Source organism: Nicotiana tomentosiformis, chromosome 1 (genome assembly GCF_000390325.3).
Source record: "Nicotiana tomentosiformis chromosome 1, ASM39032v3, whole genome shotgun sequence".
Classification (NCBI taxonomy): domain Eukaryota; kingdom Viridiplantae; phylum Streptophyta; class Magnoliopsida; order Solanales; family Solanaceae; genus Nicotiana; species Nicotiana tomentosiformis.
The window spans coordinates 141,094,023-141,166,111 of record NC_090812.1 but is presented as its reverse complement, the minus strand read 5'-3'; the positions used below and the strand labels follow the sequence as shown (position 1 = coordinate 141,166,111).

The window sequence follows — 72,089 nt, the reverse complement described above, 5'->3', positions numbered from 1 at the left end:
GATTCTCTAAGTTGTTTCGCCATACACTTTTGATACTTCCTACCAATGCAGAGAGAGTGCGGAGGTTTTTTGCAGGTTTGCACTCTGGTATCCAGGCCACTATGGCCCGAGAGGTTGAGATGGGGACCTCTTACGAGTTAGTTGTAGAGATAGCTCGGAGGATCAAAGGTGTTCGTCAGCGGAGATGAGAGCAGATGCCAAGGGACAAGCGGTTTCAATATTCTGAAGGGTTCAGTGGTGCTATGATTGGGGGCACAGGTCAGTTTGTGAGGGGTCAGTCTAGCAGGACCACATATCTAGTGCGGCCCTATTTTACGCTATTCCAGAGAGCGCTTACCGCCTGCCAGCTATTCAGGGTTCCTCTAGTGGGTATTTAGGACATCAGGGTCAGACTTTAGGTCAGCAGTCCACCATTCCGAGGGGTTGTTTTGAGTGCGGGGATCCTGGCAACATGAAGAGATTTTGCCCCAGACTCCGGGGCAAGGCTGTACAGCAGGGTCATCAGCCTATGATTACAGCACCAGCTACCGCACCAGCCGTCCGGTCGCCCAGAGGCAGAGGGCAGGTTGGTAGGGGCCATCTTAGAGGTGGAGGCCAGTCAGGTGGCGCTCTAGCTAGGTTCTATGCCTTTCCAGCCAGACCAGATGCAGTAGCCTCAGATGTCGGGATCATAGGTATCATTTATGTCTGCGGTAGGGATGCTTCGGTACTATTTGATCCAAGATCTACATATTCATATGTTTCATGTCTATTTTCTCATTTTCTAGGTCTTCCTCGCGAATCCTTCGGTGCTCTTGTTTATGTGTCCATGCTAGTGGGCGATTTTGTTGTTGTGGATCGGATCTATCGGTCCTATATCGTGACTTTCTGTGGTTGTGAGACTAAAGCAGATCTTCTGTTGCTTGATATGACCGACTCTGAGGTCATCCTAGGCATTGACTGGTTGTCTCCATATTATGTTGTCCTTGATTGCCATGCCAAGACTGTTACCTTGGCGATGCCAGAGTTGCCTAGATTAAAGTGGAAGGGCTCGTCCGTTAGTGCACCTAGTCGGGTTATCTCTTTTCTAAAGGCTCGGCACATGGTCGAGAAGGGTTGTTTGGCTTATCTAGCTTATGTTCGGGATACTACTACAGAAACTTCAGTGATTGATTCAGTGCACGTGGCATGGGAGTTCTCTGATGTGTTTCCTGCTGATCTTCCAAGCATGCCACCAAATCGTGATATCAATTTCTGTATTGATTTGGCTCTAGGTACCCAGCCTATCGCTATTCCACCGTACCGCATGGATTCGAAAAAGTAGAAGGAGTTGAAAGAGCAGCTTGAGGAGTTGATAGCAAAGGAGTTCATCAAACCGTGTGTGTCGCCTTGCGGTGCACCTGTGTTGTTTGTGAAGAAGAAAGATGGGACTATGAGAATGTGCATCGATTACTGCCAGTTGAACAAAGTTACCATTAAGAAAAAGTACTTGTTGCCGCGTATTGATGCTTTGTTTGACCAGTTGCAGGGTGCAAAGGTGTTCTCTAAGATTGACTTGAGAATGGGGTATCATCAATTGAATATTCATGATTCGGATGTTCCGAAGACGGCTTTCCGAACTAGATATGGCCACTATGAGTTTCTAGTGATGTCCTTCAGTTTGACTAACGCCCTGGCGGCATTTATGGACTTGATGAATCGGGTGTTCCGGCCATATATTGACTTGTTTGTCATTGTCTTCATTGATGACATATTAATCTACTCATGTAACATGGAGGAGCACGAGCAGCATTTGAGAGTGGTGCTTCAGACCTTGCGAAAACAGAAGCTATATGTTAAGTTCTCCAAGTGTGAGTTCTAGTTGGATTCTGTGGCATTCTTGGGGCATGTTGTATCAGGCGGGGGTATTAAGGTAGATCCCAAGAAGATCAAGGCAGTTTAGAGTTGGCCTCGTCCTACCACAGCGAACGAGATCAGGAGCTTCTTAGGGTTAGCAGGTTATTATAGTCGGTTTGTGGAGGGCTTCTCATCCATTACAGCACCTTTGACTAGATTGACCAAGAAGGGTGCTCCTTTCCTATGGTTCGACGAATGTGAGGCGAGCTTTCAGAAGCTCAAGACCTCCTTGACTTCAGCACCGGTGTTAGTGTTGCCTTCCGGTTCAGGAATGTATATTGTGTATTGCGACGCTTCACAAGTTGGCATAGGTTGTGTATTGATGCAGGAGGGTGAGTTATTGCATATGCTTCACGTAAGTTGAAGCCCCACGAGAAGAATTACCCCATGCATGATTTGGAGTTGGTCGCGATAGTTCATGCTCTTAAGATCTGGAGGCATTATCTTTATGGGGTGTCCTGTGAGGTTTACACAGATCATCGCAGCTTGCAGCATTTGTTCAAGTAGAGGGATCTCAGTTTAAGGCAGCGCAGGTGGCTAGAGTTACTAAAATATTATGATATTACCATCTTTTATCATCCAGGCAAGGCGAATGTGGTAGCGGATGCCTTGAACAGAAAGGCGGCGAGTATGGGTAGTTTGGTATTCATTTCAGCAGATGAGAGACCATTAGCGCTGGACATTTAGTCCTTGGCTAACAGACTTGTGAGGTTGGATATTTCCGAGCCCAGGCAAGTTCTTGCATGCGTCGTCACTCAGTCTTCATTATTCGAGCAGATTAAGGCTCGTCAGTACGACGATCCACACTTGTTGGTTCTTAGAGAGACGGTACTACAAGGTGGTGCCAAGGAGGTTGTTATTGATGAGGATGGTGTTCTGCAACTCCTAGGTCGTCTATGTATTCCTAATGTTGACGGATTGATGGAGGAGATTCTAGAAGAGGCACACAGTTCTCGGTATTCTATTCATACATGTGCTACGAAGATGTATCGCGATCTGAGGCAGCATTTTAGTGGCAGCGGATGAAGAAGGACATAGTTGAATATGTAGTAAGGTGCCTAAATTTCTAGCAGGTTAAGTATGAGCATCAGAGGCCAGGTGGCCTACTCTAGCAAATGGTTATACCTGAGTGGAAATGGGACCGCATTACTATGGACTTCGTGGTTGGGTTGCTGTGGACTTTGAGGAAGTTTGATTCAGTTTGGGTCATTGTCGATAGGTTGACCAAGTCGGCATACTTCATTCCCGTTGTGACTATGTATTCTTCAAAGAGATTGGCCCAGATTTACATTCAGGAGATTGTTCGGTTGCATGGTGTGCATGTTTCCTTCATATCAGATAGAGGCCCCCAGTTTACTTCGCATTTCTGGAGGGCAGTACAGAATGAGTTGAGGACCCGGGTAGAGCTCAGCACAGCCTTTCATCAGCAGACCGACAGGCAGCCAGAGCAGACGGTTTAGATCTTGGAGGATATGCTCAGAGCATGTGTGATTGACTTCGGAGAGCAGTGGGATCGATTTTTGTCTTTGGCCAAGTTCTCTTACAACAATAGTTATCAGTCCAGCATCGAGATGGCTCTATTTGAGGCTTTATATGGACAGCGATGTCGTTCGCTGATCGGATAGTTTGAGCCCGGCGAGGCTAAGTTATATGGTACTGATTTTGTGAAGGATGCTTTGGAAAAGGAAATGTTGATTCAGAAGCGACTTTGCACAACACAGTCTAGACAGAAAGGTTACGTGGATTAGAAGGCGCGTGATTTATCATTTATGGTGGGCGAGAAGGTTCTCTTGAAAGTCTCGCTGATGAAGGGAATAATGAGGTTCAGGAAGAAGGGCAAGTTGAACCCAAGGTTTATATGCCCATTTGAGATATTAAGGCGAGTTGGGGAGGTTGCTTATGAGCTTGCTTTGCCTCCCAATCTATTGGGAGTTCATCTGGATTTTCATGTGTCTATGATTCGGAAGTATCATGCTGATAGGTCGCATGTGTTAGACTACAGCTTTAGCTAGATGAGAGCCTGGGTTATGAGGAGGAGCCAGTTGCCATTGTTGACATGCAGGTTCGCCAATTGAGGTCCAAGAAGATTTCTGCGGTAAAGGTTCAGTGGAGAGGTCAACTAGTCGAAGAGGCAACTTGGGAGACCGAGAAGGACATGCGGAGCATATATCCATACTTATTCGGCACTCCAGGTACGATACTAGACCCGTTCGAGGATGAACGTTTGTTTAAGAGGTGGAGAATGTAACGACCCGACCGGTTGTTAGGCTTTCTAGATTCCTGATCCCCTAATTAAGACTCCTCTTATGTGTTTTTACTATTTTATAACTTGCGGGGATGGTTAGTTCGGGTTTGGAAGGGTTCGGGTTGAAATCAGAATACTTAGTTCCTTAATATTGGCTTAAAATGGTTAAGTTTGCCTTGAGTAAACGTTTTAAGTAAACGGCCTTGGAACCGGTATTTGACGGTCGCAATAGGTTCCTATGATGATTTTGGACTTGGGCATATATTCGGATCGGGTTTTGAATAACCCGGGAGCATTTTGGCGCTTAATATTAGAAGTTTGCACATTGAAGGTTTTCAAGTTCTTTAAGTTTGGTTTAGAGTAGGTTTTTGTGTTATCGAGGTCCATTTGGGATTTCGAGCCTGGGAGTAGTTCTGTATGGTGATTTATGACTTGCATGCAAAATTTTACGTCATTCCGAGTTGATTTGATAGAAATCGGACGCGCGGAAGTGTTTTTAGAAGTTTTTGAGTTTCATGTAGAATTCATGCGTTTTGGTGTCCAATTCTTAATTCTAGATGTTATTTTGGTGTTTTGATCATGTGAGCGGGTCTGTATCATGTTGTTGGATGTATGAGTCTGATTGGATGGGGTCCCGGGGCCCCGTGTGTGAAACGGATTAGAATCAGACTCGGACTCGGAAATGGCTTGGGGGAACTGTTGGTGCTTCAGTTCTGGTGCCTTCGCACCTACGAGATTTTGGCTGCAGGTGCGACCTCGCCGAAGCGGACCAGTGGTCGCAGAAGAGGACCTAAGGCTGGAGCTGGGTGGCCATAGGTGTGAGGGTTATTCCGCATCTGTGCACCCGCAGAAGCGATCGAGGCTCCGCAGATACGGACTTGGGCTAGCCGGTTGTGGGTCGCAGAAGCGGTAGGAATACCCAGAAGCGAAGGGAGTCCACAGAAGCGGTACCACACAAGTGCCTCTCCATCCGCAGAAGCGAGGAAGCTGGAGGTAGTGGGGGATCACTGGTGCAACCTTTTTGACCGCACTTGCGGTTCCGCAGATGTGATCAAGTGGTCGTAGGTGCGGGAGTCGCTGGGCAGTGAGGGTTTTTAATCCGAGACTTAGGCCATTTTCCCTCACATTTCATTTGGTCTTGGGCAATTTTGAGAACACATTTAAGGGGAGATTCTCATCAATATCCTAAGGTAAGTAACTCCCACCCATTTTTAAGTTAATTATGGGGTTTTAGGTAGATTAAACATGGGAAGATTGTGAAAACTTGTGAGATTTGTGAAGAACCTAGGGTTTTGATAGAAATGGGATTTAACCACGAAATTTGGTTATGGAATTAAATAAAAATTATATATTTGAGTTCGTGAGGCTATGGGTAATATTTATCTTCGAAAATTTCCGGAATTCGGGCACGTGAGCCTGGGGGCGAATTTTAAGAATCTCCCAATTAGGGTTGGGTAACTACTCTAATAGCTAAATAATGGAGTTTTGAGTATATATTGATTAAATTATGTAATATTTGACTAGTTTCGAATTGTTCGGCATCGACTTGGGGCTTTTAGAGCGGACTAGTGGACCGCAAGTGAGCTTGAGAACGAGGTAAGTCTCTTGCCTAACCTTGTAAGAGGGAACTCATCCTCTTAGGTGTATTTTTGTTGTGTATTACTTGTGTGGGGAGCTACGTACGCACTAGGTGAAGAGAGTCCGCACGCGGCTATATTCCATGAGATGTCCGGGTAGTCTTAGATTCACATCATGATTTAATTGTACTGTCATGCTTGTCATGCATATTAATTATCTTAAATAGAGCTGAGACTAGAGATTTTAAAGTTGAAAACTTCCAATTTAGATTTCTTATTTTTGGGAAGAATTGAGGAATACATAATAACTCTGAGAAATTCATGTACTCTCGCGTCGCAAGTACTTTCGCAAGCGAGGTAAACTTTTGTACTCTCATGGGAGCGGGTCATTCATTTCGGCAGTATAATAGATACATCTATGGTTTGTGCCGTTCGACCATCGACAGTGCACACAGTATTTTGGATCGGGTTGTACGACCTCGGCATAAATCGTGCGTGATAATACTTAGAGCCCGATTTCACTTGACATTATATTATGGCTTGAGAGGTTATAATTTACTTAATGACCGAAGTTGATTTGGAACTAGTATGTGTTAGAACGGGGTTTTGGAATTTACTATCAGTTAAAGAATCATTTATTCACTGCATGCTATTGAGTTATTTTTATTATTCACATATTCCATGCCTATTTAGCATTTCTGTATTTTATTATTGGCCCATAGTAAGTGTCAATGTCGACCCTTCGTCACTATTTCTTCGAGGTTAGAATGGATACTTACTGGATACATGTTGTTTATGTACTCACGCTACACTTCTGCACTAATCGTGTAGGATTTGAGGCATGTGCATCTAGTGTCCATTCAGGCATGCACCCCCGTTACCTCGAGGCTTAGTAGTGAGCTGCTTTCTAAGTCTGTTCTGCAGCACCCAGAGTCTATATTTTATATTTACTTTCTGTCTACTCTATTTCAGACAGCAACTTAGTGATTTGTATATTCTACTAGTTGCCCATACACTTGTGACACCGGGTCTTGTAAACTTGCTAGTAGACTTTATGGCTTTTGAGCATTTATTTCATTGCATTTGCTCTTTCATTAATTTTCGCTTTACTTTATTAAATTTTCCACTTCTCACTTATTTAATAAATAAAAATTAACTACTTTGAAATTTATAAAAAGAATAAATACACGGCTAATTCACCGTTGGCTTGCCTAGCGACTACGTTGGGCGCCATTACGGCCTATAAGGGAAATTGGGTCGTGTCACTATGAGCGTAGGCACCCGATTTTCATTTTGGTGCTTGGTTTGGACATTTGGCATGTGTCAGGAACATGAATTTATGTTGTGAGGTATTGAGAAAGGATCTTGATGTCACGACCCCAACTTCCCTCCATAGGATGTCGTGATGGCACCTAGTCTCTATGACTAGGTAAGCCTAATATTTGATAACAATTGAACAATTGTATATAACAAAATACTTAAACCCAGTTTGATAAACTCATAAAACTTCTGAAAAGCAAAATCTCAACCATACAATCCCTAAGAACTGTGGAACAGAGTCATAAGCACTATTGAATAAACTAAAATATCTGATACATCATTGTTTGAGAGAAAATACAGCAGTAACTGAGAATAAGGGAAGGTGACTCTGAGGCCTGCGGATGGCGAGCAGGCATACCTTGAAGTCTCCAAAAAAGGAAGCTAGTAGGTAATCTCTAACGACCGGCACGAGCAGATGCACCTGGATCAGCACAAAAAAATATGCAGAAGCGTAGTATGAGTACAACACAACGGTATCCAGTAAGTATCAAACCTAACCTCAGTAGAGTAGTGACGAGGTCAGGTCAAGACACATACTAGGATATAAATAAATAGTATAAAAATGTAATACATATATGTAATGGAAAGTGAAGAAACAAGTGATACGAAACAAGATAATAGCATGAACTACTACTGGAAATCAACAATGGAAACAGCATAAAAGAAGCAACTAAAGGGGCTACAATGATCATGTACAGACAACAACTCCTAGAATAATAAAAGAATGAAACAACAAAAAATATTCCCACCAAAACACTTTGCAACATGAAATAAACAGCAAGAATCACAACGAGGTACCGCCTGGGGTATAATAAAATTAAAACCAAGGTACCGCCTCGTATAATCAAGAATCACAACTGAGGTACTGCCTCGTATTCACATTACTCAATTTCAATTACAATCATTCCTTATACCGTCGCGTGAGCCTTACATTTGAAATAGGTTTTTGAAAACAGTTTTCCCCAAATAGTTGCACGCACTTTAGCCCACCTTATGATGCCACATGGCTTCACGTAGCTCCCCTACAAGCAACACACACACATAAGTCCCACCTTATACCGTCGGATGCACATTAACCCCAAACCTTATACCGTCACATGCGCGTCAATATCATATCACAATAATAATTTGCACCACAAGTGCCCATATATCACAACTTGCTAGAAACCACAACAATACCAATGATTCCACAACAATAGCCCATGGATCCACCACAATGTATACAAGAATATCAACAACAATGAATGAATGAAAAAATGCTCAATAAGATAGATGTTTCAACAATAACCAACATCGCCTCAACGTATTAACGACTTTCACAACTTCAAAACCAAATAACTTAACAATGAGTGAAATAATGTATAACCACGGTATTAGATAAGACTAACTCACAATAAAAGAGATAATATTTCACAATGAGTCTCAAATAATGGAAATCAACAAGTAAAGGGATAACATGAACAATTACTTCAAGTAACGAAAAATCAATAAGGAAAGAGATAACACGAACAATAATTCCAAATAATGATGATTAACAATGAAGAGATAGAATGTACCAATAAAAGAGGCAACAAGTTCAACTAAAGCATGGGAGCAATTTAGCAAGTAGGATGTAGAACAAGTTCTAAACAAGTCAATTAAGGCATGTAAGGATAGTCTAACACAATTAAGGATAAATTGACTATGAGAATTTAGAACATGATATGCCATTTCGATTAAAGCATGAAAATAGTCTAAGTAGCCTAAACCGGTCAAATACCACGTACAACCTGTGTACCCACTCATCACTTTGCGTACACGGATTTCACTTAGCACAATAAAAGCAAACAATACCAATTATAAGGTGTAGTTTCTCCCACACAAATTTAGGCAAGACACTTACCTCAACTAGGCTAATTCAACACTCGAAAATAGCTTTTCCCTTAAAGTTCGCCTCCGCACGGCTCAAATCTAAATAAAATCGACTCAATATCATCAAATAATGCTACAGAATTCAATTGCAATAGATAAAGTTAAGATCTTTACACTTTTCCCAAAAAGTCAACAAAGGTCAACCCAGGGCCCGCCCGGTCAAAACTCGAGTCCAATGGCAGATTTCGTCTACCCATGACCTCACGAGTTCATATATGTGATTAGTTTCAAAATCCGAGTCCAAATCGACTCTCAAAACTTAATTTCTTATTTTTCAAAAACCTAACAAAGTTTCACAAATTTTCACTTTGATTCACAGGATTTTGATGTTAAAATCTAAGATATATTGATGGAATATGATTAGAAATAGATTAAAATCACTTACTCAGGGTTTGTAGGTGAAAACTCTCTCTCCAAATCGCCTCCTACCGAGTCTAGGGTTCAAAAATGTGAGAATGAGTTCAAAAATACTGTGTCCCAGCCCTTTAACCAGCGGGAGATGTCGAATTTGCGACATAGGGTTCGCATTTGTGAACCCTCGCAATTGCATATCAGGGCTCGTATTTGCGAACCCTCACAGACTCAGCATACATCGCAATTGCGATTAAGTCTTCGCAATTGCGAACTGGGAAATATCGCAAAGGCGAACAATTGTTCGCAATTGCAAACACTATCCAATTTCTGATAGCTTCGCAAATGCGAAGGGGAGGTAACATTTACGACAACTGCCACTCACATGTCGCCTTTGCAAATGAGAACTTGGTGTTTGCATTTGCGACACCAGAGCACCAGACACCAAATGCTTGCCATTTTCAGTCCAAAGGACTCTAAAACATGTCTGAAACTCATCTGAGCCCTCAGGGCTCCAAACCAAACATCCACACAAGTATAAAAATATCATACGAACTCACTCGCACAATAAAAAATCAAAAATAACATCTAAAACTACGAATCAAACACTAAAACGCATGATGTTCAAAGAAATTTTCAAGAACTTCTAGAATTACAACTAAGCGTCTGAATTATATCAAAACAACTCCAAACTCAACCAAATTTTGCAGACAAGTTCTAAATACCATACCGGACCTATTCCAAGTCCCAAAATTAAATTCTGGGCTCGATAGCTAAAAGTCAACCTATGGTCAAGCTTTTCAACTTTTAATTGCCAAATTTCGACAAATCAACCTACGGACTTCCAAAATCTACGCCCAAGTCCGAAATCACAATACGAAGTTATCGGAGTCATAAAAACATAATTCCGGGATCGTTTTCAGAAAAGTCAAAGTTTGGTCAACAATTTCAAATTTAAACTTCTAAGTCAAGAATCAAGGATCCAAATCAACCTGAAAACTTCGCGGAACGAAACTAACCAACCCCGCAAGTCATAAAAGCATAAACACACATGTGTAAAGCATGAAAACGTCCTCGAACGTGCATAAGGACATACCTAAAGCGGTGAATGGATAAGGATAACGACTCTACATGTTGTGCTCGGTCTCCCAGGTCACTTCCTCGACTGCATGACCTCTCTATTGAACCTTCACTAAAGCAATATCCTTTGATCTCAACTTCCAGACATGTCTGTCCAAGATCACCACTAGCTCCTCAATATAAGTCAAATCCTCATCCAATTGGACTGTGCTAAAGTCTAAAACATGAGACGGATCACCATAATACTTCTGGAGCATAGATACATGGAACATCGGATGAACCGCAGATAAACTAGGTGGCAAGTCAAGCTTGTAGGCCACCTCTCCGGTCCTCTCAAGAATCTCAAAATGTCCGATATACCTAGGGCTCAACGTGCCCTTATTTCCGAACCTCACCACACCCTTCATGGGTGAAACCCGGAGCAAGACTCACTTTCCAACCATGAATTCAACATCGCGAACCTTCCGATCTGCATAACTATTCTATCTAGATTGGGTTGTACAAAACCAATCCTGGATCATCTTGACCTTCTCCAAAGCATCTCAAACCAGATCCATGCCTATTAATTTAGCCTTTTCTGGCTCAAACCACCCAACTGGAGAACGGCATCATCTCCCATATAGAGCCTCATACGGAGCCATCTGAATACTCGACTGGTAGCTGTTGTTGTAGGCAAACTCCGCAAGTGGCAAGAACTAATCCCAAGCACCCCCAAAATCCATAACACAGGCGCTGACCATATCATCCAATATCTAAACAGTGCGCTCGGAATGTCTGTCTGCCTGAGGATGAAATGTTGTACTCAACTCAACCCATGTGCCTAGCTCACACTGTACAGCTTTCCAGAAATGCGATGTGAACTGTGTACCCCGGTTAGAAATGATGGATACTGGTATGCCATGAAGTCGAACAATCTCGTGAATGTAGATCTGAGCCAGCTACTCTAAAGAATAGGTAGTCACTACCGGAATGAAATGAGCCGACTTGGTCAACTTGCCCACAATCATCCATACCGCGTCAAACTTCTTCTAAGTCCATGGAAGTCTAACAACGAAGTCCATGGTGACACGCTCCCATTCCACTCAGGAATCTCAAGCCGCTGAAGCAAATCACCCGGTCGTTATTGCTCATACTTCACCTGCTAATAATTTAGGCACCGAGCTATATACTTCACTATGTCCTTCTTCATCCTCCTCCACCAATAGTGTTGCCTCAAGTCCTGATATATCTTAACGGCACCCGGATGAATGAAGTACCGTGAACTGTAGGCCTCCTGAAGAATCAACTCACGCAAACCATCCACATTGGGCACACATAACTAGCCCTGTATCCGTAATACACTGTCATCCTCAATAGTAACCTCATTGGCATCGCCATGCTGAACCGTGTCCTTGAGGACAAGCAAGTGGGGGTCGTCATACTGATACTCTCTAATACGGACATATAGAGAAGAACGAGAAACCACCCAGGCAAGGACTCGACTAGGATCCGAAACATCCAATCTAATAAACTGGTTGGCTAAAGCCTGAACCTCCAATGCTAATGGCCTCTCTGCTACCGGTAGATATGCTAAACTACCCAAACTCTCCGTCTTTCGACTCAAGGCATCGGACACCATATTAGCCTTCCCGGGATGATATAGAATGGTGATTTAATAGTCCTTAAGTAACTCTAACCACCTTCGATACCGCAAGTTAAGATCTTTCTATTTGAATAGATGGTGCAAACTCCGGCGGTAGGTAAAGACCTCGCAATGGACACCGTACAAATAATGCATATAGATCTTCAATGCATGAACAATGGCTTCCAACTCCAAGTCGCGGACTGGGCAATTCTTCTCATGGGTCTTCACATGTCGACATGTGTAGGCAATCACCCTACCGTCTCGCATTAACACCGCGCCAAGGCCAGCATGTGACGCATTACAATACACAGTATAGGATCCGGAGCCCGTAGGCAACACTAACATTGGGTTGTAGTCAAAGCAGTCTTGAGCTTTTGAAAACTCGCCTCACACTCCTCGGCCCATCTGAAAGGAGAACCCTTCTGGGTCAATCTCGTCATAGGTGCAGCAATAAATGAGCAACCCTCTACGAAACAAAGATAATACCCGGCCAAACCAAGAAAACTCCGGATCTATATAGCTGAAGATGGTCTAGTCCAAATCTGCATTGCTTCAATATTCTTCGAATCTACCTTGATCCCTTCACTCGACACCACATGACCTAGGTCTGGAGCACGATCCTCAAGTGTTGCTCATGATCTTCCCGGCTGCGGGAGTACACCAAGATGTCGTTAATAAACACAATGACAAATGAATCAAGATAAGGCTGGAATACACTATTCATCAGGTGCATAAATGTTGGTGGGGTATTGGTCAGCCCAAACGACATCACGAGGAACTCGTAGTGACCATACTGAGTCCTAAAGGCAGTCTCTGGAATATCTGGATCCTGAATCTTCAGCTGATGATAACCTGACCGCAAATCAATCTTGGAGAACACCCTTGCACCCTGTAGCTTATCAAATAGGTCATTAATACGTGGCAATGGATACTTATTCTTCACTGTAACCTTGTCCAACTGACGATAATCAATGCACATGAGTATAGAACCATCCTTCTTCTTCACAAACAAGACCGGAGCACCCAACGGCAACACACTAGGCTGAATGAATCCCTTATCAAGTAACTCTTGCAACTGCTCCTTTAGCTCCTTCAGCTCCGCTGGGGCCATACGATATGATGGAATAGAAATGAGCTGAGTATCCAGCAACAAGTCAATACCAAAATCGATATCGCTATCGGGCGACATGCTTGGAAAATCTACTGAAAATACATCAGGAAAGTCTCTCACTACCGGAACTGACTCAACGGTAGGAGGATCAGCACTGACATCCCTCACAAAGGCTAGATAAACATCACACCTGGCATAGCCAGCGTCACGGTCTTAGCATGACAATCACCGATTTCGAAATGGGATTATTTATTTTATTTCAGAGTCGCCACTTGGAATACTTTATGGTGTCCCAAGTCACCGGTTTATTTTAAATCCCAAATCGAGGAAATTTAACTATGTTTAAAGTCTGCGAAAAATAAAAGACCGAGTAAGGAATTCTGTTAACCCGGGAGAAGGTGTTAGGCATTCCCGAGTTCCGTAGTTTTAGCACGGTCGCTTTTAATCATACCTGGCTTAATTAAATTGTTTAATTAAGTATTTTTAGAACCTATGCACGTTTTACCTTTTACCGCTTTTAATTATGGCGCTTTATGAATTTATCTTGGAAACGGATCACATGTGTGTAAATCTGTTTTATTTGGTGCGCGAAAATCATGTCACGCGTACGTATACACAATTAATAACATTTTATTATTATTAAGATTATTTGGCCAAAGTCGCGCGAACGCGTACTTTGATTTATTTTGGGAATCGTAATCATGTCACGCGAACATGTACACAATCACGATAATAAATTAAAAGTGCACCTAAAGCACTCTAACGGTGTTTATTATTCATTCTCTCCTTTGATATTATTGCGAGGCACGAAGTTATCGAAGTAAAATCGTGGGGAAGATGTTATGAATTTCATTGATAGTTGGCCCATGTAGTAGTTAAAGAAAAGAACATCTTATATATTTACAATAATTGGGCCAACCAATTTGTGAATGGGCCAGCAAACTAAGTGCAAACGGAGCAGCTATATCTAGACTCCATTAAATTATACTTAAAAGGTCCACTCTCCAATATGACCAATTATCCTTGAAAGAGAAGCAAATTCCCCTGCCCACTTAATGAAATAATTTTATTACAATAGCTAGTCCCAAGCAGAGCTTTCCCGTTTTTATAAAAGCTAAAAGCTCATGACCCATCAACACTTTTTAATTTGTTCACCAAGCTACACCCATATAATTATAATCCAAACAATCATAAAAATAGGATAAACCAATGCATTGAACTTTCCACAAAAGCACAGCGAAAAAAATCAGCGAAACACTAACTCAAGCAACTAATAGGACAAAGCAGCAAATATCAGAAGAAAACTGACAATAAAAAATGTATTAGGAGCGAAAACTGTAAAGAAGAATGAACCTCAGACGAATCTGAACAAACAGAACAAAGAGCCTCCAAACCTAGTCTTTTACAAACTCTCCGATATACTGAATTTCAGATGGACTCGACCGGAGCTAACGAACCACGACCTCGTCCGCAACCTCAAACTCGACTTAAAACTTGTGTTCCAAGGATTGTTCGGCTGGAATTCTGGTAGTATTTTGGTACTGTTTCATGGTAGAATTAGCAGCGATTTGAGCTACTGTTTCAGGTCCCTTTTTGCTCGTTTTTGAGTGGTTTTGAGCAGCTTTAATGGCTGCGTTTTGGGGTGGATTTGAGGTGTTTCGGAGGCTGATTTTGGTGCATTTCAATGGCAGATTTCAGCTGAGTTTTCCAAGCTGATTTTCACGTTGGTATCAGGTGGAATTTTGAGGAGTTTCATGGTTGTGTTATGGAGTCATTTTCGCAGCTGCTTTGCTGGTTTCGAAGGGCTGTTTTTCAGCTGGGTTTGGAGCTGAATTTCAGCAGGAGTTTGGGGTGGTTAATGGCTGCTTTACATGGTGTTTTGGGGACTGTTTGGTGCTGGTTTTGTAGCTGGTTCGGCGGCCGATTTGAGGTCCTTTTGGTGCTTTAATGGTGCTGATTTTGCTGCGTTCTCATGGAGCTTTAAGGGCTATTTTTGGGGCAGCAGTTATGGTTGTTTGATGATGATTTCCATAGCGTTTTGTGGGAGTAAAGGTGCTGTATTTTTAGGGGCTATTTGCAGCAGGTTTTTGCTGCCTTTTGGACTTATTTTCACTGGAGTTTGGTGAGGGATTTGAAGTTTTATTTGATGAAATTGTGAGGAAGAAGAAGAAAGCTTCCTTTTTTGCCCGTCCCCTCTCAATGTGTCCCCTTTTTTTGTGTGTGTTTATATAGGGGAGTGAGAGTGCTTAAGAGTGTGAATTGGAGAGCAAATTCTCAGAAGGTGCCTTGTGGATAAGGACGTGAGTCATGCATTGTTGAGGGAATCTTTCTCCATATGTTGATCAGTATTTGTGAGCCTATTTCTAACGTGCACTGTGTATTTTTAAGTGTACTGGTGAGTGTGAATTAATTCTTGTCCAAGAAAAAGAGTGCTATGTGATTTTTTAAGGAGAGCAAGTGACTTTGTTATAAAAGATTAGGAAAAGATTTGGAAGAATCTTGTCACATGCAAATGACTTATTGGTTCTTGCTTTATTTAATATTTTTATTTTTATTTTAAGAGTGTAAAATAAAAATACTAGCTAAATACTTTAAAATCAAGAACATATAAAAAAAAATTTGATTTTTAATTTTCTTAAATAAAACTTACTAAAAATGAAATAAAGGCTAAAATATGTATATTAAACTTAAAATTATTTACATACTAAAAAGTGTTGAAAAATCTCAAGTATGGTCAAAAATTAGGTGCTCACACTAAGTAATAATAGATCAACTCTGGTCTCAAAACCACCAATAACAAATAAAAACGACCGATACACGCGGTCCACAACGATAGAATCTCCCACAGGCGTGAAAACATAAATAGGAGAACTCAAAGAATCACGAGATGCATCCAAATATAAAACAAAGTAAGATGACACATATGAATAAGTGGATCCCGGATTAAATAAGACTGATGCATCTCTATGGCAAACCGAAACCATACTTGTATTAAGTAAGTCTGAAGAAACTGTCTCTATCCTACCCAAAAAAAGCATAGAATCTGGCATGGCTTTCCCCTCTAGGGTCACCTCTACCCGCCTATCCCCCACCCCTAGCTGGCTATGCGGGTGGAGCGGCAACAAGGACATCAATCATGGCCTGAGAAGTCTACGGACCTGACTGAATTTATGGAGCATGAGTAGTCTAAGAAGGTGCACCCCTCCTGAGTCTGGGGCAGTCTCTGACCATGTGGCGGGTATCGCCACACTCAAAGGAAGCTCTCAGTGGGCATGGAGGCTGGGAATGGCTTGGGCCTGGTCGGTTGGGCTGACCGCTGAAGGCACCCCGTGCATGAGGTGCACTAGAAAGTGGCTGAGCAAAGTATGCAACCTGAGACCTCAAAACAATCGGAGCACCACTAGAAGCTGAAAGTGCTGAATGAACTGGACAACTCACGTAGCCCATACCATGATGGGTTGTAGCTGCAGCGTGACCACCACTAAATCCTCTTGTACCACAAGGCCTTTTGTCCTCCCTATTATCTCTCTCATGGCCCCACATACCCTTTAACCACCAAGCAATCATTACCTCCTACCGATATAGAGTATCTGCCTCCAACTCTCGAGCCATACTGAACCTAATACATGTAACGACCCGACCGGTCGTTTCGAGAGTTATAACCATATTTTCCCCATTCCTACTTCTTTTTGTGTTATTCAACTATATTATGTTATATCGGGTTAGTTGGTTCGAGTCCGGAAGGAACTCGGGGTGAAATGAGACACTTAGTCTCATAATTAAAAAATTTAAGTTAAAAAAGTGGACCGGATATGGACCTATATATAAACGACCTTGGATTTAAATTTTGATGATTCCAATAGCTCCGTATGGTAATTTTGGGCTTAGGAGCGTGTCCGAAATATTATTTGGAAGTCCGTAGAGGAATTAGGCTTGAAATGCCGAAAGTTTTATTTTTGAGAAGTTTGACTGGGGGTTGGCTTTTTGATATCCAAGTAGGAATCTGATTCTAAAAATTGGAATACCTCTGTTATGTCATTTAGGACTTGTGTGCAAAATTTGAGGTCAATCGGACGTGATTTGATAGGTTCCGGAGTTGTTTGTAGAAATTAGAAAGTTCAAAGTTCATTAGGCTTGAATTGGGGTGTAATTCATGGTTTTAGCATTGTTTGAGGTGATTTGAGGATTCGACTAAGTTCGTATGATATTTTAGGACTTGTTGGTATATTTGGTTGAGGTCCCGAGGGCCTCGGGTGAGTTTCGGATGGTTAACGGATCAAAAATTGAACTAGAACAGCTGCTGCATTTCCTTCTATTGAAAATTGCTTCTGTCCAGAAATTGAGCCCAGATCGAGCTCAGGGTCGAGGGCCACGATCGAAGCCCAGATCGAGCTCAAGGTCGAGGGCCACGATCGAAGCCATGATCGAGTACAGAGTCAAGGGCCACGATCGAAGACACGATCGAGCTCAGGGTCGAGGGCCACGATCGAAGCCCAGATCGAGCACAGAGTCTAGGGCCACGATCGAAGGCACGATCGAGCTCCGGATCGAGGGGCAGGATCGAGGACCTCGATCGAAGGCCAAGATCGAGGGCCAAGATCGAGGCAGAATCGAGGATGTCTGGGCAGAATTACAAAAACAGGGAAATCGTCCCATTTGCCATTTTTGACAAATTGAAGCTTGGGGAGAGGCGATTTTTGATATATTTTCAAGGAAAACTTGAGGTAAGTCCCTTGTGATCATTTCTACTCCATAATATTGAATTACCATCGAGTAATCCGACTAGATTACATGATTTTGAGGCGTAAATCAGAGATTGAAACTTAGAAATTTGGAAATTAGATTTGTAGATTTGAGGGTTGAGTTGAGGTCGGATTTTGGTAAAATTGGTATGGGTAGACTCGTGGTTGAATGGGCTTTCGGATTTTGTAACTTTTGTCGGGTTCCGAGACGTGGGCCCCACAGGCGAATTTTGAGCCAATTTTGGGTTTTGGTCTAATTTTGAAGCTTTTCTTGTGAAATTCATTCCATTAGCATATATTGATGGTATTATACTGATTGTGAATAGATTTGGAGCATTTGCGGGCCGAGTCCAGAGGCAAGAGCATTGCGGGGTAGAGTTTTAACCGGTTTGAGGTAAGTAACGATTGTAAATCTAGTCATGAGGGTATGAAACCCCGGATTTTGTATCATTCTACTTTTTTTAGTGACACACATGCTAGGTGACGGGCGTGTGGGCGTGCACTGTTGGGGATTTGTGACTTGGTCCGCCCCGTAGCAACTGTAAAGTTGCATACTTTGTTGAAACCATTTGATACTTATATGTTTTAGAAAGAATTTCAGTAAATTGGGCTGAATGCCATGTTTGGGCCTTGCGCCAATGCTGTTTGGACCCTTAGGGGCTGTTTCTTATCATCCTCTCACCGTTTTCGACTGAAAATCTATAATCAGTCATGTTTATATTTGTTTACCGCATAACTCAGCTTTATGACTCTATTTTGATGCATATAAATATTTTGGGTCGAATGCCCTGTTTTACTGGAATGCCCGAGGGCTTGATTGGTGAGGATGAGTGTGGATCGGGGCTGCCCGCCTGCAGCATACTTTATTATTATCGCACGTGAGTTGTCCGTGCAGATTATAGCGCTTGGGCTGAAGGAGCCCCTCCGGAGTCTGTACACACCCCCAGTGAGCGCAGGTACCTACTGAGTGCGAGTGCCGAGTGCTGAGTGACTGGGAGGCATGAGTGATTGTGAGGTATGCCCGAGTGGCAAGAGTGATTGTGAGGTATGCCCGAGTGGCAAGAGTGATTGTGAGGTACGCCCGAGTGGCAAGAGTGATTGTGAGGTATGCCCGAGTGGCACGAGTGACTGTGAGGTCTGCCCGAGTGACTGTTTATGATTTCATCATTTTTGCTCACCTTTGCATTGAGCCTTTGTTTGAAAAACTATTGGAAAATAAAAATGATTTTTATTGGAACTGTGTTTAAACGAGATATTTGATTCAAATCCTGATTTTTAAGAGCATGTGGTATTTTACTGAGATTTCCTGATATGAACGTTATATGCTTTATTGCTCGTCACTACTGCTCAGTCTTTATTTATTGTTGTTACTTACTGAGTTGGCGTACTCACGTTACTCCCTACACCTTGTGTGCAGATCCAGGTGTGGCTGGACACGGTAGCGGTTATTAAGTATATTGGTTGCAGATTTTCTTGGAGATAGCAAGGTAGTTGTTTGGCGATCGCAGCCCCTGCTCTTCTCCCTCTTATCTTCCTCTAGTAGTATTTAGCTATTTTTTTCCAGGCTGAGTTAGCCTTGATATTGTTACACAGATTATAGTAGATGCTCATGACTAGTGACACCCCGATGTCGGGCTTTTCTTTTCCGCACTTCTATTTTTCTTTGATTTGAACTCATTAAATGGAGGTTTTTATGTTAAATAACCTTGAAATTATCTTTGAAATGAAAATATCATTTTGTTTTGGAAATGAGTCGGCTTGCCTAGTTCCACGATAGGCGCCATTACGACAGGGGGTTAGTTTTGGGTCGTGACAATACCATAGTTGAGCCCCTCGATAAGACTCGCTCCCTAACTGTAGAAACCAAAGCAGGTGCAGGCCTGGACAAATCACTGAATTGGACAGCATACTCCGACACTGTCATAGCACCCTGGCACAACTGCTCAAACTCCGCGCGCTATGCATGTAAGTGAAGGGTCCGATGAACAAACTCTCTCAAGAAAAACTCTGAAAATCGATCCCATGTAAGTGAAGCTGCATCGGTTGGGCTATCCACCTAGTATGCCCACCACCACTGATATGTCGCTCCATTTAGCTGGAACATAGTAAAAGCAACCCTACTCGTCTCCACAATACCCATAGTGCGGAGAATACCGTGGCACTCCTCAAGAAAGACATGTGCGGTCCTCTGAAGCCAATCCACTAAAAGTAGGAGGATGATACTTCTTAAACCTCTAGAGCCTAAGTTGCTCCTTCTCAGAAGCTGGTGCCCTAACCAGGGGCTACATCGGAGCAACGGTTTGTATCGGTATAACATCTGGGACCTAATCAACCTGGACCTGCTGCTCTGGGGTACAGGCCACAGGAGTCTATGCTCCTCCCCCAGTCTGAGATGTGGCTGGTGCAAGTGAGATCAACCCCGCCTGAGCTGAGGTACCGAACATACTCAGGAACTATGCGAGGGTCTCCTGAAGTGCTGGGGTGGAAATAGGCGCCTCGAGTGCATGTCCCCTGACTGGAGCTACTAGTGGCTACTCTGTCGCAGCTCGGGCAGGTGCTCTGGCTGTACCACATGCCCCTCCTCGGCCTCTGCCCCGGCCCCGTTATCTCGCGGCTCTAGCAGAGGGCGCGAGTGTCTGATCGTCAGATCCAGCAGTGCGTGTCCTCACCATCTATCAGGTAATAGAAAGTCAAAGATTTAGTTTTCTAAATCAACCAATTCTCACGATAAGGAATCAAAGAAGTGATGTTTTCCTAATACCTCTGTAGCCTCTCGAAGATAAGTACAGACGTCTCTGTACCAATCTGTAAGACACTGCTAAATCTGCTTATGACTCATAACACCTATGAACGTAGAGTACCAACTTATCACGGTCCCAATTTCTCTCCATAGGATATCGTGATGGAACCTAGTATCTACGACTAGGTAAGCCTAATATCTGATAACAATTGAACAGATATAAATAACAAAATACTTAAACCCAGTTTCATAAACTCATATAACTTCTGAAAAGCAAAATCTCAACCATACAATCCCCAAGAACTATGGAACAGAGTCATAAGGACAATTGAATAAACTAAAATATCTAATACATCATTATTTGAGAGAAAATACAATAGTAAATGAGAATAAGGGAAGGTGACTCCGAGGCCTGCGGACGCTGAGTAGACATAACTTGAAGTCTCCAATAAAGTCAGCTAGCAGGTAATATCTAACGACCGGCATGAGCAGACACACCTGGATCTGCACAAAAAAATTGTGCAGAAGTGTAGTATGAGTACACCACAACGGTACCCAGTAAGTATCAAGCCTAACCTCAGTAGAGTAGTGATGAGTCTAGGTTAAGACACCTACTATGATATATTTAAACAGTACAAAAATGCAATACGGATATATAATGGAAAGTGAAGAAACAACTTATATGAAACAAGGTAATAGCATGAACTAGTACTAGAAATCAACAATGGAAATACCATAAAAGAAGCAACTAAATGGGATACAATGATCATGTACGGACAACAACTGCTAGAACAATAAAGAATGAAAAAAACAAGAAAATATTCCCACCATAACATTTTGCAACATGAAATAAACAGCAAGAATCACAACGAGGTACTGCCTCATGTATATTGAAATCAAAACCGAGGTACTGCCTCGTATAATCAAGAATCATAACCGAGGTACCGCCTCGTATTCACATTACTCAATTTCAATTACAATTTTTCCTTATACCGTCGCGTGAGCCTTACATTTGAAAGAGGTTTTTGAAAACATTTCTCCCGAAATAGCTACACGCACTTTAGCCCACCTTATGATGCCGTGTGGCTTCACGTAGTTCCCCTACAAGCAACACGCACATAAATCCCACCATATACCACCGCATGCACATTAACCCCAAGCCTTATATCGCCGCATGTGTGTCAATATCATATCACAAGAACAATTTGCACCACAAGTGCCCATATATTACAACTTGCCAACAACAACAACAATACCAATGTTTCCACAATAATAGCCCATGGCTGCACCACAACGTATACAAGAATATCAACAACAACAATATACGAAAAATGCTCAATAAGATAAATGTTTCAATAATAACCAACATCGCCTCAACGTATTAACAACTTTCACAACTTCAATACCAAATAACTCAACAATGAGAGAAATAATGTATAACCACGATATTAGATAAGATTAACTCACAATAAAAGAGATAACATTTAACAATGAGTCTCAAATAATGGAAATCAACAAGTAAAGGGATAATATGAACAATTGCTTCAAGTAACGAAAAAACAATAAGGAAAGAGATAACACGAACAATAACTTCAAATAATGATGATTAACAATGAAGAGATAGCATGTAACAATAAAAGAGGCAACAAGTTCAACTAAAGCATGAATATAATTTAGCAAGTAGGATATAGAACAAGTACTAAACAAGTCAATTAAGGCATATAAGGATAGTCTAACATAATTAAGGATAAATTGACTATGAGAATTTAGAATATGATATGGCATTTCGATTAAAGCATAAAAATAGTCTAAGTAGCCTAAACCGGTCAACTACCACGTACAATCTGTGTACCCACTCGTCACCTTGTGTGCACGGATTTCACTTAGCACAATTGAAGCAAACAATATCAATCCTAAGGGGTAGTTTCCCCCACACAAAGTTAGATAAGACACTTACCTCAACTAGGTTAATTCAACACTCGAAAATAGCTTTTCCCTTAAAATCTGCCTCCACACGGCTCAAATCTAACGAAAATCGACTCAATATCATCAAACAATGCTAGGGAATTCCATTGCAATAGATAAAGTTAAGATCTTTATACTTTTCCAAAAAAGTAAACAAAGGTCAACCCGGGGCTCACCCAATCAAAACCCAGGTCCATTCTGTCGACCCATGATCCCACGAGTTCATATATGTGATTAGTTTCAAGATCTGAGTCCAAAGCGACTCCCAAAATCCAATTTCTTATTTTTTAAAAACTTAACAAATTTTCACTTTGATTCACAGGATTTTGATGTTAAAATCTAAGATATGTTGATGGAATATGATTAGAAATAGATTAGAATCACTTACCCAAGGTTTGCAGGTGAAAATCCCATCTCCAAATCGCCTTCTACTGAGTCTAGGGTTCAAAAATGTGAGAATGAGTTCAAAAATCCCGTCTCCCAGCACTTTAACCAGCTGCAGATGTCGCATTTACGACACAGGGTTCGCATTTGCGAACCCTCGCAATTGCGGACCAAGGGAGGTTTCATTTGCGACAACTGCCCCTCACCTGTCGCCTTAACAAATGTGAGCTTGGTGTTCGCATTTGTGACACCAGAGCACAAGACATTAGATTTTTTCCCATTTCAGTCCAAACCACTCCGGAACATGTGTGAACCTCATCCGAACCCACGGGAGTCACGACCCAAAACTAAACATGTCGTGATGGCGCCTATTATAAATAAAAAAAAACTAAAACATGTTTACATAAGTAAAACATCTCATAAAAACTGATAAAACCCATCACAACTCGATACAAACGTTTTCCCAAAATCAGGGTGTCACTAAGTATATGAGCATCTATACAAATACAAAGTCTGAAACTCTGTCAAGAAAGCAAAAACTGATTAAATAAATTGAGGGATAGGGGAGGAGAATCAAGGCATGTGGACGCCAAGAAGCTACCTCGATAGTCTCTGAATGACTGAAAACTCTGATAATCAGCAACCACCGTGACCGGAAACACCTGGAGCTGCACACGAAGTGCAGGGTGTAGCGTGAGTACAACTAACTCAGTAAGTAAAAAGCTTAACTATTAAGCTGAATGCATTGACGGGCATCACAGGTACAATTCAATTACAGAAATACAGTACAGAAAGGTAGACACGCTTCTAATTTTAACAATTAAAGCTCAAACAGGTAAGATATGTAATGTTCAATTGAAACAAGATATGGTACATCTCGATATCTACATGTCAGTTATGTATGCCAGCTGAAGTAAAAATCAGTGATGAAATCATATGCATAATCTCAGAGTATCAATCACCCAATCCTCTCATTCACTCCATCCTCACAATCACTCAATCCTCCCAAACGCTCGGCACTCGCACTCAGTAGATACCTATGCTTACTATGGGTGTGCAGACTCCGGAGGGGCAAATCCAACCCAAGAGCTATAATAAGCCAATCATGGCATGAATCAATAAAACATGTTGCGGCGTGCAGTCCAATCCCATATATATCCTCACAATCAAGCCCTCGGCCTCACTCAGTCATCAATCTCTCCAGTCTCTCCAGTCTCTCGGGCTCACGAGAGTCATGAAAATCAGCCCAAACAATGATGATATGATATATCAATAAATGGCACAGAGACTGAGATATGATATGCAAATAATATATGTGAGTTCGTAATTGCAATTTTAAGCAAATAATTAGACATGCAATACGACCTTTGTGGGCCCCAACGGTACCATTGTATAGCCTAAGCATGATTTCTAACATGACTTGTAGCTCAATTTCTCTAACACATGGAGAATATACGGATAACGACAAGATTATTCAACTATACAGTTCCACGGAATCGACCAAGTCACAATCCCTACGGTGCACGTCCATACGCCCATCACCTAGCATGTGCGTCACCTCAACACCAATCACATAACACGCAAATTCGGGGTTTCATACCCTTAGAACCAAGTTTAGAAGTGCTACTTACCTCAAACCGTGCAAATCTCTACTCCAATAAGCCCTGGCCTTACGAATCGGCCTCCGAATGCCTTGAATCTAGCCATAAACAATTAGATACAATCAACACGAGCTAAAGGAATTAATTCCATAAGAAAATACTAAGTTCTTAATCAAAAGTCAAAAAGTCAACACTAAAGTCGACCCCCGAGCTCACGTCTCGGAATCCAATAAAAGTTAAAAAATTCGGAAGCCCATTCAACCACGTGTCCAACCATACCAAATTTACTAAAATCCAACACCAAATCATTACTCAAATCCCCAACTTAAACTCTCCAAATTTCTAGCCTTAAACTCCCAAAACTCCACCTAAATAACACACAAACTAGCTGAGAAATTCAATGGGGAAACAATATTATTGAATAAAAATGATCACAAGTGACTTACCTCGAGAAACCTCTCGAAGTCCCTCTCAAAAATCGCCTTGGCCTGAGCTTGAAATTTCCAAAATAATAAAATTCAAGAAACCCTCGAGTTTTAAACTCTGCCTAGTGCTTTCGCACCTGCGGGCCAAAATTCCGCTTCTGAGGGACCGCATCTGCGGTGAAATCTACGCACCTTCCGATCGGCGTAACTCTTCTGTCTAGACTGCGTTGTGCAAAGCTGATCCTGAATTAATTTAACCTTGTCCAAAGCATCCTGAACCAAGTCAATACCCAATAGCCTAGCCTAGCCCAGCTCAAACCACGATACCGGAGACCGACACCATCTCTCATACAAAGCCTCATACGGAGCCATCTGAATGCTCGATTGGTAGCTATTGTTGTAGGAAAACTTTGCGAGCAGCAGGAACTGATACCAAGAACCCTTGAAATCTATTACACAAGCGCGCAACATATCCTCCAATATCTGAATAGCGCGATCGGACTGCCCGTCCGTTTGAGGGTGAAATGATATACTCAGCTGAACCTGTATGCCCAACTCTCGTTGCATGGCTCTCCAAAACTGTAATGTAAATTGCGTGCCCTGATCTGAAATGATGGACACCGGCAACATAAAGGCGAACAATCTCGCAAATGTAAATCTCCGCCAACCACTCCGAAGCATAGGTAGTCCCAACTGGAATAAAATGTGCGGACTTGGTTAACCATCCACAATCACCCAAATAGCATCAAACTTCCTGGAAGTCCGCGGGAGCCTACAAAATCCATGGTGATACGCTCCCATTTCCACTTCGAAATCTCAAGCCTCTGAAGTAATCCGCCCGGTCTCTAATACTCATACTTCACCTGCTGACAATTTAGGCACCGAGCTACAAACTCTACTATATCCTTCTTCATCCTCATCCACATATAATTGCCTCAAGTCCTAATAAATCATCGCGGTACCCGGATGGATGGAATACCATAAATTGTGGGCCTCCTCAAGGATCAACTCACGTAGACCATCTACATTAGGCACACAAATCCGACCTTGCATCCTCAACACCCATCATCCCCAATAGTAACATCCTTGGCATCACCGTGATGAACCGCGTTCTTAAGGACAAGCAAATGGGGATCATCATATTGGCGCTCTCTGATGCGATCGTATAAAGAAGACCGAGAAATCACACAAGCCAAAACCCGACTGGGCTCCGAAACATCTAATCTCACGAACTGGTTGGCCAAGTCCTGAACATCAACTGCAAGCGGTCTCTCACCAACAGGAACAAATGCAAGCCTACCCATACTCACAGCCTTTCTACTCAAGGCATCGGCCACCACATTGGCCTTCCTGGGATGATACAAAATGGTAATATCATAGTCCTTTAGCAGCTCCAACCATCTCCGCTGCCTCAAATTTAGATCCTTTTATTTGAACAAGTGTTGGAGACTCCGATGATCTATAAATACCACACAAGACACACCATAGAGATAATACCTCCAAATCTTTAACGCATGAACAATGATTGCTAACTCCAAATCATGAATAGGGTAGTTCTTCTCATGAGGCTTCAACTGGCACGAAGCATAAGCAATTACTCTATCCCCCTAATCAAAACACACCCAATACCAATCCGAGAAGCATCACAATACACTGTATAAGAGCCAGAAGTTGAAGGCAAAACTAGAACTGGAGTTGTGGTCAAGGCAGTCTTAAGCTTCTGAAAGCTCTCCTTACATTCATCTGATCACCTGAATGGAGCACCCTTCTAGGTCAATTTGGTCAAAGGCGCTGCAATAGACGAGAAACTCTCTATGAAGCGACGATAATAACCGGCCAAGCCGAGAAAGCTCTAAATTTCAGTAGCTGGGGATGGTCTGGTCCAACTCTGAACCGCCTCTATCTTCTTTGGATCCACCTTAATCTCCCCACTGTACACCACGTGCCCCAAGAACGCCACCTAACTAAGCCAAAACTCACACTTGGAGAACTTGGCATAAAGCTTCTCCTTCCTCAGACGCTGTAATACAATCCTCAAATGATGGGCATGCTCCTCCTGGCTACGTGAGTACACCAGGATATCATCAATGAATACTATGACAAATGAGTCGAGATATGGCTGAAATACACTGTTCATCAGATACATGAATGTTGTTGGAGCATTGGTCAGCCCAAAAGATATCACAATGAACTCATAGTGACCATAACGGGTCCTGAATGTCGTCTTTAGAATATCTGAGTCTCGAATCTTCAACTGGTGATATCCAGACCTCATATCAATCTTAGAGAACACTCTCACTCCCTGAAGCTAGTCAAATAGCTCATCAATGCACGGAAAAGGATACTTATTTTTTATTGTAACTTTGTACAACTACCTATAGTTGATGCACATCCGCATAGTACCATCCTTCTTCTTCACAAACAGAACCGGTGCACCCCACGATGATACACTAGGCCTGATAAACCCCTTATCAAGAAGTTTCTGAAGCTGCTCTTTCAATTCCTTCAACTTAGTTGATGCCATACGATACGGAGGAATGGAAATGGGTTGAGTACTCGGCACCAAGTCAATACCAAAGTCAATATCCCTATCAGGTGGCATGCCCGACAAGTCTGCATGAAACACATCCGAAAATCTTGCACCACCGGAACAGAATCAATAGTAGGGGTATTAGCACTAACATCCCTCACAAAGGCCAAATATGTCAGACACCCCTTCCCAACCATCCGTTGGGCCTTTAAATAATAAATCACCCTACTAGGAACATAATCTAGAGAACCTCTCCACTCGATCCTTGGCAACCCCGACATTGCCAATGTCACGGTCTTAGCGTGACAATACAGAATAGCATGACATGGAGACAACCAATACATACCTAAAATCACGTTGAAATCAACCATATTGAGCAATAAGAGATCAACTCTAGTCTCCACTCCCCCAATAGTCACTACACATGACTGATATACACGGTCCATAATAATAGTATCGCCCACCGACGTAGATACATGAACAGATGAAACTAAGGACTCACGGGGCATATCCAAATAATGAGTAAAATAGGATGATACATAGGAATAAGTAGAACCAGGGTCAAATAATGTGGAAGCATCTATGTGGCACACTAAGACAATAAATGTGATCATTATATCTAAAGCAATAGTATCTGACCTGGCAGGAATATCATAGAATCGGGCCTGACCACCACCTGATCGGCCTCCCCCTCTAGGGAAACCTCTAGCTACATGGGCCCCACCCATAACTGGCTGGGCGGGTGGTAAAGTAACTGGTACAGAAGTGATAGCATGATCCGTCTGCTGAACTGGACCTCCCAAGTGACGAGGAAACTATCTCCACATATGCCTAAACTCCCTGCACTCTAAGAAACTCCATGTTAGGGGTAGTGGGGACTGAATCGGGCCTCAAGTACCAGAGTAACTGCTAGAAGGACTTGGAATAGATGAACCCTAAACCAATGGAGCACGGGATGAACTCTGATCTGGGAGAGCACTGAGAGATGATTGACCCGGACGAGCACTGTACGAACCATGGCTAGATGATGCACCACGATGAACAGGACGAACCATCTGAGCGGGCCTAATTGGACGAGCCCTGCTATTATAGGAATGCCTCCTAGAAGGGACACCACTGAAATAACCCGAACCACGAGGCCCCTTGGCCTCCTTCTCCTCATGCTCCTGACTACAGACCATCTCTAGCCACCGAGCAATATCAACCACCTTATCAAACCGAGCACCAGATACACTCTCCCGAGTCATAACAAAACTCAACTGATAGTGGAGGCCATCAATGAACCTCCAAATCCTCTCCCTCTCAGTGGGAACCAACCAAACTACTTGGCGATCCAACTCTGAATATCTCATCTCGTACTGGGTCACAGACATGCCATCCTGACATAGCTGCTCGAACTGCCTGTGTAGCTCCTCCCTACGGGTCTGTGGCACAAACTTCTCCAAGAATAGAACGGAGAACTCATGTCATGAAAGTGGTGCAGCACCAACTGGCCTGCTCCTTTCATAGGCCTCCCACCATCTGAAAGTTTCCCCAGTCAACTGAAAAGTAGTAAATGAGACCTCACTGATCTCCAGAATATCCGCCGTTCGAAGAATCCGATGGCACCTATCCAAGAAGTCCTGGGCATCCTCTAACTCAGCCCCACTGAATGATGGAAGTTGGAGCCTCTCAAATCTCTCTAGTCTCTTCTGCTCCTCATCACTCACAATGGGACCCACCTAGGCCTGAGTAACTACAGCCGGTTGGGCTGGTAGTACCCTGGATGTCTGAAGTCCCTGCATCACCTGCTCTAGAGTACGGGCGGCGGGAGTCTGAGTACCTCTCCTATCCTGAGAAGTGGTTGGCGTGGTCTGAACAGAAATCGCTTGAGCAAGGCTTGTGCAAACAGTCAATATCTGGGCCAAAGCCTCCTAAAGGCATAAAATCACAATGGGCACAGCTGGTGCCTAAGCTGGCCCCACTGGCTCAACCACATCTGGAACCTGCTCCTGAGCTGGAGCAACTGGTGGATCTGCAGGTGCTGCTCTAGCTGTTGTATGAGTTGCACCTCGGACCCTACTATGTCCCCTACCACAGCCTCGGCCTCTCGTGGCCCTAACCGGTGGTATTGGTGGATGTCCGTTTAGTCCGGTAGCACGTGTCCTCACCATCTGTGAGAGAATAGAATAATAGAAGTTTAGTTCCCGGAATCAACAAATTCGCACGACAAGAATACAAGAATGTGAAGTTTTCCTAAGGGTTCGGCAGCCTCTCGAAGATAAGTACAGACGTCTTTGTACCGATCCGCAAGACTCTACTAAACATGCTCATGACTCGTGAGACCTACGTAACCTAGGCTCTGATACCAACTTGTCACAACCCAAAACCCAACCTGTCATGATGGCGCCTATCAAGATACTAAGCAAGCCGACTACTCAGACATTTCTAACATTTTCAGATTTAAAATATACTAAAATATGTTTAAATAAGTAAAAATCTCATAAAAACTAATAAAACCCATCACAAATCGATACAGAAGTTTTCCCAAAACCAGAGTGTCACTGAGTACATGAGCATATATACAAATACAAAGTCTGAAACTCTGTCAAGAAAGCAAAAACTGATTAAATAAATTGAGGGATAGGGGAGGAGAATCAAGGTATGTGGACGCCAAGCAGCTACTTCGATAGTCTCTGAATGACTGAAAACTCTGATAATCAGTAACCACCATAACCGAAAACACCTGGAGCTGCACACGAAGTGCAGGGTGGAGCGTGAGTACAACTAACTCAGTAAGTAAAAAGCTTAACTATTGGGCTGAATGCATTGACGGGCATCACAGGTACAGTTCAATTACAAAAATATAGTACATAAAGGTAGACATGCTTCCAAATTTAACAATTAAAGCTCAAACAGGTAAGATATGTAATGTTCAATTGAAACAAGATATGGTATATCTCGATATCTATATGTCAGTTATGTATGCCAGCTGAAGTACAAAACAGTGATGAAATCATATGCATAATCTCAGAGTATCAATCACTCAATCCTCTCATTCACTCCATCCTCACAGTCACTCATTCCTCACAATCACTCCATCCTCACAGTCCCTCAATCCTCCCAAATGCTCGGCACTCGCACTCAGTAGATACCTATACTCACTGTGTGTGTGCAGACTCCGGAGGGGCAAATCCAACCCAAGCGCTATAATAAGCCAATCATGGCATGAATCAATAAAACATGTTGCGGCGTGCAGTCCAATCCCATATATATCCTCACAATTAGGACCTCGGCCTCACTCAGTCATCAATCTCTTCAGTCTCTCCAGTCTCTCGGGCTCACGAGAATCATGAAAATCAGCCCAAACAATGATGATATGATATATCAATAAATGGCACAGTCACAGAGATATGATATGCAAATAATATATGTGAGTACATAATTGCAATTTTAAGCAAATAATTAGACATGCAATACGACCTTTGTGGGTCCCAACGGTACCACTGTATAGCCTAAGCATGATTTCTAACATGACTTGTAGCTCAATTTCTCTAACACATGGAGAATATACGGATAACGACAAGATTATTCAACTATACAGTTCCACGGAATCAACCAAGTCACAATCCCTACGGTGCACGTCCACACGCCCGTCACCTAGCATGTGCGTCACCTCAACACCAATCACATAACACACAAATTCGGGGTTTCATACCCTTAGAACCAAGTTTAGAAGTATTATTTACCTCAAACCGTGCAAATCTCTACTCCAATAAGCCATGGCCTTACGAATCGGCCTCCGAATGCCTTGAATCTAGCCATAAACAATTCGATACAATCAACACGAGCTAAATGAATCAATTCCATAAGAAAATACTAAGTTCTTAATCAAAAGTCAAAAAGTTAACTCTAAAGTTGACCCCCGAGCCCACATATCGGAATCCAATAAAAGTTAAAAAAAATCCGAAATCCCATTCAACCACGAGTCCAACCATACCAAATTTACCAAAATCCAACACCAAATCGTCACTCAAATCCCCAACTTAAACTCTCCAAATCTCTAGCCTTAAACTCCCAATATTCCACCTAAAAAACACACAAACTAGCTGGGAAATTCAATGGGAAAACAATATTATTGAATAAAAATGATCACAAGTGACTTACCTCGAGAAACCCCTCAAAGTCCCTCTCAAAAATCGCCTTAGCCTGAACTTGAAATTTCCAAAATGATAAAAATCACGAAACCCTCGAGTTTTAAACTCTGCCTAGTGCTTTCGCACCCGCGGGCCAAAATTCCGCTTCTGCGGGACCGCTTCTGCGGTAAAATCTCTGCACCTGCGGAGTTCACTTAAGTCCCCAAACTCCGCAGCTGCGCCCCAAAATCCGCATCTGCGGAGTGCTTCTGCGCCTGAACTTCAGCTTCTGCGGAAACACCTGACCACCTGAGCCTCTCCCATTCTCCGCGTTTGCGACCTCTTTTCCATAGGAGCGACTCCGCTTCTGCGGCCACCTCTTTGCACATGTGAAGATCTCTTAGCCAGACCAACTTTGCTTCTGCGCCACTCCAGCCGCACCTGCGGCGTCGCACCTGCGACCAATCCCCTCGCAGGTGCGATCACACCAGAAGGCCCCCAGCTTCAGCAATGCTTCTAGTCTCATTTTTGATCCGTTAACCATCTGAACTCCACCCGAGGCCCCCGAGACCTCAACCAGAAATACCAACAACTATGAAAACACAATACGAACTTAGTCGAGCCCTCAAATCACATCAAAAACTCGAATCGCACCCCAATTCAAGCCTAATGAAAACTAAGGAATTTTAACTTCTACAATCGATGCCAAAACCTATCAAATCAAGTATGATTGTCCTCAAATTTTGCACACAGGTCATAAATGATACAACGGACCTACTACAACTCCGGGAACCAAAATCCGAGCTCGGTAACCACAAAATCAATTCTCGGTTAAACTTCTCAATTTTCAAAACTTCTAATTTTCCAACTTTCGCCATTTCAAGCCTAAATCAACTACGGACCTCCAAATCACTATCCGTACACACTCCTAAGTCCAAAATCACCTAATGGAGCTATCAGAACCATCAAAACTCCATTTCGGAGCTATTTACACATAAGTCAATATCCGGTCAACCTTTTCAACTTAAGCTTCCAACCTTGAGACTTAATATCTAAACTCATTCTGAGACATCCCCGGAACCAAGCCGATTACCCCAGTAAGTCACATAACAATAATTTAGCATAGTATAAGCAGTAAATGGGGGAACGGAGCTACAACACTCAAAATGACCGGCCGGGTCATTACATCGGGGCTCCAAACCAAACATCCACACAAGTCTAAAAATATCATACGAACTCGCTTGCATGATCAAAACACAAAAATAACATCTAAAACTACGAATCGAACACTAAAACACATGATTTTCAAAGAAATTTTCAAGAACTTCTAGAATTACAACTAAGCGTCTGAATCCTACCAAATGAACTCCAATCGACACCAAATTTTTCGGACAAGTTCTAAATACCATAAAGGACCTATCCCGAGTCCCAAAATCAAATTTTAAGCTCGATAGCTAAAGGTCAACCTACAGTAAATCTTTTTAACTTCTAATTGTCAAATTTCGGCAAATCAACACAAATCAACCTACGGACTTACAAAACTAATTTCGGCCGTACGCTCAAGTCCGAAATCACAATACGAAGCTATCTGAGTCATAAAAATATAGTTTCGATGTCTTTTTCACAAAAGTCAAAGTTTGGTAAACATTTTCAAATTTAAACTTTTAAGTCAAGAATCAAGGGTCTAAATCAACCCAAAGGCTTTCCGAAATGAAACTAACCAACCTTACAAGTCATAAAAGCATAAACACGCATATGTGAAGTATGAAAAGGGAAAACGGGGCGCAACTACACAAAATGACCGATCGGGTAGTTACATATATATATATATATATATATATATATATATATATATATATATATATATGTGTGTGTGTGTGTGTGTGTGTGTGTGTGTGTGTGTGTGTGTGTGTGTGTGTGTGACTCATGCATAGGTTTTATATAAATGATTTTGACATGTATCATGTTTTTATATGAGAATTGAGATATTGATATCTTATTTGATATTCTTTATTTTTAAAGCATGCCTAAATTTCGTATGAACTGTGTTTTGAGCTTTCGTACTCGTTGATGATACCATACTTATTTCATATTTTATTTATGATTTCACCTGACTATTTGATTGTTAGTGAGTGCCGATATTGACCGCTTGCTACTACTTCTTTGAGGCTAGACTTGATACTTACTAAGTGTTGTGGTTTTGTACTCATATTATACTTCTGCACATTTTTGTGCAGGTTCTGAGGTTGGTGTTAGTAGTGTTCATCCAGTTGAGTAGGAGCTCCAGTGGAGTCTTCGTGATAAGCTACTTTACTCGATTCGATCTGCAGCACATGGAGCCCCCTCCCTACTTATCTATTTTGTCTATCTACCTTCCTTCTCGAACATACGCTGTAGTTCAATAAACTCTCTTTATTCATGTTAGATGCTTGTGATAGTTGTGATACAGGATTTTGGGTATTATAAACAATTGTGGTCGTGTTTAGACCGTGACTTAGATACTTACATTTGTGATATTAATTTTGAGACAATTTTCGCTTTCTTATTATATCATGATTTTGTTAAATATTTAAATAATCCGCTTTAATAATGGTTGATTGAGTGTTGGTTTGCCTAGCAAGCGGGTTAGGCACCATTACGACCTTTGATTGTGTGGGAGTCCAAAAATAAATTCCATCGTTATTCTTTCCTATTTTCACTTAGGTATTGACAAGGGTTGCAGTTGACTGATTCAAATGACATGTATCTGGTATATGAAATATTATATGTATATCATTTATATATCATATACATGTCACTTGTATTTTTTTAAAAAGTAAGTTGTTTTATCAATATTGTTTTGTTCTGATCTTATCTACATCCCACTTATATAATATGAGCAAATTAACACTTAGCCATTGAGAACAAGTGATGCTTACTTTTAGAACTACTTATAGTTATTGTCACATACAATAACAACAACAACAACAACAACAACAACAACAACAACCCAGTAAAATCTCACTAATGGGGTTTGGGAAGGGTAATGTGCACGTAAACCTTACCCTTACCCCGAAGGAGTAGAGATGTTATTTTCGAAAGACCCTCGGCTCAAGAAAATAAAAAGACAAAAGGACAAAAGGAGACAATATTAGTATCACCACATCAATCATAGGAAAAATAGGAACACCATGAAATCCATAAGAAATATGCAAAGCAAAGGGAGACAATATTAGTATCACCACAACAATCATAAGAAAAATAGAAACACCATGAAATCTAGAAGAAAGATGCAAAGCAAAAGCGATAGCTAGTAAATAGGACCTGAGCTGAAAAGCGAAATAGTAAGACACAATATTGCCACTAGCTATCTTAGACAAAAACCCTACATGGCTAGTCCCACAATGGTACGAAGTAAGACACGACTCAACTACCTCCTAACCTATAACCCTAATACTCGACCTCCGCATCTTCCTATCAAGTGTCATGTCCTCGGAAATCTGGAGCCACACCATATCCTACCTGGTCACCTCTCCCCAATACTTCTTAGGCCGCCCTCTACCTCTTCTCGTGCCCTCCACAACCAGTCGCTCATACCTCCATATCGGAGTATCTGGGCTTCTCCTCTGAACATGTCCGAACCATCTAAGCCTCACTTCCCACATCTTGTCATCAATGAGATCCACGTGCACCTTCTACGAATATCATCATTCCTAATCTTATCTATCCTAGTGTGCCCGCATATCCACCGTAACATCTTCATTTATGCTACTTTTATCTTCTGGATATGTGAGTTCTTAACGGGCCAACACTCAGCCCCATACATCATGGCCGGTCTAACCACCGCTTTATAGAACTTACCTTTGAGTATCGGTGGCACTCTCTTGTCGCACAGGACTCCAGATGCTAACCTCCACTTCATCCATCCTATCCCAATACGGTGTGTGATATCCTCGTCGATCTCCCCTCCCCCCTGGATAACCGAACCAAGGTACTTGAAGCTGCCTCTACTCGGGATGACCTTCGAATCAAGCCTTACATCCACGCCCACTTCCCCTAGCTCAGCGCTGAACTTACACTCCAGGTATTCCGTCTTCGTCCTGCTCAGCTTGAAACCCTTAGACTCAAGAGCCTGTCTCCAAACCTCCAGCCTCTTGTTAATACCGGCTCGCGACTCATCAATCAGAACTATGTCATCGGCGAATAGCATGCACCATGGCACCTCTCCTTGAATATGGTGTGTTAACGCGTCCATCACCAGGGCGAATAAGAACGGACTGAGCACAGAATCTTGGTGTAATCCCATTACAATCGAAAAATGCTCAGATTCGTCTCCTACTGTCCTAACCCGAGTCTTAGCCCCATCATACATGTCCTTAATCATCATAATGTAGGGAACCGACACACCTTTTGCCTCCAGGCATCTCCAAAGAACTTCTCTAGGAACCTTGTCATACAATTTAGGTCAATAAACACCATGTGCAGATCCTTCTTCCTCTCTCTGTACAGTTCCACCAACCTTCTAACAAGGTGTATAGCTTGTGTAGTCAAACGACCCAGCATGAACCCCGAACTAGTTATCGGATACAAACACTGTCATCCTCACCCTCGTTTCAACTACCCTCTCCCACACTTTAATGTATTCATTGTCACCTAATGAATACAATTTTTTTTATTTTTAGCGTTGGGGTAGCTTCAAACTCAAGTATTATTGAAGTTTCTTTGGGGGAGGGAGAAGGAGAAGGAGGGAGGGGGCGTCTCAACTTACCCCAAACTAATAAAGATCCCAAGTATTAGATTTCAAATGTGAGCGCTTCATATTTTTTGGATCTTTATTGAATGCATTGTATGTCATACGAAAGTGGTAATGGAAAGATTGATGAGGATACCGTGAGAGACGGGTGAATTGGAGGGAGAGAAAAAATTGGAAAGATTAGGATGTGTATGTTTTATCAAAATTGGAGCCTAAAAATAATGAATACACTAGTTAGCTTAAATTGCTACAAAATAAAAAGAATTCTTACGTTGGAAAATTGTCTGAGAGTGTTAAAAAAAAAGTAATTAATATTTCTAAAAAGGTTTTCTTAAATTATTGTATTTGTGGATAAGTAAGGCACAATAATTATTCACCTGTGATGTGTATATACTCTTTCTGCAAATAGACACCATTCTCCTATAGGTATCACAATTTCTTAGATATTTTGTTCTTATGTCCCTATAACTGCTGATTAATACCGTTGTTTCATTATGATTTAGTATTGGATATTGTGTCTTAGTCTCTATTATAACTATCGATTTAATACATTACAATTCTCTCTTTAGTACCGCACTGTTATTGTTACGAATAAGATGGTTTAATGTGGATGTCCGTTCAATTTTCTTATACATTTTATTCAATGAATCTATGTATTTACAACATATTTCAATTGAAGAATTATAACTTTTAGATGATGTTTACACCTTTTATTACCTTTTGTATTAATATAGAATTGAATGGGAATATTCTTTTCTCTCAAATCTTGTTTCATTTTGCTCTTATTTACAATACATATAAATAAAATTTCTATTATTATCTTAAGAACAGGGCATACGAGTTCTATCCTGTGTGGCCAAGCTTCTCCAACGCTAAAAGTATTTTTTTTCAAACAAAGTGCTTTCTTTTTTTAAGTTGAAGTATTTGGCCAAGATTTTAGAAGAAAAAAAGTTGCTTTTGAAAAGAAGCAGAAGCCGTTTTGGATAAGCAGAAAAAAATAACTTTTCTCCAAAAATACTTTTTTGAAAAATACTTTTGAGAAATTTAGATCATTTTGTAATATTCCAGTGATTGCTGCAAGGAATGACGTCATAGCTCCTTCAAAAGTAATAAAAATCAAAGCCGTAGGTTCCCAATAACATCAATTAGTTGATTAAATATTAAATTAAAATATAAAATAAAGGTTACGGTATATAGAGAAGACCTCACCGTTTAAGAAGTAACCATAGAAACGAAGGAACCCACTATTTATTTTTTGATTTCTTTTATTTACTAGATTTTTGATACCTAGGACTCGTTCTTGACAAATCCGATCAGGTGTTCATAATCTGGAGTAAAATGATTCGAACCTTTGCATGCCGGTACCAAAAATCGATGCCTTACCACTTGGCTATACTCCACAGGTATTCACTTTTTAAAAGCTTTGCCAAATATTAATTACTATTCAAAAGTTCTTTTCAAATTAATTAGCCAAACACGAACTGCTTCTAACCAAAAGTACTTTGGAGAAAATCACTTTTGAAAAAAACCATTTCTCAAAATAAGCTTATTCGTTGTAAAGCTTGGCCAAACAGACTATTCGTCACGTTACAAAAAGAGAATCTTACGTGAATGTAACAAAAAAGACACTATTTACCAATAACTAGCCATTTTAGTCATGTTATAAAAAATAACCAATTATATACAACATGAAAAAAATATAGGAAATCAAAAATTTTTTTAATGAGTATTGTTGCGACTTGTTGAAAACACATTGATGAGGCAATATACAAAATTTGACGAAGCTTGAAGGTGAGTTAAACTAGTTTGGAGTCAAAATTCATTACCAATGATATACAATATTAAAAATCTTAGGCTAAAAAGGATTTTTTTTCCAATGTGAATGGTTGGAATTCGTTGAAAACATATAGATGAAGCAATATACAAAATTCGAGCAAGATTGGAGGTGATTTGGACTTATTTGGTATCAAATTTGTAGTTACAATCGAGTTTAAAAAATTCTCTAGTGACACATATATCAAACTTATTTCACGTATGTATCTCACATACATGCATACATGGATATACACGTGATACACATATGATACTTACGTGATACACAAATGATACACAGTATGATACACATATCATATTTTTTTATGTTAATCTTCTACTTCGAATTTTCAATTCAAACCACCTAAAAACTCTACCAAATCATCCAAAAATTGAGATTTACACTCTTTAAGATGTACGCAATATATTCCAACAATACCCACTAAAACAAAGCAAAAAATTGACATTTTTTGATGCCAAATAGCTAATTGGCTAATATTGATAGCATTTGACTAATACAATACTAATAATATTTTTTAAATTGACTAATTTTTATAATAAGTCGCTCATGTACGGACATAACTTGTAATTTCCCTTGCAAAAATGTAGCCAATGGGTTCCAAGAGGAGACGAACTTGCTTACCAACCGCGGAAAGTTCCTCCAATTGAGTCCACCTTTTAACTGAAGAATATGTATGGTGACCAATAATATCTCTGAGCTTCATTCTTGCATGTCCATTTCTCTTCCTCGCTGCAATCTTTGATTTCGATAAGACAATTTCACGAGGAAGAGAGGACAGGAACATGGGTTTGGAAATCTTGGAACCTAACACTTGCATTCGTGGTTGCTGTACCAGCCCGAAAATCCCCATTCATCTCCCTCTTCCTTCTTATTCTCTCTCTCACCCTATTGCTCGAGGTCTTTATTCCTTTATAAAAAAATTGAAATCTATATAGACATTCAATTTTTACTAATCTTGATTGGTTTAAGGCATTTGATTGCAGGGGCTGAAAGTGTGGTGTATGAAGCCATTCTTGATGGTAAAAGAGTTGCTGTGAAAAAACCCATCTTGTCCACCTCTGAGGATATTGATAAATTCCATAAAGAACTGCAATTATTATGGTGAAATTCCTCCCTTTATTTTGTTTGAGTATAGGGCTGTGTTGTTTATATATGTTTGAGATTGATTAGTTTTTGTCTTTATGTGTTTTTCTGTGAATGGTGTATGGGCAAAGCTAGTAGTTCTAACTATGAGCAAATTGTTTGGTATGGGGTTCTGTGGTTGAGCTCGGTTAATTTGTTCGAGTGTCTTGTTGTTTAATGTGGTTTGAATATCCACTTTCTATGACACTATTACTGTATAGGGAGTCAAACAGCTTCTTTGAGCAAGAGTTTTTTATATAGTTTTTTAAATATTCTTACTTATAAAAAGTTTTAATTTATATAGTATTTTTATCCAGTTTCTGATCATATATATTGTAGTTAAGAAGATTCAGAATTTGATGTACAAACTGAGAATGAAAATTAGAAGATTTGACACTCGTACTTTGAACCCCTTCACTGTTTTTGAACTAGAGGGAGTAACAAGTTGTGTCACTTATACAAAGAAAAAGAATGATATAGCAAATTGGCCATTTCTAAATGGCAAAGCTAGTATATTTACCTTATCTTTACGTATGAGAAAATTGTGATTTATGGTTAAGCTTTTGAGCTTGGCTAATTTATTTGTTTGTGAATTTTTGTTAAAATGCTGTTTGGCTATAGCAAATTGGATCATCCGGGGATAGCAAAACTACTGGCGGCGCATGCCAAGCCGCCAAATTACATGTTTTTCTTTGAATTTTACGAGTCCGGAAATCTTGCCGGGAAATTACACGTGGATGAATGGAGCCCAAGTATAAGACAGGCACTTGAAGTTGCAACTCGTCTAGGTGTGTTATGCATTTGCATTTTCCAGCTGCTTGTCATTTTATGTGTCATCATGGATAGTGCGTGCTCCCTCTGTTTCAAAAAGAGTTGTACTATTTCCTTATTAGTCCGTTTAAAAAAGATTGACACCTTTCAATATTTCCTTAATAGGGAGCATTTGTAGCCACACAAATGCTATGACAAGTTTCAGGCCACAAGTTTCAAAAGTTTTACAGCCACACAAATATTATGGCTTATTTAAGACCACATATCTGCAAAGTCTTCCCTTATTTATTAAAGTTTGTGTCAATTCAAACTAGGACAATCTTTTTAAAATGGAGGGAGTAATTGTTTTCTTTTTTCCGTTGTAGGGATGTTAGCTTATCTAATAAAGTTAATGATTTGAAGTAATGCCAAAGAATTTATAATGTTTTCCACCAAGGTGAACAATTAATATTGTGAAACTTGCATTGAGAATGGGATCTATTAGAATGTGATAAAACAGATATTTATCAAGAAAAAGAAAAGAATGTGATAAGGGAAAAATAATAAATGAGCTTCTATTGGAAGTCTACAATACCAGATTGTGATTCATTGATGATAGCACATATGGACTGAAATGGGGAAAAAAAGGGCATGGATAATGCTAGAATCATTAGTAGACAACTGAACTGCTGAGATTTAGTAGTTTAGTAATTATTTCAACTATTGAGAATTTATTTAACCATGATGAAGTATATAGAAGAAAATCATTGGGTAATGGAACTGAAACAGAAAATAGGAGGAGGGAAGCGAGTACCACGACGTTTCAGTAAACAACGACGTTTCAGGAAACGCCATTGCATTTTGTTGATTACTGGTCTAGTAATTTGTGGATCTTACTGAAGAAAGAGTAATGTGCTAGCTAAGATGTTTTTTCCTTCTAAAGTCAAGTATCTCCCACTCTCTTCCTCCTCGGTTTCTCCCCTAAATCTGGCCATTCTTTCAAATGGTTCTAAACATAAAAGATGGTTGCTTAGATGACATTTCTTTCTCCAAACTCTTTTTGAAATCAAAGCACACCAGCTAGTCCTAAGTAAACATGGCCTATGGCCTAATACATAGTGATATCTAAAACCATATCCCCCTGCTGCTCTGTCGTGTTGCTGGCTAGTATTGAGTCGTCTAGGCTTCCTTCTTTTCTCTCCTTTATTCCTCTCTCAATGAAAATGAATCAATTCAATTTTAGCAAAATTTACAATACTTTTCTCCTTTTACAGCAAAGGCCCTACAATACCTACATAACCTCGGGATTGTGCACAGGGATGTGAAACCAGCGAACATTCTTGTAATGTCTTTGATCTTCCTGATTCTTCTGCAGTTTTTATGTATATCCTTGTCAACTTTAAATAAGTTTAACCCCTTCAGAAGCCCTCTCTCAATTACCTCATGCTATAATTCATTGGCACATTTGTTTTTGCTATACTGCAGCTTGATAGACAGCTACAACCACGTCTTGCTGACTTTGGTCTGGCAGAATACAAAAAGAATCTTAAACTAGTTTCCACTGAAAACTGGAAATCTACTGGCAAGCCTACTGGAGGTTTCCATAAGAGGAATATGGTTGGTACGCTTATTTACATGGCACCAGAGGTGCTGAGGAAAGAGATACAGACTGAAAAATCTGATGTATATAGCTTTGGAATATCAGTGAAGTAAGTTTTGCGGTCACAAGCTGCTTTTGCATCACACTTAGAAATGCAATTGATTCTGCAAGTTCACTTACCTGATACTAACTTGTAATGCCTAACCTCAATATAAAATGTATGCTGATTGGATGTTGTTTTGCGTCTGAACAAGTAGCTTCCTAAATGGTTTAGCATCAATCTTTGGTTGTCACAATGCTGGTTGGATGGACTTCTCCACGAAGATGGAGTGGCAAGACGAGTGGAAGCACCAAGGGTTGAATATTTCTGTACAAAAAATTCAAATGAATTCAATCCAAATAAATCTTTTAGCTGCATAAACTCTAGAGAGAAAAGATTAGCATAAACATGAAATGTGCTCCATTTAGGTTGGGGTAATAGAATCCATCTATAGCAAGCAAAAACTCATTCATTCACATGCCAAATACATGTTCTGATCTACCCTAAACTGCCTCACATGCTCATCTTACAGATACTGGAAATATGTACATTTAGGGTCCACAGATATCTCGTAAACACATTAACCCTCAACCTTCATACAGATTACTCCACCTGGACTGAATGTTCTCTATGTTATGATATATAGAGCATAAACATGGATGAATATGACAACCTGACGTGAAAAGGATCTTCTGAGAATTTAAATGGAATGCTTCAGCTTTGACTTCATCTAAGTCATCATTTGATGAAGTTGATTCATATTTACTGCCAGCTTTTGTTATCTGTCAGCTACTTTACCTTGTTATCTTGATGTCCTATCTCTGCAGCAACATGGATATGCCAAGATTCTTGTGTGTAGAAGCAAGTTGATTAGCTACTGTATATTAACTCTAGTTTGAAACCCTAATTGTTATCAGATAGAAGAATTGCTCAACGAAAGGCCTTCCGAGTTGCAAATGTGTTTCGGGCATTGTTTTCCCCACCTTGGATATAACTGACTTCCTCAGACTTTGCATGCAAGAATTTTCATGAGTAACTGCCCAAGTTCTGTGTTCAGTCTTAGTTATTTAAAAAAAAGATTAGCTTTTAAAAGTGAAGTACCCCTTGCTACCTCCATAATATTGTGGATAAGGATTTAAGAACTACGTATGGGCAACTCCTGCATGCAGAAGAACATGCGACCTCTTAAGGCCTCTGAAAATTTCTTCCAGAAAGTGTGGTTTCAGAAACTTTTGTGTGTCTCCATGATAATAATTAGAGACATCATTGATGCTTGCACCAGCCTCGCGTTTATTTTCTATTATTATCTTCTTTTTAATGGATCACGACAATGACTTGGTTGTTTCCATTATGAGCTAGTTTTGTGTTATTGTATTCAATTTACTCGCAAATCCTTTTCCCTTTCGTTAGTAATACTATGATGGGCTGCATGAGGCAGCAAGTGTTTATTTGTCCTCACTTTATAGCTGATACCAAGTAATACTCAGATGTGTCTTTTATTTGGAACATTTTATGAAACATTTTTCGTATTCTGCATTTTAAGAGCAAGTTCTTGTGGATTCATAATGTTGCAGTGAGCTGCTTACTGGCGTAGTTCCATACACTGATCTCCGTTCAGAGGCACAGGTTGGTCTTTCTTTCACTTCCTCAAAATGTCAGCCTTTAATTACAACAACAAATACACCTCAACCTCAAGCTTGTTAGGGCCCGCGAATTGTCAACTTTTATTTAACCTATCATCTGTAAGTTAAATTTTACCTTTCACAAAAAAAAAATAAAAAAATGCATAAGGTTGTTGGTTATTCTTCAGTTCTATTTTTTTAATTTGGTAAACAATCACACACAACATAAATGAATGTCTTTCCAGAATGTAGAATGAAAAGAAGAGAAAGAGAAATGCAGAATGAGAAAAGAGGAAGTAAGTTTGGGAATACCCAGATAAATTATTCTCTCAAGCTATTGGGGGTTTAGATATTGATGTAAACATGCTATAAAATTGGAAGGAATACAATGAATACCTTTTTAGCTACTTGTTGTCTTATTACACTGATCAAAGGCATACTCACTCTTATCCTGTTACTCTAATTTTATTTATTCATGCCTATCCTCACAAGGTAGGGGTAAGGTCTGCGTACACACTACCCTCCCCAGACCCCACGGTGTGGGATAATATTGGGTATGTTGTTGTTGCTGTTGAACACTTATGAGATAGGAGCAATTTTATGGTTAATAGGATTCGTAAGAAGCTGCTCTCCTTTGAAATGGTGGAAGAACTCTTAAGTTTTTTCCTCCACATACGAGATGGGAGTTGGCTTTAATTCAAGAAACTGATTTCCGGATATATGATTCTTTTAAACATGTAGAATAAGAACTTACGAGCAGTTGATTTACTCTGTCACATATCTTAGATGCTTACTGGTTCCTATATCTGCTTATGATAGGCCCATACTGTGCTTGAAATGAACTACACTGAGCAGCGACTTACTGCAGCCGTTGTATCTGAAGGCTTACGGCCCGTTCTAGCTGATCTTCGATCCGGTGCTTCAGCTAGTTTACTCTCTTTGATAGAAAGATGTTGGGATAAAGATCCGCAAAATAGGCCTTCTTTTGATGATATTGTCGTGGAGCTTGGTTCCATTCTGGCAGATGAAATTGGAAGGAGCCGTACAGAAATGGTGTCAGCGGATTCTTTTATTTCTTCAAATGGTTCTGATGGTGCAAATATCCAAAGCTATCAGGAGAATATTAGCTGGTTCGGTCAGGGTAAAGAATTTTCGAAAAGGGTCCCTACTGCCCTTGCTGCTAGCGCATGGCTGGATCATTCAGAAGATCATGTATATAGTCCAGTTCTATCTTGGGGTTCCTTTGCATCATGTGGAAGAAGGGAAACGATGGAAGATAGACACTTCCTTATGCCTCAAGTGTGTGATGAAAAGGATATTCACGTCTTTGCAATCTTTGATGGTCATCGAGGTAGGATATACAGTACTTTTCTGTGTTAGTGATTTTAACTGTTGAATCAAATCACCACTAAATCACCACTGAGTATTCTACTTGTGGGAGAAAAGTAGTAGAATTTTGAAGAAAATGGATTGAACAAATTTCTTAATTCCTATACATTATACCCTTAGGTTAACTATCATCGTAAGGGAATAAGTAATCTTTTTACACTGCCTAATTGAATGTTCTTATTTGCTTAATGAGATTGAAGAGCTAGAAATGTGGGCGTCTAGTAATTTTGAAGGAACACATTGGTATCATATGTTGCTTCATGTGTTTACTATTTGGTTTTTGATGAACGGGAAAATAGTATCGAACATTATATAGTATCGAACATTATATCGCCTTTTTTGTTTGTTCATAATAATAGCAGTACGAAACTCAACAACAATTAAAACTAGAATAGCAATGGTAATAAAGTAATTGTACTTTTTGAAACCTAATTGATTGTACTTTATGGTTAAGCAAACAAGGAGGTGGTGGCCTTTACGAAGCCCTTTTTTTCGTACGTAAAACTTATTAGAAAAATATTTCACTGGAATAGCAGTCTTAATTAGTGTGCCTACAGGTTCAGCAGCAGCTGAGTTTTCTGCTGGAGCCTTACCAGGATTTTTGCAGAATCTTGGTTCAGTTAGCAGGTTTTACGAGCTTAACTTGCCTCTGATTGTTCTCCAATTTCATTCGTGTGTGAATGACCAAGAAGTTTTTAAGAGAGACGAGGCACACAACTCATGGATGTTTATGACTTTGCAGTCCCTCTGATGCGCTTTTTGAAGCATTCATAAAGACAGATGTTGCATTCAGGACACAACTTGATTCTTGTCGCAAACGCAAGGGAGCAGTTCAGAAAGATTGGCACCCTGGTTGTACTGCAATAGCTGCTCTTATCGTCAGAAACAAACTTATTGTTGCTAATGCTGGTGATTGCAGAACAGTCTTGTGTCGAGCTGGTAACCCGTATGCTCTAAGTAGGGTGAGATGTTCATTTACTTAGCCTACTTTCTGATGAAATCAGATGGCTTTGCATTTGCACTAATATATGGTACTGTTTTAGGATCATGTTGCAAGTTGTCATGAGGAGCGTGAGCGTATTATCCGTGCAGGTGGCCTTGTCAAATGGCAAGTGGATACATGGAGGGTTGGTGATGCGGCTCTCCAGGTTAGTCTTTCCAGTTTCACATCTTTTTTAGCACTATCTGATGATTTTTCTAGTATACAGAATTCTAGCATTCCTGTCAATTGTTATATTCTTGTCCATTTTTGCCCCTTGGCTTGGATATTCTTGCATCCTTCTATGCGCGTGTATATTCTGCAAATCTGTATTTATGTATTCCTGGTTGGTTGGAGTCTTACAGTTCCGAAGTTATATTTTTTATCAGGAGAATCCCCTTGTCTTATGTCTTATGATTTTCACTTTCCTTCCGATCCCAGTTCCATTTTAAATAAACATCCCCAAAAAGCTATTTGATGTTAAAAAAATGAAGGAGTACTAGTGCATGTACGAAATGTATATGCACATTACCCGATCCATTTTAGTGAGGGAAAGTGGTGTCTGCGTTATATTCCTTCAAGAGCAGTTATAAAATATGTAGATATCATGAGCTCAATGACAAGTTCTTATAAACGTTATAAATGTATTAATATCATAGTAGCCAATTAATGCAGTACCTTGACTCATTCTTCATGTATTGTATGGCGAATGGTTAGTTGATGACTTGTGTTATATTAGTATGGAAAATTATATGAAGGGGTGCTAAACACCTCTAGACTAGTGGCAATTTAATCTGGTTCAGTATCCGGCTGAGACCAGTGATAAATAGGATATATTATCTTAAAAGTTGGTGATTTAGGCCTTGTTGAGGGGAAATAAACAATTGGTGATTTAGGATCTTAGAAAATATAGAAGTTTTATTATCATTAAATAATCTGATTAATTTTACTTTCACTAGGTCACTAGGTCTATCGGTGATGATGATCTGAAGCCAGCTGTAACTGCGGAACCTGAGATAACTCTAACTACTCTTTCTGCAGAGGATGAATACATTGTAAGTATTACTACTGTTAATTCTTCCATCATGATGGCATTTACTTTACTCAAGAAGAAAATATCATTCCATGTTACTTCAATGACTACTTAATGTTGTCAAATTTTAGTGGTGAATCTATCTTTATGAAATTCTAGTAGTGAATCGATCTTTATGATATGTGACAACATTTTATGCACTTCCTGACCAAATTAGTTGATTCTCCTTTTAGACTTAGCTTCTTATTTCTGGTTATATCTTATAGATAGTAGTAATATATACTGCCCCACATCAGAAAATAGCTGTGTAGTACTATGTAATATTATAGATAAATAGGGCTATCAATATACAGTTTTTCCGTATCATTATTTCTCACATGGTATCTGAGCGGCAGTGAGAAAACATTCGGACAAAAACCCTGCCAAGCAGTTGCCGTGCTTCAATTTTCGGTGACCTTTTAGGGATGTTTTGCATTATCTCCCTTTTCTTCAGTGCTGTGCACAATCCAACGCTAGCACAAGGTTCCCCTATCACAGGCGGCCAAACCCCAGTTAGGCTCTCCGGCAAAGACCCCTCCACGCGCCAGTAAGAACCTCGAATCCGCCGGCACATCTAACACACGCGCCGACGCGTAAAGCACATTTCGACCAGATTTTGACAAAAATTCTTCAGGACAGACAGACTCCGAGAAGTTTGAAATTTTCTGGCGAGCTACTGTGATTATCCTTTGATTCTTTTTTTGTGTTTGGTGATATTTTGCTAGAAAAATCTTCAAATCTATCATGTCATTATGGTTGGATATTTTTGGTTCCAAAAACACATGAATTGGAAGTTCAAGTGTTATGATAACTCCGGAACCCTTAATGAAAAATTCAAACTACTTAGCTTGAGCTACCTTGGTTGAGTTGTGGTGCAAGGGTCAAGGTATTCAAGATTACTTAACCAAAAAGGCTAGTGCAGGAGATGAAAAAGCCAAAGTACTTTGGGAGAAGATCGATGCTTAATTATGCAGTATCATGTGGTGATTTATTGATCCCATGTCGATGCCTTTGTTTGTCCATTCTAGACATGTTATTTAGTTTAGAAAAAGGCTCACACTTTATACACTAATGACATATCTCGTTTCTATGATGTGATATCGCGGATGACAAATTTGAAGAAACAGGAATTAAATGTCTACTTACTTGGGACAAGTACAAGCATTCATGGAGAAATTTGAGAAGTTGATGCAGCTTTTGCTAGTGTTGAAAAGCAACAAGAGTAACGATAGAAGATGTTTCTAGTTCTTGAACTCGCTGGATTTCCTAATGACCTTGATTCAGTATGCGATCCGATCCTGGCTAGTCTAACTGTCATCCTACAATCTCATCACAGACAACTGACTCAACCGTTATAGCATCCTAGACAGTGAAAAATCGGGCATCTCAGACTATGGAGAATAGACGAGAAGGAGGTCGTTTTGGAAGATCTCTACCCAAGTGTTCTTATTGTAATAAGCTTGGACACACTCGTGATGTGTGGTATTCTTTGCATGTTCGACCACCTAAAAATGCTCATTTTGCTCAAACCGAGATTGCTGGTAACTAGTGTTTTCTTTATCTGAAGGGAAATATAATGAGTTCCTTCATTATCGAGCAAGTAAGCAGGCACCTCTATAAGTAGCCTTTGTTGCTCAAACTGATACTTCTGTTGCTGATAATTCTTTTGCTTGTGTTTCCTAGTCTACTTCTCTTGGATCGTGGGTCATGAACTCAAGCGCCTCTGATCATATTTCTGATAATAGGTTACTTTTGTCAAATATTGTTTATTCACAATCTCTTCCCAATATTACTTTAGCCAATGGAGTCTAAACAAAAGCAAAAGGAGTTGGACAAGCTAATCTACTATCCTCTGTCACTTTAGATTATGTTCTTTATGTCCTTGGCTGTCGTTTTAATCTTGCATCTGGTAGTCAGTTGACTCATGCCCTCCATTATAGTATATGTTTTATTGATGATTCTTTTGTTATGTAGAACCGCAGTACGAGACATATGATTGGCATAGGGCGTGACTCACAAGGCCTTTACTACCTTGCCTCGCTCAATCCCTCCACAACATGTTCAGTTAAAAATCCTCTAGACCTAATTCACAGACGTTTCGAACCTCCGAGTTTGTCCAAGCTTCAGAAGATGGTGGCTAGTTTGTCTATACTAGATTATGAGTCGTGTCAACTTGGGAAATATGAAAGTGGCGGAGATGAGGATGATGAGATGGATGTGTGGGCATACTAGGAGGAATATGGTTAGAAATGAAGATATTCAGGGTAAGATAGGTGTGGCCTTCGTGGTGAACAAAATGGGGGAAGCGAAGTTGAGATGGTTCGAGCATGTGAAGAGGAGAGGTCCGGATGCCCTAACGAGGAGATGTAAGAGATTGGCAATGGTGGGCCTGAAAAGGGGTAGAGGTAAGCCAAAAAAGTATTGGAGAGAGGTGATTAAGCAAGACATAACACAACTTTAGCTTACCAAGGATATGATCCTTGATAGGAGAGTGTGGAGATCGAGAATCAGGGTAGAAGGGTAGTAGAGAGTCGAGCGTCTTTCCTTTCATTCTAGTAGTGGTAGTGATATTCTCGTATTTACATATTATTAGATTTCTATTACTGTTTGAAGATGCTATATTTTGATTTTACTATTATCTTGCTGCTGTTACTGTTTATTTGACTTTTTTTTACTGATGCATATCTTTTTTCTGTACTGTTGTGATTATGTATGCTTGCTTTGAGTCGAGGGTCTATTGGAAATTGCCTCTTTACCTACACAGGGTAGGGGTAAGGCTGGTACTCTCTACCCTCCTTCGACCCCACTTGTGGGATTATACTTGGTATGTTATTGTTGCTGTCAACTTGAGAAACATACCTGAGCCACCTTTTCGCGTAGTGCTGAGAGTCATGCAAAGTTTGTTTTTTCTTTAGTTCATTGTGATATATGGGTCCTAGTAAAGTTGGTTCAATCTTAGGATTTCATTATTTTATTAGTTTCATTGATAATTACTCAAGATGTACTTAGATTTTCCTAATAAAAGATTGTTCTGAGTTATTTTCTATATTCCAAAGTTTTGTGCCGAAATAAAAAATTAATTTAGCGCTTCTATTCGCATCTTTCGTAGTGATAATGCCTTAGAATACTTATTTTCCTAATTTCAGTAGTTTATGACTTCTCAGGGAATTATTCATCAGACATCTTGTCTATATACCTCTACAGAGAAAGAATAGGCACCTCAGTGAGACTGCTTGCGCACTTCTCATTGTGTCCCATGTTCCACTATGTTTTTAGGGCGATGCAGTTCTCACGGCTTGTTATTTGATTGATCGGATGCCTTCATTTTCTATCCAAAGTCAGATTCCATATTCACTATTGTTTACTCAGTCACCCTTATACTCTCTTCCCTTCGTGTTTTTGGGAGCACATGCTTCTTTCAAACTTAGCTCACGGGAAGGATAAGTTAGTTCCTCGTGCTCTCAAGTGTGTCTTCCTTAGTTATTCTCAAGTTCAAAACGAATATCGTTGCTTCTTACCTGATCTTCATAGGTATCTTATGTCAGCTGATGTCATATGTTTTGAGTCTCGACCTTACTTTACTTATTTTGGCCACATTGATATTTCTGAGGTCTTACCTATACCAACTCTTGAGGAGTTTACTATAGCTCCTCCTACATCCTCAGTCACATAAGTCTTACCCATACCGACCGTTGAGGAATCTAGTATTGCTCCTCCTAGATCTCCAACCAAAGGAATACCACTCTTGACTTATCATCATTGTCCGCGTCCAGCATCAGGCTTAGCTGATTCACATCCTACACCTGACCCTGCTCCTATTGTGGACTTGTCTCCTCCTAGTCCACTGATTTTACTTCGGAAAGGTATGCGGCAGTCCATACTTAATCCTAATCCACGTTATGTCGGTTTAAGTTATCATCATTTATCATCACCCCATTATGCTTTTGTGTTTTCTTTGTCCTTTGTTTCCATCCCTAAGTCTACATGTGATGCACTGTCTCATCCAGGATGACGACATGCTATGATTGACTAGATGTCTGCTTTACTTGCGAGTGGTACTTGGGAACTTGTTGCTCTTCCTTCAAGTAAATCATCTGTTGGTTGTCGTTGAGTTTATGCAGTCAAAGTTTGTCTAAATGACCAGATTGATTGGCTTAAGGCCCGCCGTGTTGCCAAATGGTATACTCAAATTTTTGGGCTTGATTACAATGAGACTTTTTCTCTCATGGCTAAAATAGCATCAATCCATCTCTTTCTATCCATGGTTGTTGTTCGCCATTGGCCTCTCTTTCAGTTGGACATTAAGAATGTTTTTCTTTACAATGATCTTGAGGATGGAGTTTAAATAGTGCAACCACCTGATTTTGTTACTCAAGGGCAGTCTAGTAGCCTTGTATGTCGATTACGCCGGTCATTCTATGGTTTAAAACAATCTCCTCGAGGCTGGTTTGGTAAATTAAGCATAGTTATTCAGGAGTTTGGTATGACTCGCAGTGAAGCTGATCACTCTGTATTATATCCGCATACTGCTTCATATTTGTGTATTTATTTAGTGGTTTATGTTAGTGATATCATTATTACTGGCAATGATTAGGATGGTATCACTAGTTTGAAGCAACATCTCTTTCAGCATTTCGAGACTAAGGATTTGGGCAGATTGAAGTATTTTCTAGGTATGAGGCTGCTCATTCTAGCTCAGGCATTATTATTTCACAACGAAAGGATGCCTTAGATATTCTTGAGGAGACAAGAATGACGGGTTGAAGACCCATTGATACTTCTATAGATCTGAATGCTAAACTTCTGCCAGGACAGGAGAAGCCTCTTACTGATCCTGCAAGATATAGGTAGATGGTTGGTAAGTTGAATTACCTCATGGTGATAAGACTTGTCATTTCCTTTCCCGTGAGCGTTGTAAGTCCGTTTATTGACTCTCCTTGTGATAGTCATTGAGATGCAATTGTTGAATTCTTCGATATTTAAAATCAGCGCCAAGCAAAGAACTATTGTTTGGGGATCGAGGTCATGAGCTGATCGTAGGATACACAGACATTGATTATGTATGATCATCTTCTGATAGACGTTCTACGTCTAGATATTGTGTTTTAGTAGGAGGTAATTTGGTGTCTTAGAAGAGCAAGAAATAGAATGTGGTGGCTTGATCTAGCATAGAAGCATAATATCGAGTATTGCCTATGGCAACATGTGAGTTAATTTGGATCAAACAGTTGCTCAAGAAATTAAAATTTGGTGAAATCAGTCAGATAGAATTTGTGTGTGATAACCATGCTGCCCTTCATAATGCATAAAACCGGTGTTTCATAAGAGAACTGAACACAATGAGATTGACTATCAGTTCGTCGGAGAAAAGATACTCGCAGGCGATATTGTTACAAAGTTTGTGTAGTCGAATGATCAGCTTGCAGATATTTTTACTAGTCCTCGTATATGTTATATCCGTAACAAGCTTAATATATATGATTTATATGCACCAGCTTGAGGGCAAGCCTTAGATAGTAGTAATATACATTGTCCCACATCAACACTTAGTTAATTAATCAATAATACAATTTTCCCGTGTCATTATTTCCCACAATATCCACACAGGTATATTATTTGAGCATTTTGTAGAAGTGTTGGGTATATAAACATACTTTTTGTTGCACAATCAGTTCCCACAAATAACATACAACTAATGATGTGGATTCCATTTTGTCATTAGCATGATTTTGCACCCTAAGGTATGGCCTAGTGGTCATTGAAGTGGGTGAGAACCGTGAGGTTCAAATTCTAGCCGAGGCAAAAGTTACTAGGTGATTTCTTCCCATCTATCCAAGCCTTGGTGGATAGAGTTACCTGGCACCTGTTGCTGGTGGGAAGTGACAGATATCTTGTGAAATTAGTTGAGGTGCGCGCAAGCTGACCCGGACACCATGGTTATAAAAGAAAAATGATTTGTTGGTTTGAGGCCCCATGTTTTCTTGACCTTTATTATGTCCTTTGTGGTCAATCATAATACTTTGACTTTGAAATGCATGAATACGTTCGGACTTTTTGTTTTCATCGCTTTCTCTGGTTTGAATTGGGTTGACTGTTAGTGAGTATTTTAGGTTGGGAAAGGGAGTGAATGAAGGATGGGAAACTCTAGGCTGATATTGGAATTTGTAAATTGATTTAAGATCATGGGAATATGCAAGGTCAAATCAAGGAATTTATAAGAGAAAAAGGCTACGAGACCTCCACATAAATGGGAAAATGTGGATGTTCTCATATTGACATAAGAATTTTTTATTTCGGTTTTGTAAGGGAGCCCCCAACTATTTTGCAATTGAGGGGTAGTTGTTGGTTAAGAAAGGTGAGCCCAGCAGCCAAACCTTCAAATCCTTGTTCCCATTAAGAGTTACCTAAATCTCAGTTCATCTACTGCCATTTCTACTGTTGGAGGTGGACCTTCCAAATCATCTTGAATTGGTGCATTAAGATCACGCTTATCTTGAATGGTTATATCTTTTTCATACAATTATAACTCATAATAAAATTAACTACCAATTTTACATAAAAAAATAGATGCACGATAATTAATTTTTTAAAATTATACGTCAAAGTTAAGATGAAAAATTAATTAGGTAAATATATTATATAAACATAATTAAGTATATATAAAAAGATAAATTAAAAGATTAAATAATAAAAATAATAATAGTTTAATGGGGAATAGTAAATGGGGAGATGAATAATGTGTCTCCAAATTTGGGGAGACACTATTCACTCCCCATTTTGGGGACAAAAATTCCCAAAATGGGGAGGGTTGGAGTGAAATTTCCCCATTTTGGGGACAATGTTGGAATTGCTCTAAGACTTTAGATGAGATAATCACACAGTTCAACAACCACATACCTTTATCTTCTTTTTCTTTTGTTAGTTATCGTGTCTTTGACACTTTCTTTCTAATCTTGACTTGATAATGTGGCTGGATATAGTTACAATTTTTAGTGATATAGTTACATTTAGATTGTTATGAGGAAAAGATGAAGATGCAATATAGGTTCTTTGTGGTTGGCAGAGGTAGAGCCAGAATTAGATCTTTATGGGTTCTAAATTCTAGGATAGAGACATCAGGTGTTAGTAACTGCGTTCTGAATTTAATTTTTGTATATATTTTAGCAGATTTAATACAAATACAGGATTTGAACTGAAGCTATCGGTTTGGCCAAATCCGTAGGTAACCTTCTAGCTTCGCCCGTGGTGGTTGGGTATGTCCAGGAGAGGCAAGGAGCTTTCTTTAGAATCTAGGACGTGAGGAGATGCCTAGATATCTTACCTTTCACGTATTATTCGTTGTTATTTTTTAAAGTTTGCTGAAGATCTTTATGATGTAGACAACAAACATTAAAGAAACTCTCATAAAGAACCCAAGGCCAAACCCTGTATTTCTAAGCTTCAGATCAATCTGTTAACCTTTAGTGTGTTACACTGAGGGTATACAAAGATATGTTCTTTTTATGTTAAGAAATGTTTATACGGCTTATGGTAGTTGCAGCAGAAGGCAAATCTTAATGTTCATTTGCTTATGCCTTATTCAATTGATCAGGTAATGGCCAGTGATGGCCTTTGGGATGTTGTTAGTGAGACAGATGTAGTGAACATAATCAGAGACACAGTGAAAGAGCCAGGAATGTGCTCAAAGAGGTTAGCAACAGAAGCTGCGGAACGAGGCAGCAAAGACAACATAACCGTTATTGTTGTTTTCTTACGTCCAGTTTCCACAGCTGAGAGAATTTATTAGCTCTGCTGTCAACATTCATCATTTTTTGCAAGATTCTTTCTGTGAAGTGTAAATCAACACACAGGAACAGACACAACGTATTTAACCAATAAGAGTTATTTGGATTCAGTTCATTGTGTGATTTCAGCTTGTGATCAAGGATTTCTGATCTGTAATCTTGATTCGAAACAAAATTATTCTCTTTTTGGACATGTTAAGGAACTGATACCGATTGGACAAAGATACTGATGAGATCCACTTCCTTGATTTGAAATCCTTTCTAAGTTGTGTTCTTGTCTCAGATGTTCTTATTTAATAATTATTTAGGTTAACTCAAATATTAAAGCAAGCAAAGTGACCCTAATGATAATATTTGTCTGATATACCAGTGGAACCTCTGGGTCATTTGAAATAATCTTCAACTATTATTTCAAATATTTTGAAACCATGATCAAGGGTAAAGCTCAAGGCGTGCACTTTTGCATCACAAATGCGGATACATTTAATAAGGGCACACTTTGAGTCCCAAACTTTGGTGGTTTGGAACATCCAAGAGGACACCTGGATGGGGAATTTCAATTCTAAATGATCAAACAAAAAAAGTACTTGGGCCATTCTAAACTAAAGGTATGTTAATTTCCCTTATGGTGAAAACATCAACAATATCCATAGGGCTGTGAGAAATTCAAAAATGACTAGTTTTTTTCTCGGGTTTCCTTTGCCAATAGACCAATCAACGGTGCTTTATCGCAAACAATATTTAGTCGCTACAAGCCAAGCCCACGGCGGTTCCTTATTCCGGTTGTAAAGCGGAAGAAGAGGGAGAATGGGCACAACCCTACTAGCAACCTGCGTTTCCGACCCGAAAGGAATGGAAAATGAAAGGCCTCAAACCTGATATGTGAGAGGAGATGTCTTTCTTTGGGAGCTGCTAAAGAAAGTGTCTAAACGCATTCAGGGACCATGGTTGGTCACCGAGGACTTCAATTGGTCCTTTCTCTCTCCTCAGTTACTTCTTGAGCCAATAAAGTTTTTGCTTGTCTTTCCTTGCTACCCGATGCGAACAATCAGTCGAAGGAGCGGAGCTTAGAGCTTTTACTTTATATAAAGCGCACTCACTTTAACGGCGTACCTTTTGCATGATGGGTCAGCGAGGAAATGACGAGAGTCATTAGTTCAAATCCAATAGTAGGTAAAACTGACCGAAACCCCTGCTTTTGTCAGCATGACAGCAAGCACGGTCTGACAACAAGGAGTCAATTGAATGGTCAAAGCATAGGTTGCTTCCACCTGTGGCCTTTTTCGACCGCCTTGATACCTTAATATCAAGGAACCAGCCCTTTCTTTCGCGCTTGGTAGGCGCTTCGCTATAGCCTAGCTTACTGATAGCCTATCGGCTAGGCGTATACTATGTTCCAGCGCCTTTAGTTTAGTTGCAGACCTAGAAGCTACTATATATAGATAGTGCCCGATTTTTATATCCTGCATGCGAATCGAAGCTCTTATCTCTCTAGCTCATGGATAAATCACCCGCCGGAAAGGAATAGCCGGGATAGAATGAAGGAATGATTCAATCTTCCATCATTCTCGTGAGCCAAGGAGATCTTCTCTACAATAGTGAGTCCTTTAACAAAAACACTCCTTTTTCCTTAACTATTTTTTTAGGGAGAATCAAACTAATTCTTTGAGCTAGAGAGAATTTATAGAAAAAGTTACAAAGCTCTCCTTCAAATATTCCATAAATAAAGGTAGGTCGGAATTGGTAAAAATTGAATTAACCAGTAATTGAAAATTAGTTGAAGATTCACAACTAATTGAAATTTAGCTATTTTTAGATGCAAAAAAAATATTTGAACAAAAATACCTCCAATTTAATAGAGGCAACAAAAACTTACCTTTTCATAAATAAATAAATAAATAAATAAATAAATAAATATATATATATATATATATATATATATATATATATATATTAAACTCCGTCATAATATACTCAGAGTTCAAGCTTCTTTAAATCCATCTCCAGCATATTACGTTGGAGTTGGAACAGAGAAAGAGGAGAATTCCAGTTTTTCATCTTTTCTGTCTTTTCAAACTCCAAGATCCTATCCTGAAATTTCACTTGTTAGAAGTTCCAACTCCAACAACTTTTCATGAATTTATGCTTTTATATCAACTTCAGTATTTGTTTTGAACTCCAATATGTTTTCATGAACTTCCAATGTTAACTCCATCTTTTTCATGAATTCCAACATTTTTTGTGTGATCTTTATCATTTTTCATAATTCCAACACTTCTTTTACCAACTTCAGCAGTTTCCTGAACTCCAAAATTTTATCATGAACTTCCAACATTAACTCCAGTGAATTCTAGTATCTTTTCTTGAACTCTAGCATCTTTTTACGAACTCCAGCGTTTTTCATGAACTTCGTCATTTATTTCATGAACGCCAGTATTCTTTCGTGAACTTTATCATTAACTCCAGCATTTTTATAAGTTTTCATAAATATTTTTAGTTGAACTCCGAAAGGCAAACCTTTATTAAGTAGTGCCTAAAGCTAATGGCAAGGCAATATGTCTTGATCTCGGCACATACGTATTGGGGTATGGCTAAATTAGGCTAATGATATAACTTTAATTCAAATAAAGAGTAACTGACACAAGAAAGAGGAAGGAGTCAAATTTTTAGGGCTTAATGTGATGGGAATATTAGGAAGAAGAAGAAAAAGAAGAAGAGAAAAAGACGCTAGAGTTTTGGTGTTTAGTTTGGGGTATGTTTGTCCAACTCTATATAAAATGGCTAGATTTTAATTAATTTTGAAAGTTTGGTTACTTTTTTATTTTCGGTATGGAATAGCCATTCTAGGGATGCTATTTAGGAATTACTCAATACTTATTTTGTCCTAAAATTTTAAACCAAAAATCCTAACTTCAGGACAAACCAGAAATCTTTGTCTTGAAAAAATTAAACAAAAAAATTAAAATTCAGGACCACTGACTAATTTCTAAATAACAGTCCTTTAGAGTGGCTATCTGGTGTCATTCTCTGTGCCTCACCTAAAGTTGGGCTCGTATAGAACATTGGATGACCTGCTTTATTGGGTGAATGACACAGTTACCCATAAAAATAAAACTATTTATCCTTATCTACCCATTTATTTTTTCTACCCATCAAATTAATTACATTTCCTACATATGGTAGTTTTTGTGGGAAATTTTCTCTTTTTTCTCCAATTCTTCTCCAATTCTTTTTTATTTCAATGCTTCTTTTCTTTTTTTTTCCTTTTTTCTTTCTTTTCTCCTTTTCTTTTTTCTCGTTTTCTTCTTATTTTTTTCATTTTTTATTTTATTTATTTATTTTTGCCCAAATCGTATTATTGTTATTTTTACCATAACTTATTTCACACTCAAATTTGACTCTTTTTATTTTTTTTTTATTTTTTTCTTTATTTCTTGTTCCTTTTCTAATTCCACGTGATTGCCATGCAAACCGTGATCTCCTTCCCTACAAATATCAGTACATACTCTACCATTAGCAGTAACACAACCAGTTATGGAGCAAAACATAATCTACAACAACCAAATCTCCATATATACTAGTTAGAATAGAAATGATAATAAAATATTGGAAAATGCAATAAAAGTATAAGTAGCAAAAAAGACTTCTATACCATATGATACCAATATGGTATACATGTATACCAACATAGTATATGATTGCTCTAGAATATTGCTACAACTATCTGCGACTATATTACTGTACCAAAACATTAAAGAATGCAATAAGAGTTTGAGAAATTACATGCTCGCATTGCAAGCTAATTATTCGCAAAGCAACTTGCTCATTCTGTATACTAACATGGTATATAGTTGTATGTGGTCGTTCCAATAATTGCCTATAACTATAAAAACTATTACATAATACGCATAATCTGTCCATCGGCATAAAAAAATTCCAGCACTGTAAATCATGTTCATATAAATAATTCAAGAATAGAATTCACTTAAAATGCAGCTAAAACAACCAAAAAAATGTTCAAACTACCATATGATACCAATATGGCATATAACTATACCAACATGGTATACAGTTTTACTGGTTAATTTCTGGCAACTATATGACTATACTACTATTACATAACACAACATGCATAAAGAGAAAAATAAAAAAAAATAGTGTACCGCATATTAATATAATAAAGTATTTCAAGATATTGTACGATATTACTATTATTAAAAGAAAATCAAATAGTGTACCAATTAAATGTAGCTAATACAACCAAAAAAGGATTCAACTAACATATGATACCAATATAGTATATAGCTATACTAATAGTGTATATAGTTATACGGGGTCGTTCCAACAACTGCATATAACTATAAAAACTATTATATAATACACAAAATCTATGCCCATAGGTACAAGAAAATCCAACACAGCAAAATATGATCATATAAATTATTTCAGAATAGAATTCACTTTAAAATGTAGGTAAAACAACCAAAAAATATTCCAACTACCATATGATACCAATATGACATATAATTATACCAATAGGGTATACAGTTCTACTAATTAATTTTAGGCAACTATATATGACTATACTACTATTACATAATACACATGCATAAAGAGAAAAATTAAAAAAATAATGTACCACATATTAATATAATAATATATTTCAAGATATTGTACTATAATACTATTATATAAAACAAACGCATAAAGAAAAAAATCAAAATGATTACATAATACATATGCATAAAGGAAAATTACAAAAAAATCAAGATATTGTACTATTCTACTATTATTAAAGAAAAATTAAATAATGTACCAATTAAATATAGCTAATACAACCAAAAAAGATTCCAACTAACATATGATACCAGTATATCATATAGATATACCAACAGGGTATTCAGTTGTCACATAATCTAATTAACTCAATTTTGTGCGTCATCGATTATACTAAAATTTAGATATCTTATAATAATATACTATATACCATTTTTAAATGGAGAATAAATTAATAAAAAATATTCAATGGACACGTAGATCCTATTATAAAATGAGAAAGATAGAAGAAAACGTTTATTTATATTTGAGAAGACAATAAAAGAGAAAATAGGTTGGGGAAATTAATGCGGTTTCACGTGATCCGGGATTAGAAAGGAAAGGATTTTGAAAATAAGTAGTTGGGTAAATATTTTAGATTGCATAGGTACACATTGTAAGACAAACTAGAATGTGCAGTAACGGATAATTAAAATTAGATTTCATACTTATTCACAAAGAGAAAGCTATGAGTTTAGTTAAAAGGATATATGCACAGTTTGGTATGCTGAGGAAAACAAATTCAAGCAAAAAAAAGAGGAATGGGTAACCGGCAAAAATAGATTTTGATAAATAGGTAGAAATTATAATTAATTCCCAAATAGGTAAAAACGGGTAATTAGTTTGTGGGGCGTAGGCAGATTGTGTAATTCTCTCTGCTTTATCTTTAGGATTATTACGGCCCATAATCGGCCGGATGTTCTAGTCTATCTATTTTTGGCTAATGTATTTCTTTATTACTCGATTTAAGCCAATTTTAACACTTTAGCCACCAAATATTGTAAAACTCTAGCCCTCCCTTTTCTTTCTCCCACGTGACTTTTTCACCAATTTTCAATCTCCTTTTTCTCTTCCATTTTCCTACCGTGCATCATCTCCTTCTCTACTTTTTCTTAAGATCTCTTTATTCCAAATCTCCATCACAATAAATTAACCCCTTGTCAGGCTACCAATCTCTACTATTGCTCGTATTGTTTCTGCCTTGGTTCTGATTGATATTTCCAGATGAAACCCTTTCTCTTGGAATTCGTATATTTGGATCTCAAACCCTATATAAAAAATATCAATCAAAATCAAACATGTGTTGGTCTTCCTGCAATTTGAAGCTTGTATAGGCCAAAATTCATTTTCAGGATATTTAGCTTAATATGTTATTAAAGAAAGTTATCGGTCGAGCTTGCCCAAGACGCAGCGAGGTCAATGGCTGAGGCGCCGACATGAGCCGTGGTCAATATGTCGACGGTTATCGCTATCAAGATGTCAGCAAGGGTCGACGTCGAGATTGACTATTTATGATAAGACTTGCAACGACTAATTTGTCAAGACAAGGTACTAAAAGGAAATATTCTAGTAAATATTCCCTTTATTTGTACTATTAGGGTTTCCTGGGAAAAATGACCCATATATATAGAAAGAAGAAGACAATGATAGGGGCATGTCATATTGATTTTGATAAGAACACTTTGTAGAAGAAGACTCCCTCTTTGGCAGAAATACAAAGGTCACCTTCACAAATATTCTTGGTGATGTATTATTTCCCACTTTTCCATCAGATCCGAGAATTGTTCATGAGAATCCTGGATCTATCTATCATTCATCATTGTTACGCTAAATATTCGTCACACCCATCCATTATTGGGTGAATCATTCCCTTTAATTACTTAAATGTCATTTATTGGCATTTATTGTTAGCTATAATACCCTTAACGTCCTTGCTTTAAGAGTATTTTGTATTTATTGTCACCAACCATATACGGAATCTGTCCTATCTACTATACTGTTTTGTGCTTAATATCTAGAGTTATTATCCTTGGTTAGATTTAACCTCATACTATGTAAATTCAATAGTTTAACCGGAGATTATATTTTTTTGTCAAATAATTTGGCGCCGTCTGTGGAGAATTTCTAACCAAGTCGTTTAGTTTGCAGGACGACATACAAAAGGACATATGGCGGCCCCTTGGCGAAATGCTTGAGCCCAAATCAGACGCGACGCGTCCTTGAAGAAGTGCACGAAGGCCACTATGGAGCTCATTCCGGCAATCGAGCTTTGGTCAGGTGCCTCATACGAACAGGATACTATTAGCCCACCATGAAAAATGAGTCCACAAATTTCGTGAAAAAATGTGAGCAATGCCAGAAGTACGCCCCAATGATCCACCAAGCAGGCGAACACCTACACTCAGTAACTTCCTCTTGGCCATTCATCAAATGGGGAATGGATATCGTGGGCCCTCTCCCGGCCGGACGAGGTAACGTACGATTTCTCTTGGTTTTAACTGAATATTTCTCTAAATGGGTGGAAGCAGGAGCATTCCTCCAAATGCGCGAACATTAAGTAATCGCCTTCATATGGAAGAACATCATATGTCGTTTCGGTCTCCCCAAAGAAATCAGCTGTGACAATGGACCTCAATTTGCAGGAAAGAAGGTCGCTGACTTTTTTGAAAAATGGCACATCAACAGAATACTGTCAATGCCTTACCACCTCGCGGGTAATGGGCAAGCAGAATCCTCCAACAAGTCAATACTGAACATCATGAAGAATAAGCTCGAAGATGCAAAGGGACTGTGGCCGGAGATATTACCAGAAGTACTTTGGGCCTACCGAACAATACCAAAAACGAGCACAGGGGAAACGCCATACTCGTTAGTCTATGGGACTGACACAGTATTACCAGTCGAGGTCGGGGAGCCCAGTTCAGGATAATTCCGCGAAAGCGGACCCCAAAACGATGACAGTAGAAGGTAGGAACTCGACGAAGAAATATGGCCTATGTGAGAATGGTCGCCCAAAAGCAACAAGCAGAATGAAACTATAACAAAAGAGCAAAGATCAGGCCACTTAAAGTCGGGGACTATGTTCTTAAAGCTAAAACACAAGCAAGCAAAGATCCACGGGAAGGCAAACTAGGAACAAACTGGGACGGCGCCTACAAAATCACGGCAGCGGCAAACAAAGGGTCATTCACACTAGAAATAATGGAAGGAAAGTGACTACCAAACAACTGGAACATTACACACCTCAAGTACTTCAACTTTTAAAGATGAGGTCCCCAAAGTCGTACTCTTTTTCCCTCACTCGAGTTTTGTCCCAAGTGGGTTTTCTCAAGGAGGTTTTTAACGAGGCGATGATGGGGATTCTTCAGGATTGAAGTGCGCACTAACGAAGACACTGGACGACCAGTTCATTGCTCGACCTCTCACTACTTTTCTAGCTCGACCAATGAATGGACTAGATAGACCGGGACTGAACTACCAGCCAACGCCTAGAAAATATGTAAATCTCTCCAAGAATATGAATAAAGAACAAGTACATGAAGTTTATTCCCGCTCTCCCCAAGTAAAGGTTACATTCGACCTTGTTCGAATTAACACCTATTCGGCCCACGGCCTCAATCAAGTAAAGGTTACATTCGACATCGTTCGAATTAACACCTATTCCGCCCACAACCTTAATCCAGTAAAGGTTACATTCGACCTCGTTCGAATTAACACCTATTCGTCCCACGACCTCAATTAATTAAAGATTACATTCGACCTCGTTCGAATTAACACTTATTCGGCCCACGACCTCAATTAATTAAAGGTTACATTCGACCCCGTTCGAATTAACACCTATTCGGCCCAAGGCCTCAATTAATTAAAGGTTATATTCGATCCCGTTCGAATTAATACCTATTCGGCCCACTGCCTCAATTAATTAAAGGTTACATTCGAACTCATTCGAATTAACACCTACTCGGCCCACAACCTTAATCAAATGAAGGCTACTTTCAACGTCGTTCGACCTACTCAAACAAATTTGTTACGACAAAGGCAATCAAGCAACAAAATCAGAAAAGCGCAGAAATCCGAACAAAGAAAAGGAATCACGTACAAATAACAAAACTAACACTGCATACTTAGAATATTTTTTAAAAAGGCTGAACACCTACAAAAAGTGCACACGTCTGCGGCTAAAACAAAAAAGAACAACTACTCACAGCCCGGCCCAGCAGCGCCACCCGTTTGATCGCGCAGACCGTCTCCACCCATCTCGTCGCCATCGCCAGCGGGATATTCACCCTCATACCAGGCATCCTGTTTGATCCGATCCATGCTCACACCCTCCTCGTCGTCGCTAGCTTCCGGTGTAGCGGGGTCATAGCCACAAGCAAACCGAGCTTTACGTGCCTTAGCATGTGCATCCTCGAAGGCGGCTTCTGAAATAGCCCCCGCCCTCATCAGATCCCTGAATATGTCTAGCTGAGCCTCGACATGAATCCATTCCTCGTACAAATCACGAGGAACATTAGGAAAAGCAGGAGAGCGGGAGGAGGACGGCTGAGCCAATAAATATACCTTCTCAGCCTCAAGAGCAGCAACTCGATCGCTAAGGCCCGAAGCCTATTTTTCTAGCTCCCCTATCCGCTCATCAAGCCGCTCCTCTCTGAGCCTGGCCGTCTCCAAAGCACAATCCTGCTCAGAACGGAGAATGCGGATCGCAACCTCTAAAGCCTCTGTTTTCCTCGCAACCGATAACTTGGCCGACTCCGCCTTCTCTAAACCCACTACCTTCTCAGCGACCTCGCCACTCAGAGCGACCACTTTGAGTTGACACTCCTCAATCTCAGCGCGCAATGAGACCACTTGGGCTTGAAGGTCGGCACATTGGACCTCGACCCCCTGCTCACCTCGAGATCCTCTTCTTTGTCTCTCAATGCCCCCCTCGAGAACGCTGCACTTTCTAATGACCCTCATCAATTCATCATCCTTCTCCTTTAGTTCACCTCGGCGAGCCTAGAAAGTGCCGCTTCCACCAAACCGCCTGCAGATCTCGTGGTGCTTATCACGATATTCACAATATTTCTGCTCCATCTTCTGGAAAATGGCCTTACGCCTCTCCTCTCATCGGGCGCTCTCGATCTCCAAGATCACGGTCTGAAATAAAGATAGAACGAGTAAGAACAAAACTGGACTCGACATAAAAAACGAAGAAAGATCAAAGGCTTACCCTAAGAGCGAGGCCGGCTATACTCGTCAACAGAGTGGCGTCTTTTATTTTCTCAAGGGTCTTACCCTCCACATCGGAATAGAGGGGACCAAGAGAAGGGACCATATCCTCCGTATCAACCTGCAGATTCCGATCCAAGGGGATCGCAATAGTCCGTGTGGTCCCATCCAATCTTACCTCGAGTTGGGTAAGTCCTTCCCCCATCATCCTCACTTCCTCGGCGTCCGTATATAAACCCGTCTCGTAACCTTCTTTGGCTATAGTTTTTCCTTTTGTGTCAACCCGGGAAGAAGGACCCTCAGCTGGTAGCGAGGTCGATGACTCGTCCTCCCGTAAGACGTCAGGGACTCTCGCCGGGCCCCTCAAAATCCATCACGGCCTCAGGGAGATACGTACATTCTTCGGCTCCCGACGACGGTGGAATCGGGGGCGGTAAATCAGCGTCATCTCCAAGGTCTATGGTCGCCATTTGTCGGACGACGAAATCCTCCATCACCGAACTCCCCACATGGGCAGCTCTTTCGCCAACATCTACAGATTGCCTCTTACGGAGAAGCAAGTTATCTCCATTCGGCAACGATCCCTCCTCATCGTCCTCATCTACTAGATGACGCAGACCTCACCGCAGCAGAAGGAATAGAAGCGGCCTTCCTCTTACGGAATGCCGGAGCAGGAGCCTTCTGCCTTCTTGAAGGTCCTCGGGCTGAAAAAGAAAAATCAGAAGACTGTCACTCCCCGTATAAAATCGCAACGAGCAGACAACCACGAGGTCGAAGACTGTCACTCCCCGTATAAATTCGCAGCGAGCAGACAACCACGAGGTCAAAAGAGTATAGACAAAATAATTATGTATGCATAGACAAATACATATAAATGAACTCATCAGCCGCGGAAGGCGCATGCCCGAATTTCTTGATAAAGACGGCCATTCACGAATCCCCACCGTGTGAGGCAAGACCTGGTTGACCCAGTCATGAATTTCCCCGACCAAGGGAGGGGGCGAAGTCTCAGCTGCACGAAGAAGGGACGGAATGTTAGACTACGACTAAAACAGGAAAAATGAATGCTCAACAAAAAGATACTTACGGGCATAATTCCAAGCCTCGGGGAACCCGCTTGCGTTGGCCACCACGTCTTTAGTCTTGACGACGAAATAGTTGAGCCAGAACTGACGATTCACCTTATCGTCCATCTTCACCACCAAACTTTTACTTCCTCGGTGGCGAAGGTGCAACATCGTCCCCCTATAGAAACTAGGGGCGAAGAGATGCATCAGGTGGCGAAGAGAACCCACGGCCAGCCAACTCCGCATATTTCGTCAGCATACAGATAAGCTTGTAGATATAAGGGGAGAGCTGGGTCGGGCAGATGCCGTAGTAGCGACAAAATTCCTCCGCCAATGGGAGAAGAGGAAAAGAATAGCCCACGTAGAATGGATACACATAGAATGTGCAATATCCTGGGCGATGTATCTGCACCACATCGTGCCCTGCTGGAACTAGATCGATGTGAGCCGAAATTTTGAACTTTTTCCTAAACGCAGCGAGGTCAACCTCGTTCATCACCGACTCCGAGACCTCAGGGTCGTCTTCGGGCAACTTCGAAAAGTCAGATCTAATATTTTCACTACGAGGAATTATTTCCTCTACCGTAGGAAATCCCTCATCTTTAGGGGCAATAGAAACACCGTCACCGCGAGGAGGCATGCGCACCGCAAAAAGGGTAGGGTTAAGCGCCATACTAGAGCCAGAGGGTGCGTTAACCATATTCATGAGGGAAGATATCTTAAGCACAGAAGAGTCGAGAACAACTGAAATCACTGGAACCAGGGGAATGGATACACAGTGACGAAGAAAAAAGGAGACAAGGGTTTGATATGGAGAATGAAGAAAGGGACACAGGGATTCGATAATGCAAGTATGCAAAACAAACACAAATGACCTCAAATCCCTATTTATAAGCGTTCAAGCACGCTTGATAATGACGCATGATGTCGTGACATCATTCTAAAACAATGCATCATTACCCAGCGCAGGTATCGAAATGTCAAAGGCACAGGAAATGACGCAAGGCGTCGGGAAAATGCGTGATAATGGCGCATGATGTCGTGACGTCATTCTAAAACAATGCATCCCCAAAGTTTGCATCTCACAAAAAATTGTGTTGCCACCTCGCCTAAAGCGCCACTACCCAACTTGCTCGTCTCATTTCGTCAACTATGGCATACAGAGTCCGCTCATCAAGGCCGTTTGAGCTCGACTTTAATAAGAGGAGGGACTAACTGTATAGGCCAAAATCCGTCTTCAGGATATTTAGCGTAATATGGCATTAAAAAAAGTTGTCAGTCGAGCTCGCCTAAGATGCATCGAGGTCAATGACCGAGGTGCCGATATGAGCCGTGGTCAAGATGTCGATGGTTATCACTATCAAGATGTCAGCAAGGGTCGAGGTCAATATTGACTATTGATGATAAGACTTGCAACAACTAATTTGTCAAGAAAAGGTACTAAAAGGGAACTTTCTAGTGAATATTCACTTTATTTGTACTATTAGGGTTTTCTAGGAAAAATGACCCATATATATAGAAAGAAGAAGACAATGATAGGGGTATGTAATATTGATTCTGATAAGAACACTTTTGAGAAGAAGACTCCCTCTTTGGCAGAAATACAAAGGTCACCTTTACAAATATTCTTAGTGATATATTATTCCCCAATTTTCCATTAGTTCCGAGGATTGTTCATGCGAATCCTGGATCTATCTATCATTCATCATTGTCAGGCTAAATATTTGTCCCACCCATCCATTATTGGGTGAATCATTCCCTTTATTTACTTAAATGTCATTTATTGACATTTATTATTAGCTATAATGCCCTAAACGTCCTTGCTTTAAGAGTATTTTGTATTTATTGTGTGATGACCAAAAATGTCATCTTTAAATTTAATAAGTAATTCTGTGTTCTAAGACTTCGAAAAATACTAATTATCATTCCTCGACTTGCGTGTGCATTCTGTAAAATTTTCCGAAAAGTTCTTATGTGAAAAATGGATTAAAATGTGAAATAGAGCCTTAAAACTCAACTGAGTTGACTTTGGTCAACATTTTGAGCAAACAAATCCGGATCAGTGTTTTGACAGTTCCGGTAGGTCTGTATCGTGATTTGGGACTTGAGCGTATGCCCGGAATTTAATTTGGAGGTCCCTAGCTCAAGTTACGACCATTTAACGGAAACTAGTAACTTAAAGGCTAAATATTTTCAAGTTTGACCACGGGGTTGACTTTTTGATATCGGAGCCAGAATCCGATTTTGGAAATTTGAATAGTTCCGTTATGTCATTTATGACTTGTCTGCCAAATTTGAAGTCATTCCGGATTCATTTAATATGTTTTGGCACGAGTTTTGCGAATTGAAAAGTTTAAAACTTAAAAGTTCGAATCGAGGTGTGAATTGTGATTTTGATGTTGTTTGACGTGAATTGAAACCCCGAGTAAGTCCGTATTATGTTTTTGGACTTGTTGGAATATTCGGACGAGGTCCCGAGTGGCTCGGATGAGTTTCGGATGAGCCACAGAGCAATTGGAACCTGCTGCCCTGTTCCGCAAATGCGAGCTTTGTCTCGCAAATGCGAGGCCGCAAGTGCGAAAATATAGCCCGCACATGCGAAAATGCTGGACAATATACATAAAATCGGGTCTTAGCCATTTTTACTCATTTTTGAGTTTTAAGTCTCGGATTTTGGCGATTCCAAAGGGGTTTTTCACGACTTTGAATTGGGTAAGTGTTTTATAACCAAAAGTGATTATATTTCACGAATCTATGTCTATATTCATCATTTATTTCAGATTTAGATGGAAGAAATTGGAATTTTTGTAAAACTTTCAAAAATGAAAAATTTAGATTTGAAGGTCCATTTGCCATCGGAATTGGATAATTTTTGTATGGTTTAACTCATAGCGGAACGGGTGTTAGGATTTCGTGAGTTTTTTCGGGATTTGAGATGTGGGTCCTACTGTCGAATATTTTAATGTATTTCGGATTTTTATCCGGAAAATTAGTAAATTCATATGGAATTAATTCCTATGATTCGTATTGAGTATATTGAATTGTTTATGAATAGACTTGAAGCTTTTGGAGACAAATTTAAAAGGAAAAGCTGTGGTCGAGTAATTGATTGGAATTTGCAAAGCGAGGTAAGTGTCGTGGTTAACCTTGACTTGAGGGAATAGAACTCTTGAATTATTTGTTATATGAATTGCATGTGAACGACGTATAGGCGAGCTGACGAGTGTCTATACGTCATCGAATTAATTGTTTGCATAATTATTTGAAAATCATAAATCATTTAAATCATGAATGAACTGTTATATTAATTGTTTCACTCACAATTCCTTGTCAAATATTAATTCTTGAATTCCTGTAATAATTGCTACATACTTATTTGAATTATGTGCATTAATTGCTACTTGACATCTAGTATATTAAATATTAAACTGCCTATTTTTTTCCTGATTTTCATAATAATTTGCTATATGTCATTGTTTGTTTCATAATTAAATCATAATTATTGTATGCTTGTTGTCTTATAATTTTATATTAATTGTTACATTTATTGAGGAAATTTCTTCTATAAGACTTGGTAAATGGATATATTGGAGGAGCGGGTTGCACGCTGCAACGGAAATTGATGGAAATGATAATTGGTTATGACTGCTGGGTTGGCTTCAATTATTATAAATGAGTTATCTGATTTATTTCTATTATTTGTTGTTGTTACTAATATTGCGTACATGTTAATGTAATTGACCCGCCTTAGCCTCGTCACAACTTCGTTGAGGTTAGGCTCAGCACTTACCAGTACATGAGGTCGGTTGTACTGATACTACACTCTGCACTTCTTGTGCAAATTTCAGAGTTGGTCCCAGCGGCGTACCATAGACTTGCTCGGATTTCAGCTACTAGAGGAGACTTGAGGTATTACTGCACAACGTCCGCAGTTCTGAAGTCCCCATCTACTTTACTTTAGTTGTGTGTTTATTTTCAGACAACTTTATTTTGTTCAGACCCTTACTTGTATTATTGTAGAAGTTCGTGCACTTGTGATACCAATTCTGGGATGGTATTTAGACACCATTATTTTTATGGATTATTCAGTATATTTTAGACTTTCTTTCCGCATTTGTTCTTTATTATTAATAAATTCAAAAATTGTTTTTTAAAAAATAGATAATATTATTCTAACGTTGGTTTGCCTAGTAAATGAAATGTTAGGCGCTGTCACGGTCCGAAGGTGGAAATTTTGGGTCGTGACAGTTGGTATCAGAGCACTAGGTTACATAGGTCTCACGAGTCCCGAGCAAGCTTAGTAGAGTCTAAAGGATCAGTACGGAGACGTCTGTACTTATCTCTCAGAGGCTATGAAGCTTAGGAACAATATCACTTCTTTTTTATTTTGTCGTGCGATTTTGTTCTATCATCGATGATTGAACCATTCTACTCTTATTCTCTCGCAAATGGTGAGAACACGTAATACCTCTACCGACGGATAGGGACCAGAACGCCCCGGTGGCAACTATGGCCAGCGGTAGAGGTCGAGGCCGAGATCGTGCCAAAGGGCGAGGCAGAGTCCGAGGCCGAGGCAGAGCTCAGTCTAGAGCTCGAGCAGCTGCACCTGTTGTAAAACTTCAGGTAGACCTTCAGGAGGAGGTTCCAGTTCAGAATGTACCAGTTGGACCAGTTCAGGTCCCGGAAGGATTCATAGTCACTCTAATACTTCAGGACGCTCTAGTCCGTTTGGTAAGTCTTATGGAGGACGTGGCCCAGAATGGTACATTTCCAGTGGCACCAACCATCTCACAGGCTGGGGGAAGAGCACAAACTCTCACTACTCCTACTCCGGCGCAGATGGCTCCCCAGAATCAGGCTCCAGCAGCCTCGCCAGTTGGGGTAGTTCAGCCAGTTGTTGCGGCACAGACCGGTGATAGTCCTGCCATGTCTTTTGAGGCCTTATTGAGTATGGATAAGTTTACTAAGCTTTTTCCAGTTCACTTCAGTGGTACACCTTTTAAGGACCCACATGATTATCTTGAACGCTGCTATAAGGTTCTGCGGAACATGGGTATAGTGGAGACCAATGGGGTTGATTTTGCTATATTTTAGATGATGGGTTTCTCCAGGAGGTGGTGGAGGGATTATACATTGACCCGACCAGTCGGATCGCCGGCACTTACCTGGGAACAGTTCTCTCAGCTATTCTTGGAGAAGTTCCTTCCTATCACACTGAGAGAGTAATTCCACAAGAAATTTGAGCGTCTACAGTAGGGCAGTATGACTGTTACTCAGTGTGAGTCCCGTTTTGTGGATTTGGCCAGTATTGCTCTCCTTTTACTACCTACTGAGGGAGAGAGAGTGAGGAGGTTTATTGAGGGACTCACTCACCCTATCAGGCTTCAGATGGCCAAGGAGACCGGAAGTGAAATTTCTTTTCAGGTGGTTGCTAATGTCGCAAGGAGGATTGAGATGGTTCTTGCACAAGAGAGGACAGAGGTCTGATACGAGGCCTCGTCAGTTCGGTGGTTTCGGTGGTGCTTCGTCTGGAGGCGGGGGTAATTTTTGTAGGGGTCATCCTCCCAGACCATTTCATTCAGCACTTCATGCATCTCCCGGTGCTTCAGAGAGTCACAGTCCTATTATGCATTACTCTAGGCAGCCAACATTTAGTGCACATTCAGCTCCTATCAGTGCACCACCACTCCAGAGTTACTACAACGGTTATCCGGCTCATCTGGGTCAGCTTCAGCTTCAGCAGCCACGACATCAAGATAGGTGTTATGAGTGTGGGAACATTGGTCACATCATGAGGTATTGCCCTATATTGGTGAGTAACAGATCTCGGCAGAATTCACGTGCCATCATACCGGCACCGGTTGCTTCACCGCCTGCTCAGCCAGCTAGAGTTAGGGGTCAGGCAGCTAGAGATGGAGGTCAGGTCATTAGAGGTGGAGGTCAGGCCATTAGAGGTGGAGGTCAGACCGTTAGAGGTGGAGGCCAGCCAGTTAGAGGTCGTCCCAGGGACGCAGTTCAAAGTGGTGGGGCCCAACCCCAATTTTATACTTTTCCAGCTAGGCCTGAGGCCGAGTCATCCGATGCTGTGATCATAGGTATTATTCCAGTTTGCCATAGAGATGCTTCAGTTATATTTGATCCAAGATCTACTTATTCCTATGTGTCCTCCTATTTTGCTTCATATTTGGTTGTGAGACTCTGTTGTAGTAGATCATGTCTATCGTTTGTGTGCGGTTACTATTGGTAATCTTGAGACTGTAGTGGATCTTCTACTTCTTGATATGGTAGATTTTGATGTCATCTTGAGTATAGATTGGTTGTCCCCTTATCATGCTATAATGGATTGTCATGCCAAGACAGTGACCCTATGCCGGGGTTACCTCAATTAGAGTGGAAAGGAACTCCTGGTCATTCTGCCAGCAGGGTTATTTCTTATATGAAAGTTTGGCGTATGGTAGAGAAAGGGTGTCTAGCCTATTTGGCTTATATTCACGATCCTAGTGCGGATGTTCCTTCTATGGACTCAGTACCAGTTGTTTGTGAATTTCTATAAGTATTTCCTGCAGATTTTTCGGGGATGCCACCCGACAGAGATATTGACTTCTGTATTAATTTGGCTCCGGGCACTCAGCCTATTTCTATTCCACCATACCGTATGGCCCCGCCAGAGTTGAAAGACCAGTTACAAGACT

At 40.2% G+C, this 72,089-nt stretch overlaps 3 protein-coding genes and 1 long non-coding RNA gene across 6 annotated transcripts; 3 read left to right on the top strand and 1 right to left on the bottom strand.

The window, feature by feature from the left end:
- Positions 1–194: 194 nt before the first annotated feature.
- Positions 195–1,303, top strand: LOC138910708 (uncharacterized). Its single transcript, XM_070201878.1, has 3 exons — positions 195–258; positions 348–674; positions 768–1,303. The coding sequence occupies exons 1-3, from the start codon at positions 195–197 to the stop codon at positions 1,301–1,303; spliced, it is 927 nt and encodes a 308-aa protein (XP_070057979.1).
- Positions 1,304–7,097: 5,794 nt separating this feature from the next.
- On the bottom strand, positions 7,098–15,286 carry LOC104095085 (uncharacterized). The gene is made up of 2 exons (XR_686057.4): positions 14,448–15,286; positions 7,098–7,438 (listed from the first exon to the last, which is right to left on the bottom strand). It is a non-coding gene; the product is annotated as an uncharacterized lncRNA (long non-coding RNA).
- A 23,454-nt stretch (positions 15,287–38,740) lies between these two features.
- Positions 38,741–69,501, top strand: LOC104091238 (protein kinase and PP2C-like domain-containing protein). 3 transcript variants are annotated; one of them, XM_070191886.1, is made up of 12 exons: positions 38,741–39,059; positions 39,146–39,263; positions 39,906–40,072; positions 41,309–41,376; positions 41,520–41,743; positions 43,249–43,300; positions 44,116–44,647; positions 45,243–45,312; positions 45,428–45,647; positions 45,729–45,833; positions 46,624–46,719; positions 69,246–69,501. In XM_070191886.1, the coding sequence occupies exons 1-12, from the start codon at positions 38,945–38,947 to the stop codon at positions 69,303–69,305; spliced, it is 1,827 nt and encodes a 608-aa protein (XP_070047987.1). In that variant the 5' UTR covers positions 38,741–38,944; the 3' UTR covers positions 69,306–69,501. The 3 variants fall into 3 exon arrangements, with proteins under 3 accessions (XP_070047987.1, XP_070047986.1, XP_070047988.1); XM_070191885.1 differs by lacking the exon at positions 69,246–69,501 and adding an exon at positions 54,328–54,775 and having other exon boundaries at positions 38,743–39,059; XM_070191887.1 differs by lacking the exon at positions 69,246–69,501 and adding an exon at positions 54,328–54,775 and having other exon boundaries at positions 38,743–39,059; positions 39,132–39,263.
- A 405-nt stretch (positions 69,502–69,906) lies between these two features.
- On the top strand, positions 69,907–70,640 carry LOC138910707 (uncharacterized). The gene is made up of 2 exons (XM_070201877.1): positions 69,907–70,278; positions 70,509–70,640. Exons 1-2 carry the CDS (start codon positions 69,907–69,909, stop codon positions 70,638–70,640), a joined length of 504 nt encoding a protein of 167 aa, XP_070057978.1.
- Positions 70,641–72,089: the final 1,449 nt, after the last annotated feature.

Excerpts from the sequence above, each read along its gene's own strand:
- LOC104091238 (XM_070191885.1), top strand. The coding sequence starts at position 38,945 with ATGGGTTTGGAAATCTTGGAACCTAACACTTGCATTCGTGGTTGCTGT. Across the intron at positions 39,264-39,905 it reads AAAGAACTGCAATTATTATG|CAAATTGGATCATCCGGGGA; the intron begins GTGAAATTCCTC and ends GTTTGGCTATAG. Across the intron at positions 41,377-41,519 it reads TGAAACCAGCGAACATTCTT|CTTGATAGACAGCTACAACC; the intron begins GTAATGTCTTTG and ends GCTATACTGCAG.
- LOC138910707 (XM_070201877.1), top strand. The coding sequence starts at position 69,907 with ATGGCCAGCGGTAGAGGTCGAGGCCGAGATCGTGCCAAAGGGCGAGGC. Across the intron at positions 70,279-70,508 it reads CAGCAGCCTCGCCAGTTGGG|GAGGTGGTGGAGGGATTATA; the intron begins GTAGTTCAGCCA and ends GGGTTTCTCCAG.
- LOC138910708 (XM_070201878.1), top strand. The coding sequence starts at position 195 with ATGCCAAGGGACAAGCGGTTTCAATATTCTGAAGGGTTCAGTGGTGCT. Across the intron at positions 259-347 it reads TGCTATGATTGGGGGCACAG|CTATTCAGGGTTCCTCTAGT; the intron begins GTCAGTTTGTGA and ends ACCGCCTGCCAG. Across the intron at positions 675-767 it reads CTCAGATGTCGGGATCATAG|GTCTTCCTCGCGAATCCTTC; the intron begins GTATCATTTATG and ends CTCATTTTCTAG.